At 37.9% G+C, this 72,089-nt stretch overlaps 2 protein-coding genes across 2 annotated transcripts; both read left to right on the top strand.

The window, feature by feature from the left end:
- The first annotated feature begins 37,372 nt into the window (after positions 1–37,372).
- Positions 37,373–49,395, top strand: LOC113116898 (extracellular calcium-sensing receptor-like). The gene is made up of 6 exons (XM_026285197.1): positions 37,373–37,708; positions 38,144–38,432; positions 38,515–39,267; positions 39,372–39,599; positions 47,962–48,085; positions 48,470–49,395. Exons 1-6 carry the CDS (start codon positions 37,506–37,508, stop codon positions 49,393–49,395), a joined length of 2,523 nt encoding a protein of 840 aa, XP_026140982.1. The 5' UTR covers positions 37,373–37,505.
- Positions 49,396–57,403: 8,008 nt separating this feature from the next.
- On the top strand, positions 57,404–63,352 carry LOC113117927 (extracellular calcium-sensing receptor). Its single transcript, XM_026286830.1, has 6 exons — positions 57,404–57,627; positions 57,731–58,019; positions 58,113–58,868; positions 59,003–59,230; positions 61,527–61,650; positions 61,818–63,352. Exons 1-6 carry the CDS (start codon positions 57,419–57,421, stop codon positions 62,723–62,725), a joined length of 2,514 nt encoding a protein of 837 aa, XP_026142615.1. The 5' UTR covers positions 57,404–57,418; the 3' UTR covers positions 62,726–63,352.
- The last annotated feature ends 8,737 nt before the right edge of the window (positions 63,353–72,089 follow it).

Here is a 72,089-nt window from a genome sequence, read left to right as displayed (position 1 = left end):
GTGAAGTTAACACCCATTGAAGATCTGCTAGGATTGCAGGAAGGAGATCGTGCTGCCAGTTGTGTCGGATGTCGGTTATCAAGAGAAGTGGAAAGATCCAGTGTTAATGAAAGTGTGAGTACACTGAAATATTCGTCGTGTCAACAGTTACTTTGCAAGTGTGGAATATCCATATACCTCTTGGGAGTTGTGACCAGTGTGAGCGGCCCCACCGTAATAGGATTGGTGGGTGAGCCGGGACCAGCAAAAAAAAGGAGTCTGGTACCTTGTCGTGGCTGTGACATTTCCTCTGGCCGTCTGTTGCATCGGTGCCCCCAACGTCCAGGAACTAATCCCCGGTCCTATGTGGTTTTGACCCTAATTCACTGTGAGTGTGTGGAGTGCAGTGGGTGAGTCCTTTTCTTTGATTCAGAGATCAAAAGGTTACAATAAACAAAATGGCGTCAAACTCCTTACTTTCTCCCAACCCTCTAGATTTACAATGATATACAATTATTTACAAGATCAGGCAAACAGAGTTACAAGGAGAATCCAAATACACATCATAACAAGCAATAGAGTCAAAATACCAATCAGTTCCTACTTACAAAAAAAAAATAGTATCAAAGTTCAACAGAGACCAAACAACCAAAACAGCCAAAAAACAACAATTCTCTCTCTCTACTCTGTACTGCACTGGAGAAAGGAAGTGACATCAGGTCTTTTAAGGTGTGCCTAAGATTGAATGCACCAATCTAGATGGGCCAGTCATTAACCTTTAGGAGCCAATCAGCATCCTACCTGGACACAAACACTTTCAAATACAAAAAAAGGAGACAAAATGACAAGATGCAAAACAATGGGTTGTAACACTGTGTGTACACTACACTTGAAGTCTGCAGTGTCGTGCTGTGTCATGTCGTCAGTAATCACCCTCTAGGCTGGGAGAGAAAACCCTGTGGAGAAGAACGTGCACCGGTGTTGCGAGACGACCATCTTTTATATACATGCCCGCTTGTGGCTTTGGACTCCTACTCCGCCGAGTGGTGACGTGTCAACAATAGCAAGTAAGGAACAGTGTGCATATTGTGGGGGACGACGACTGAGAGAAGTGTTGGCTGCTATCCGAACATCCAGCTGTGTAGCCCTTGTGTATGAATACCTGTTTGTGGAGTGCTTTCAGAGGTTCGCCCCTGTCTAGATCTCTGGTCCGTTGTCTGGAAGAGAGGAGAGGGAAGCGTTCGAGTCATTCCTGAGGTACATACCCGGTGGCACAAACCTACCTGAAGTCACCCAGCGTGGTGGCACCAGCTGAGGCCGTGGAAGGCCCAACGTGCAGCAACTTCAATCTGTACTCCTGTCCACTCTTGGTCAAATTCGAGAGGTGGTGCGTCTTTCTCCATATATTTACTGAAGCTAAGTAAATTTGTGAAGGAACTCTGTCTGTTTGTTACCAGTCGTCGTGGGAGAGTTTCCACGGTTGGAGGTGACCGTGTTGAGTGTTGGTCTGGGAAGTCTGCCCCGGTGAGGAAGACCACAGTTGTCGTGACATATACACCCTCTCTAGACTCCCGAGCTGAAAAGGGCTAAAGCCTGACGTCCACCTCTTCGAGGGTCTGTGAGTTGTATCCATTCAGTATTGTCATTGTATATCCACCTGCATGCCCAGAGCAAAGCTCCAGTTGCCCCTGTATACCCCCCTGTACACCTCGAGCTAAGAGCCAGCGTATTGCCCTTATATACTTATCTGTATGCCCAAAGTCAAGCTCCAGTTGCCCCTGTATACCCCTCTGTACGCCTAAAGCTAAGAGCCAGCGTATTGTCCTTGTATACTTACCTGTATGCCCAAAGTCAAGCTCCAGTTGCCCCTGTATACCCCCCTGTACACCTCGAGCTAAGAGCCAGCGTATTGCCCTTATATACTTATCTGTATGCCCAAAGTCAAGCTCCAGTTGCCCCTGTATACCCCTCTGTACGCCTAAAGCTAAGAGCCAGTGTATTGCCTTTGTATACTCACCTGTACGTCCAAAGTAAAGACCCATTTGTCCTTCTGCATACTTACCTGTATGCCCCGAGTGAAATACCAGTGCATCGCCCTTGCATACTCACCTGCAAACTCCATCCGTAAGGTTTACCTGGACAAAAATCGAAGTTAAGGATTGTGTATCTTTCTTGCATACTTATCTATACACCGAAGGCCAAGACCCCAATATATTCACCTGCATACTTACCTGTGGACCTTTTAGGTGTTCTTGGGACCTCCTCGAGGTGGAAACTAGGGAGGGGCGAGACCCACGACATCTGTAGTCCGCTCCGACCTGTGACACTCTGATCAGTGAATGTCTCGTCTCTGCTCTGCTATACGGGAGCGCGCGCTCTTCCGGGAGAAGTGCCCTTAGGACCCATATAAGTATATAAGACCCATACTCGAAAAAAACTTTCCGAAACTTGTGACAAACCGGAAGGAGTATTTTTGGAACAAAAATACTCCTTCAAACGTACAACTTAATTTTTGAAACTTTGTCCATGTTTAGCATGGGAATCCAACTCTTTAACAGTGTAAAAAAACTCAGTATGCATGAAATAGCATTTCACCCTCCCTTTAATTTTTAGCGATGCTTAGTCTTTTACATCGCTTCTAAATATTTCTGCCTTGTTCAGTAATTATAATCCACATCGGATCAAGTTATTTAAAACACTTGCTGCTAACTAAGAGTGAGTTTTGAGCTCAACTTATTTTAAAAAATCTATAATACTGGTGTTAAAGCTGTTATCTTTCTGAAATGATCCGCAGCGCAGAGTCTAACATTACTCTAAAATTACTTTAGTTGTCAATTACTAAAGCTTTTTTTTTTTACATTGTGTGAATGTTGTTGATTATAATGAGAGAACTTGAGTTTAATCGTGAGGACGTTTTATTAATTCTTTAGAGTTTCAAAGATTTAATCGTGCTGGTTTAATTTTCTTGTTTTAGGCAAATTAGGCCTAAATAATGGGAACAAAATTATACAGTGCTTCACATTTAAACATGCAACAATTTCTTAATCTTAATTTCTCCATTTCTGAATAATATAATGCATAATTAATATAAATAATACTGCACACCTTTTAAATGTGTCCAATCTAAAATATGGTTTAATACCATGTAGCTTAGAAAATATAAGCACAGACTCTTTCTCTTTCTAAGAAATGCACATAACTTCATAAATACCAAACTTTCATCTGTGAATATTAAATATATTAAATAATTAAACTATAGTGTTTTTCTTTCATTTTCCGTGACTGAAGCCATCAAATGTAACACATCAGTGAGGCAAAACTGACGTCTATTTGCGAAAATGTGCTTTGATGCGCTTGTTTGATAACTTGTGGTTAAAGCGCCACTCATTGGTCAAAAGCTGCAAATGCACTTTATACCGTTTAGTTTAGAGAGAGTTGGGTTTATATGCCTTAATTCAAAATCTACAAGCTTTGGGATTGCATTGTTTTAGATTCAACAAACCATGATTCATTAGTTCAGAACCCATGAATCAATGACCTGCATATCCGTTACAAGGCAAAGATGAATGAGAAGGAGATGGAGAAAAAAAATAATAATAATATTAATAATAATAATAATGTTCAAAATAAAAGCAGTACAATGTGACTAACCAGAATAATCAAGGTTTTTAGTATATTTTTTATTGCTACGTGGCAAACAAGTTACCAGTAGGTTCAGTAGATTGTCAGAAAACAAACAAGACCCAGCATTCATGATGTGCACGCTCTTAAGGCTGTGCAATTGGGCAATTAGTTGAAAGGGGTGTGTTCAAAAAAATAGCAGTGTCTACCTTTGACTGTACAAACTCAAAACTATTTTGTACAAACATTTTTTTTTTCTGGGATTTAGCAATCCTGTGAATCACTAAACTAATATTTAGTTGTATGACCACAGTTTTTTAAAACTGCTTGACATCTGTGTGGCATGGAGTCAACCAACTTGTGGCACCTCTCAGCTGTTATTCCACTCCATGATTCTTTAACAACATTCCACAATTCATTCACATTTCTTGGTTTTGCTTCAGAAACAGCATTTTTGATATCACCCCACAAGTTCTCAATTGGATTAAGGTCTGGAGATTGGGCTGGCCGCTCCATAACATTAATTTTGTTGGTTTGGAACCAAGACTTTGCCCGTTTACTAGTGTGTTTTGGGTCATTGTCTTGTTGAAACAACCATTTCAAGGGCATGTCCTCTTCAGCATAGGGCAACATGACCTCTTCAAGTATTTTAACATATGCAAACTGATCCATGATCCCTGGTATGCGATAAATAGGCCCAACACCATAGTAGGAGAAACATGCCCATATCATGATGCTTGCACCTCCATGCTTCACTGTCTTCACTGTGTACTGTGGCTTGAATTCAGAGTTTGGGGGTCGTCTCACAAACTGCCTGTGGCCCTTGGACCCAAAAAGAACAATTTTACTCTCATCAGTCCACAAAATGTTCCTCCATTTCTCTTTAGGCCAGTTGATGTGTTCTTTGGCAAATTGTAACCTCTTCTGCACATGCCTTTTCTTTAACAGAGGGACTTTGCGGGGGATTCTTGAAAATAGATTAGCTTCACACAGACGTCTTCTGTCACAGTACTTACAGGTAACTCCAGACTGTCTTTGATCATCCTGGAGGTGATCATTGGCTGAGCCTTTGCCATTCTGGTTATTCTTCTATCCATTTTGATGGTTGTCTTCCGCTTTCTTCCACGTCTCTCTGGTTTTGCTCTCCATTTTAAGGCATTGGAGATCATTTTAGCTGAACAGCCTATCATTTTTTGCACCTCTTTATAGGTTTTCCCCTCTCTAATCAACTTTTTAATCAAAGTACGCTGTTCTTCTGAACAATGTCTTGAACGACCCATTTTCCTCAGCTTTCAAATGCATGTTCAACAAGTGTTGGCTTCATCCTTAAATAGGGGCCACCTGATTCACACCTGTTTCTTCACAAAATTGATGACCTCAGTGATTGAATGCCACACTGCTATTTTTTTGAACACACCCCTTTCAACTAATTCAACTAATTGCCCAATTGCACAGCCTTAAGAGCGTGCATATCATGAATGCTGGGTCTCATTTGTTTTCTGAGAATCTACTGAACCTACTGGTAACTTGTTTGCCACGTAGCAATAAAAAAAATACGAAAAACCTTGATTATTCTGGTTAGTCACATTGTACTGCTATTATTTTGAACAATACTGTATATATGTATGTATGTATAAAGAAAAAGGTGCTGGTGTTTTCTCCTGCTGGGAGATCACCCCTTGCCGCAATACCTGAGGGGGCCGCTGTTATCCCTCAAGCGAAGTACGAACTCCCCCTCAGAAGAAAGGGAATTGCTGTTCTCTCCAGCTGGTAAATTGACCCCAAACATAACTCGTGTTACTATCCTTGATAAAATAATTAGTTTTTTTTCTTTTAAAATGTTTTAGATTACAAAAATCCTCTGTGAGAACAGCCTTTGAGAACATCCTCTGTGAGAACACCCTGAGAACACCCTTTGCTGCTATAGCTGCAGGGGACTGCTGTTCATCCTTCAGCAGAGGATGAACACCCCTGCTACTTTAGTGGAGATGGAGAAGTTGAATGTGGAGGAGAATGAAAAAAAAAATTATATAAATTAAAAGGGGCTGCTGTTTTCTCCCCTTGCCACAATACCTGAGGGGGCTGCTGTTATCCCTCAAGCGAGGGACGAACTCCCCCTCAGAAGAAAGGGACCTGCTGTTCTCTCCAGCTGGTAAATTGACCCCAAACATAACTCGTGTTACTATCCTTGATTAAAACATTTTAAAAGAAAAAAAAACGATTTATTTTGATTACAAAAATCCTCTGTGTAGCTGTTTTTATTTAATTTTTCTCTAGAATCTTTATCTTACTACCACTCTCTGTTTTTTAAAGTGATAAAATATAACTTAATTCACACCATATTTCTGATACTATCGATTAATCTTATCAGATTCATTTTGATCGTTCACTTTTATTTAATATCCATGCGTGCAGTACACCTGCAAAGCGGTAGCACTCGTTAGCTTGTCATTAGCGTTTTCATTCGAACCTATCGCTGTTTTCTTTTCTCCTCTCCACTCTCTCGCTCCAGTTTTTCACAAGTTCATCAAACAACCGCAGTAAGAATATTTCATCAAGCAGGGTGAGTAATGGCTTCTCCTGCTATTGTTATTTGCACCTCTTGCCACATGTACAGTTTATCTATCTCTGTCGCAGATGAGGGATTCACATATGATACATGCAGGGAAATAGTTAGGCTGACAGAGAAGATTTCAGTATTAGAGACAGGCATCCAAACTTTAATTGAGGACAGTAAGAATGTTAGGGCTCTAGATACGGCTTTGGATGCGTCTAGCTCAGGGATTCCTGTACATTGTTCGGTTCCAGCAACAGAGCCCCTGCAGCAGGGCAACTGGGTGACAGTTAGGCAGTGTAGTCGTGGGTCAAAACACTGCTCTTCTGTTCCGATCAAAACATTAAACAGTTTCTCCCAACTCAGTGATGCACCCACTGAGAAACCTGATGAAATTGCTCTAGTTATTGGTGATTCTATTGTACAGAACGTGAATATAGAGACACCAGCCACCATAGTTAAATGTTTACCGGGAGCCATAACATCTGACATCTTGGCAAATTTAAAAGTGCTGGCTAATGCTAAACGTAAATACAGTAAGAATGTTATTCATGCCGACGCTAATGATGTTCGACTTCGCCAGTCGGAGATCACTAAAAATAACATTAAAGAGCTGTGTGAACTTGCAAGCACGATGTCAGACACTGTAATATGCTCTGGTCCCCTCCCTGCTTACCTTGGTGACGAGATGCATAGCAGATTGTCATCACTCAATGGCTGGATGTCTAAGTGGTGCCCACAAAATAACATAGGTTTCATAGACAAATTGGACGAGCTTTTGGGGCAGACCTGACCTGTTGAAAAGAGATGATCTTCATCCCTCCTGGGGTGGCGCCACTCTTCTCTCTAGAAATATGGCAGATAGTCTTCGTGTTTATACTTGACTAACTGGGGCCCAGGTCAGGAAGCAGACAGACTGGCTAAACCGACCGTCTGCTAGCTGCCTCACGTCACAGAGGTAAGCTTATTCTCAGCAAATAGAGATTCTTTCACCTAGATATTACACTATAGAGACTGTGTCTGTTCCCCGAACTAGAAAACACAAAAATCGTCCAAACCAAGTTAAGATTAACAATTTAATTGAGGTTCAACAAATAAAAAAACAGATGCAATTATGCATAAACAAATGATAAAGCTTTGCTTATTGAATTTCAAATCCCTTTCTACGAAAACACTTTTTGTAAATAATGTGATCACTGATCATAATATAGATGTGCTCTGTTTGACAAAAACCTGGTTAAAACCTGATGATTACATTATTTTAAATGAGTCCACCCCCCAAGATTACTGTTATAAACATGAGCCACGTCTAAAAGGCAAAGGAGGTGTTGCTTCAATTTATAACAAAGTTTTTAGGATTTCTCAGAGGGCAGGCTTCAAGTATAACTCGTTTGAAGTAATGGTGCTTCATATAACATTATCCAGAGAAACAAATGTTAATGATAAATCCCCTGTTATGTTTGTACTGGCTACTGTATACAGGTCACCAGGGCACTCTACAGACTTTATTAAAGAGTTTGGTGATTTTACATCTGAGTTAGTTCTGGCTGCAGATAAAGTTTTAATAGTTGGTGATTTTAATATCCATGTTGATAATGAAAATATGCATTGGGATCAGCATTTATAGACATTCTGAACTCTATTGGGGTTAGACAACACGTTTCAGGACCTACTCATTGTCGAAATCATACTCTAGATTTAATACTGTCACATGGAATTGATGTTGATAGTGTTGAAATTATGCAGCCAAGTGATGATATCTCAGATCATTATTTAGTTTTGTGCAACCTTCATATAGCCAAAATTGTAAATTCTACTTTTTGTTACAAGTATGGAAGAACCATCACTTTTACCACAAAAGACTGCATTTTAAGTTATCTTCCTGATGTATCCAAATTCCTTAGCATATTCAAAACCTGATAATGTAACATAAACTATGGACTCTCTCTTTTCTATCACTTTAAATACAGTTGCTCCTTTACGCTTAAGGAAGGTTAAGGAAAACAGTTTGACACCATGGTATAATGAGCATACTCACACCCTAAAGAGAGCAGCCCGAAAAATGGAGCGCAGCTGGAGGAAAACAAAACTAGAGGTATTTCGTATTGCTTGGCCGGAAAGTAACCTATCCTACAGAAAATCATTAAAAACTGCTAGATCCGATTACTTTTCTTCTCTTTTAGAAGAAAACAAACATAACCCCAGGTATTTATTCAATACAGTGGCTAAATTAACGAAAAATAAAGCATCAACAAGTGTTGACATTTCCCAACACGACAGTAGTAATGACTTTATGAACTACTTTACTTCTAAAATCGATACTATTAGAGATAAAATTGCAACCATTCAGCCGTCAGCTACAGTATCGCATAAGACAGTGCACTATAGACCCCCTGAGGAAACGTTCCACTCATTTTCTATTATAGGAGAGGAAGAATTGTATAAACTCGTTAAATCATCTTAACCAACAACATGTATGTTAGACCCTATACCATCTAAGCTCCTAAAAGAGGTGCTTCCAGAAGTGCTTCTGACTATTATTAATTCCTCATTGTCATTAGGATATGTACCCAAAACCTTCAAACTGGCTATTATTAAGCCTCTGATCAAAAAACCACAACTTGACCCCAAAGAACTAGTTAATTATAGATCAATCTCGAATCTCCCTTTTTTGTCCAAGATACTAGAAAAGGTGGTATCCTCACAATTATATTCCTTGTTAGAGAAAAATGGTATATGTGAGGATTTCCAGTCAGGATTTAGACTGTATCATAGTGCTGAGACTGCTCTCCTTAGAGTTACATATGATCTGCTCTTGTCATCTGATCGTGGGTGATCATCCTTTTCGCCTGCACTTAACCTACTAACACCAGCACTTTTCATTTTCTTGTCTTTTTCATTTAATAATAAAAAAAAAAAAATACCTGGCTATGCAATTCTATACTAGACTAACTGAGACTTGACATGGCACTTGTATACTGTTGTTGTTCTCTTGTTGACCTGACTGCTTCTAGTGTTCTCATTTGTAAGTCGCTTTGGATAAAACCGTCTGCTAAATGATTAAATGTAAATGTAATGTAATGCATAGACTGGGACACTTTGTTGGCATTAATGGAAGCATTAGCATGGTTTAAATCGTACTTATATGACCGCGATCAGTTCGTAGCAGTGAATGAAGACGTATTATCATATTGACCACAAGTGCAGTCTGGAGTACCTCAAGGCTCAGTACTAGGCCCGCTACTCTTCACGCTTTATAAGTAACCCTTGGGAGATATCATCAGGAAACATGGGATTAGCTTTCACTGTTATGCTGATGACACCTAGCTCTATATTTCTTCCCGTCCCGGTGAAACACACCATTTTGAAAAACTAATGGAATGCATAGTCGATAGAAAAAAACTGGATCATGAGTAATTTCTTACTGCTAAATTCTGAAAAAACAGAGGTGTTAATTATAGGACCTAAAAACTCTGCTTGTAATAACCTAGAACACTGTCTAAGACTTGATGGTTGCTCTGTCAATTCTTTGTCATCAGTTAGGAACCTAGGTGTGCTATTTGATCACAATCTTTCCTTAGAAAGCCACGTTTCTAGCATTTGTAAAACTGCATTTTTCCATCTCAAAAATATATCTAAATTACGGCCTATGCTCTCAGTGTCAAATGCAGAAATGTTAATCAATGCATTTATGACCTCAAGGTTAGATTATTGTAATGCTTTATTGGGTGGTTGTTCTGCACGCTTAGTAAACAAACTACAGCTAGTCCAAAATGCGGCAGCAAGAGTTCTTACTAGAACCAGGAAGTATGACCATATTAGCCCGGTCCTGTCAACACTGCACTGGCTCCCTATCAAACATTGTATAGATTTTTAAATATTGTTTATTACTTATAAAGCCCTGAATGGTTTAACACCTCAGTATTTGAATGAGCTCCTTTTACATTTGTCACGATCGGGACACAGGAAAACACAGAGAGAGATCCAGGTGCAGGTATGTCTTTTATTGGGGTAATCCAAATCGTTATCCATTCCAAGCAGGGGTCAAAACCAAAGTAACGATTCAAACACGAAGAGACACAAAAAAACGGGCAAGAACAAGACTAAGAATTGGCGTGAATACTACAAGGAATCCGGAACACATACTAAAACAGACAGGGTATAATTAACACAGGGAAATAATAGTGCTAATGGGGAATTGGTTGAGTGCAATGATTAATGACCCGTGACAGCTGAGTGCAACGAGGAGACAGAAATCGGAAATGGTTCAGGAAGTGACAGACACCGTGGGGAAGGAGGACACTTAGTGGTTACCCAGGGAACACAAACCAGACACTGTGACAATACCCCCCCTCTACGAAGCGGCTACCAGATGCTCCAAGATGAGACTGACAAAACAAGAGACCAGGAGGGAGGTGGACAGGTGGAAGCTCAGGGGGAGGGACGGGGGCCCAGGTAAAATGGGGAAACCAGAGACAAGAGGAACATGTAAATTGGGGAACAGATACCAGAAGTGCAAACACAAAACAGGGAGACCAGGAGGGAGGTGGACCGGTGGAGGTTCAGGGGGAGGGACAGAGGGCCAGGCTCACAGAGGGGAACGGACAGGAAGTGAAAAAAAAAAAAAAAAAAAACAACAACAGGAGATCAGGGTGGGTCAGGGCGTTCTGAAACAGAGAACATGAACAAGTTAAGGGTAACCTCTGTGGCCACGACAGGATCAGTCGAAGTTCCGCAGAGGCAAGGAGAGACTCTGGTAGTTCAGCAGAGATGTGGAGAGGCTCTGGTAGTTCAGCAGAGACGTTGGGAGGCTCGGGTAATCCCTTGGTGTTTAGATTCAGAAGATCCAGAAGATCAATGCTGACTTGACTCTTCTCATGAAGATCATTGGTGACTTGCATTTGTTCATGAAGATCATTTGTGACTTTCATTTGTTCATGAAGATCATTGGTGACTTGCATTTGTTCATGAAGATCAATGGTGACTTGCTTTTGTTCATGAAGATCATTGGTGACTTGCATTTGTTCATGAAGATCATTGGTGACTTGCATTTGTTTATGAAGATCAATGGTGACTTGCCTTTGTCCATGAATTTCACCGGTGATTTGGCTTGACTCCGGAGTGTCGATGGTGACTAACCCTGACTCTGGAAGGTCAACGGTGACTAGCCCTGACTCTGGATGGTCATCGGTGACTAGCACTGACTCTGGAAGGTCATCGGTGACTAGCCCTGACTCTGGAAGGTCATCGGTGACTATCCCAGACTCTGGAAGGTCAACGGTGACTAGCCCTGACTCTGGAAAGTCAACGGTGACTAGCCCTGACTCTGGAAGGTCAACGGTGACTAACCCTGACTCTGGAGGGTCTCGAGCACCTGGCTCGACCCTGGAGAGTCAACTGGAACCTGATTCGACTCTGGAGGATCAACCGACGTGACGTGAACACTCCTGGGAATCTCTAGGATTTTGGACAGCATAGAGAATTAATCAAAAAATGTTTCAGCGGCCATCTTGGGCAGTGGCGCTGGGTTGGCGGCCATCTTGCATCATGTCGCTGGGCTGGCGCCCACTTTGTGCTGTGGCGCTGGGCTGGCATCCATCTTGCCTCGTGGCGCTGGGTTGGCGGCCATCTTGTGCAGTGTCGCTGGACCTGCGGCCATCATGGGCAGTGGTGATGGGCTGGTGGCCATCCTGGGCAGCGGCGCTGGGCCGGCGGCCATTCTGCGCAGTAACTCTGAGCTGGCGGCCATCTTGCCTTGTGGCGCTGGGCTGGCGGCCATCTTGTGCCATGGCGCTGGACTTGCGGCCATCATGGGCAGTGGCGCTGGCTCGGTAGACGTGTGCTTCCTCTCCCTTCTCCGTCCGCCATGGTGAGAAGGTGGCTCTGACCTGTCCCACACGAGCCCCAGGTCGAAGGCCATGGTGGAGAGCGATGCTGAACCTCCTCTCGACCACTCACTCCTCGGCGACCTCCCCTGGTCCTGCGAAACACGACCAGGCGGGTTCCCTCAAACTGACTCTTTCTCTCCCGCTCGGTGGCTGGGGAAGAAACATCAAAAGACATACCGCTGGATCTGTGTGTGACGGAGTCCTTCTATCACGATCGGGACACAGGAAAACACAGAGAGAGATCCAAGTGCAGGTATGTCTTTTATTGGGGTAATCCAAATCGTTATCGAGTCCAGGCAGGGCTCAAAACCAAAGTAAAAATTCAAACACGAAGAGACACAAAACAAACGGGGAAGAACAAGACTAAGAATCCTCTGAGACCTTGTCTCAGAGGAGCACCAGGACAAGACCACAGGAAACAGATGATTCTTCTGCACAATCTGACTTTGCTGCAGCCTGGAATTGAACTACTGGTTTCGTCTGTCAGAGGAGAACGGGCCCCCCAACTGAGCCTGGTTTCTCCCAAGGTTTTTTTCTCCATTCTGTCACCGATGGAGTTTCAGTTCCTTGCCGCTGTCGCCTCTGGCTTGCTTAGTTGGGGTCACTTCATCTACAGCGATATCGTTGACTTGATTGCAAATAAATGCACAGACACTATTTAAACTGAACAGAGATGACATAGCTGAATTCAATGATGAATTGCCTTTATCATTTTGCATTATTGAGACACTGTTTTCCAAATGAATGTTGTTCAGTGCTTTGACGCAATGTATTTTGTTTAAAGCACTATATAAATAAAGGTGATTGATTGATTGAAGAATTGGCGTGAATACTACAAGGACTCTGTGACACATACTAAAATAGACAGGGTATAAATACACAGGGAAATAACAGGTTCAGGAAGTGACAGACACCGTGGGGAAGGAGGACATCTAGTGGTTACCCAGGGAACACAAACCAGACACTGTGACAACATTATAATCCTCTACGTCCGCTACGTTCTCAAAACTCAGGCAATTTGATAATACCTAGAATATCAAAATCAACTGCGGGCGGCAGAACCTTTTCCTATTTGGCGCCTAAACTCTGGAATAACCTACCGAACATTGTTCGGGAGGCAGACACACTCTTGCAGTTTAAATCTAGATTAAAGACCCATCTCTTTAACCTGGCTTACACATAACATACTAATATGGTTTTAATATCCAAATCCGTTAAAGGATTTTTAGGCTGCATTAATTAGGTACACTGGAACCGGGAACACTTCCCATAACACCCTATGTACTTGCTGGCATCTACGCTAATATTTATCTGTTTCTCTCTTATCCCGAGGTCACCGTAGCCACCAGATCCAGTCTGTATCCAGATTAGAGGGTCACTGCAGTCACCCGGATCCAGTACCAGTAGACCAGATGGTGGATCAGCACCTAGGAAAGGACCTCTACTGCCCTGAAAGACAGCGGAGACCAGGACAACTAGAGCCCCAGATACAGATCCCCTGTAAAGACCTTGTCTCAGAGGACTACCAGGACAAGACCACAGGAAACAGATGATTCTTCTGCACAATCTGACTTTGCTGCAGCCTGGAATTGAACTACTGGTTTCGTCTGGTCAGAGGAGAACTGGCCCCCAACTGAGCCTGGTTTCTCCCAAGGTTTTTTTCTCCATTCTGTCACCGATGGAGTTTCGGTTCCTTGCCGCTGTCGCCTCTGGCTTGCTTAGTTGGGGTCACTTCATCTAGAGCGATATCGTTGACTTGATTGCAAATAAATGCACAGACACCATTTAAATGAACAGAGATGACATCACTGAATTCAATGATGAACTGCCTTTAACTATAATTTTGCATTGACACACTGTTTTCCCAATGAATGTTGTTCAGTTGCTTTGACGCAATGTAATTTGTTTAAAACGCTTTATAAATAAAGGTGACTTGACTTGACTTGACAAAAATCAAAATGGCCACAGTGGGTAACAAATGTTATCAGATTTGAGGGTAACAGGAGGGTTAAATAAACTCAAGTAAACTTGCCAAAGTGGTTCCTGTCTGAAGTTCAGTCATGCCATGAAGGCAAGGCTATGAACAGCTGATGCAGTCAGCTGTCAAATCGCTCCAATTACCACCTCTCTCTTATTAGACAAGGGACATATATATACGTGGCACTACTGCTCGATAAGTATGCTCAACGGCTCGCAACTCCCCCCCCCCCCCCCATTATAAGCATGAGCACACTACTGGGGGTTAATGTTAAAGCTCTTGTATGTTCAGTTATTCTGGGAGCAAGAACCCCCAAAAGGAACCATACCTCCAAAGATAAATTGTGTTAAATAAACTCAAGTAAACTTGCCAAAGTGGTTCCTGTCTGAACTATTTTCGTTAAAAATTTAGCAAAAACAAGCAATATTATGTCTGAAGCTTAAGTCACTTATGGCCTTACTGAACTTGTAAAAAATTATAATTAAATGTGTTCATGCACACATTAATAATAATTGCAGAAAAACTGTACTCTTTGTGTGATATAAACTAAGATAACTGTATCAAATTATATAAACAAAAGCATACAGAAGCATTTTTGCTATCTTCAATTTAGAAAGCCTGGTATTTTGAGTTTCAATAGAGTTCAATCAGTTAGTATCTGAAGTTAATACTTTTTAATGAAAAATTAAGCCACTTAATTTTAAATTTAAACAGACATACATTTTTGTTTACATGCTGCTATCAGAAAATACAGTGAAGCAGAACAGTAAAAGTCTGTTTCACAACTTTTTAATGTATTTTATTTTAAATAAATTAAATCTCCAACATTTTTTTTCTCCATACTCAGCATGACTAGTACATAAAATAAGTGTGGATTATTTCCCTTAATTAATAATCTCATGGAGGAAAGCTGCACTATTCTAAATGATTCATCTGGTCCTTATGTAGGTTTTCTTTACACCACCTACAGTATTAATATGGTTAACATTTAGCTAATCAATGACTTCAAATAACATTACATATATTGCAATGTTAATTGTAATTGTAATCGCACGAATGCAAAACATCCTGTAATACACATTACATTAAAGGCAGTTGATATACCTAGATGTAATGTTCAGTTAAATTAAGCATGTATTGAAACTTTCTCAATACATATGATCAAAACTAGTGAATAAAAAAAATAATAATTAAAAACACAATTGCACGTAATACCCTTGAGCTACTTAAGTCTTAAGTCACAGCAACTGTGATGGCCTAAACAATTAGTTTAATCTTGAGGGCACAAAAATTGTTTGTGAACCTTTCAACAAAAACAAAACCTGTCAAAAAAATGTCTTTGTTTCATAATTTAATCTTTGTTCACTCAGGGTTGTGATTTAATTAAACATGAAAGAAGCAAAGCAGTGATATGGTATCATCAGTCAAGCCCTTAGGAAAAAATATCTACTCCACTTATCCAATTTATAATTTGCCTCAGGATAAAGGACAGGTGTATGGCAGCCTCTTAAGCATGTGCTGACAAGTGAATGTTTTCTTCTCAGGCAATGAAACAAGATCCCAAGGTGTCATAATAGAAAAACAACATAACTTGTAGTATTACATAATGAGTGATTAGGGCCTAACAGAAGTTGTTTTTAGGTGACTGGAGAATTGTTCTTTTGAACAGTAATTAATGATTAGTAGCTTATTTGAGAGACTGGACCCACAGGTACAATTAAAGAACATTAAAGTACAGTTAACAAAGAAATTACAAGCAAAGTGAACTCAGCAACTCTGAAACAAACAATTACTTTAAACTTAATTGGATTGATAGGTCTGTTTTAAAATGTAACCCTCAAACTAATTCCACATTTTAGGATATGTGAGAACAGACAGTTTTGTTTGTCAGTGTTACAGTCAAAAAAGAATGACACATCAAACAGTGTAAACACACACACACACACACACATTTAAACACACATAAATATGTTGTGTGTGTGCTTGTCAAAAATAGTAGTTTTAAAAAAGTGTGTTAAAACTGATCATGGTGTCATTTTCGTGGCATTGCCTCTAGTTTAATTTTATGTCAATGTTGGTTTTAACTCAGTAGAGGGCACTGGTGACCAGAACAGCTGCAATTGGAAGTACCAGTTAAGTGAGTTAAGCATACCTTTAATATTTTTCTTTTTAATTTCATTTTAACATATAAGTTGTATTTCTTCCAAATTATATATAAAACAAAGTATGTTTTTACCACACCAAACCATTTTCCATTTAGAAATTGCTTTCATTTAAACATTTAAATCTACTTTTAACATTATGGTTTAGATAACATTTTATTTTCTTCTTTTGTCATTAATTTTAATACATTACAACCATTTTCTCATACATGTACATGGTCAGCTGATTTGATTATTGTGTTCACAAACTATCACATGCAAATGATATTTGAAACAGAACTGTTTATGTTAGAGCCATATGATTCAGTACAGTGGGGACAGTTGTTTAAAATATACACACAAAGTCTGTGTGGGCATTTCCCCCCTTTTAGAGCAGGATATGCAGCAAGAGAAATAAACCAATCAATGGCTTTATGGGAAAGAGGCCAATCAAAGAAGTGGGCATGTGTGCTTTTAAAATAGCTAGGTATCAGAAGGATGTATTGTAGTACTGTATGCAGAGGGCAGGGAACTGCTGTGTTGGATGAAGTCTGAAGCATCATTGTCAACCATGTAATAATTAGGCCTTGCCATGGCTCACACAAGTTTGAAAAGGTTAACTGTAATTTCAGTTATAATGTAAGAACATATTGCCAATAAAGACAGAATTTCAGTGGGATATTCACTAGAGAAGTGTATACAGTCAGACCAAAATGTATTCAGACACCTTCAACATTTCACACATTATCACAGTTTATTCAATATAGTTTATAAAATGGTAATAAAGAGCTAAACTATGTCAGAATAAATTAATCTTGATAATGCCAGATAACACTTAAGCAAAACACTGTCAGGTCAAATAATCTGAATATTTGTTTATAAATGTTTATACATTTTACTAGTACTCCACTGAATGAAGAATTTTTGAGGATAATATGTCACAGTTTACTTTATTTTTTACTTTGTTCTATCCTCACTTACATAAATTAAATATAGTGTTCTGCACCCACCAGTAAAAAAATAAATTATTAATTTTTTGGTTTAACTGTATGTGTGTGTGTTTGTGTGTGTGTGTCTAAATCTGTTATTAGTGATTTTAGGCTGTATATATTGTTTATTCTCTTTAGAATTGTTTCAGTTTAAGATTCTGAGACCTTAGTCTTGTAGACACATGGACACATGTAATGTTGACACATGATCACATGTTTGAAAGTTAAAGAAATTTGTGGACTAGGGATGCGGTTTATGCGGAAAAGCATAACACAAAGCCTTTGACAGGTTACAACCTGCAAAACAGACGTAAATCTCCAGTGGCATGTAATCTCCTGAGAGCAATTTGATAGTCTTCACAAACATGGAAAATAATAAACTCTATTAATTAATCAAAGCGCAGCTCGAAGGTACACCATATTAGTATCATAAACATTTGAAGCGATGGAAATGAACAACAATGGCAATGGACAAAACACATGATGCAACTTTTGGTTACATCAGATGAAAAGATTCAGGTGTTTACTTTGTCTCTGATATGCCATATGCATTATTTCAAAATGGATTAACAGGCCCAAGGTAGGTACATTTAATTGTAACATGTTGTCTTTTTTATAAAACAAGGATGGATATTTAAAGTATTTCATAATTAGAAAAAGCAGGCACATCATAGAAACTTACATTTCAGTTATACATTCCTAACTGAATTTTAATTAATCTTAATTACTTTAATTTTTTCTACATGTTTTTTTTTAGTCCTTAGAACACAATAGTATTACCAAAAAGTATACCCAAATATTTTAAGATACCGAGAGAGAAAGTAAAAATGTAATAAAAGAAGAGAATAGAAAGAAAGAAAATAAATTAAACTGAAACAGGCAGGTCAGATTATGACGCAACTGTTGACAGCTTTTGAGTGCATTTGTGTGTGTGTGTGTGTGTGTGTGTGTGTGTAAATGCCAATGCCTTACATGACATGTTTTGATGCCATTGTTGTGATTTTTTTACCATAAATGATTTGAAATGGCTCAGGGGAATTATTTAACACACTGTTATATTTTATCTATATTGCTTTATCAATGTCTGTTGTCACATTTACCTAGAATGTAACAGCAGATATTAATAAAACAATACAGAAGAAATGGAGGTTATGGGTCACTTTCCATACCTTGCAGATTTAAAGGTTACTGTATTTAAGAACCAAAAACCAAGAGAAAACATTACCGTCTACAGCCACAAGAGGGCACTCTATGCTGCTCAGTGTAGACTACAGGAGCACTGAGCAGCACAGAGCGCCCTCTCGCGGCTGGAGACAGCATGTCTCATGACATGCAATGTTTTCTCTTGGTTCATTTATTTCTCTTGGTTCATGTCAAACTAATTTTGATAAATAAGTTGCACCTGACTATAAGTTGCAGGACCAGCCAAACTATGAAAAGAAGTGTGACTTATAGTCCGGAAAATACGGTACTTATTTTCTCACTGAATGTAAAGTTGCTGCAATGATAATTCTTTACCTTGTGACATATTTCAAGACTGTGATGGAAATGTTGGCAACCAGAAGATTTTTTTTTTTTTTTTTTTTAGCTTGAAATCATGCCTAAATCTACCCTTAATCTGAGACAGCTTAGCTGAAAGAGGTGTAATTCATTCATTTATTTATTAACATTTACACCAAGGAAATCAGTGGGTACATTTTACTCAATTTTGGAAACCCTTTTGTCATATTTTGGGAATCTGAAAAATAAATATATATACACACACACACACACACACGCACACACACACAATAAAAATTACACAGAACTTAATTTACCATATATCCAAATTGTTATCAAAATCAAAAGAAAATGCAGTGTTCCATGTTTTACAATAAATTACTTTATTCTTTCAATAATAATAATAATAATAATTATTATTATTATTAATAATAATAATAATAATAATACACTGATTCTTGAGAATTTGGATAAAACAGGATTTAATTTAGAAAATAAAAAGTTAGTTAAATTACAAAATCTGAAGGTATATCCTTATAGAACAAGGTCTTGGCTGTTCAGCAATGTCCTGGTGCAACCTCCCCATTTTGTATTTTTTTCATAAAATAGGCGTTTTTCCAGTTATTACTTTGTTTCTGTTGACACTGTCAGACACAATACAAATCTAATATTTGTTTTATTTATTTGGTCTAATATGTATTTAGAGTTTTTAAATAATTATATTGCATACTTAGTACATATATATGCTGTTAAATGTTGAATATTCACTTTTGTACATTTTTTAGACTGTTTCATGTGCACTCCTTTAAAAGATCTAACATCATATAACGTTTACTTTAAGCCTAAATATAAAAATTGATGTTTTTTTATTTAACAAACATATTTTCGTGTTAAAATAGATTATTTCTTTAATAACTCAACAGCACTGAAGAAACATATTGTAAGCATATTCATTTAAAACAAATACAACTACCTATGACGGTGGTGACACTAATCTGACGGTGGTGACAGTGGCCTCATTACAACATACAATTCCAAAATGTATACCACTCAAGTCAATGGCTTCCTGCTTAACAACTTTATTTAACTATTTTGTCCAAAAAATAACACTGTGATAAACATGTTTCAAGGAATATAAGATACAATTAAGCAATATCTAAAAGTACCACATCCCCATATCATCAATTATAAAAAAAAATAAGTAAAAAAATTAAAATCATAGTAAAAAAAATAGTCATTACCAGTAGGAATAAAGGTGCATTACTGACATCATCTTAAACTGTCATCTAGTGCCCCCTACTCATAAAATAATACATTATATTCTTCTGAAAACTGGACTTTTAACTGTATATTGGATGTGAAGAACAGATAACAACAATTGTAACAGCACTGTGGCAAACACTCAATAAGAAACATATACGTTCAAATAGCAATAGGCTATAATTAATAGAAGTACCCCTTAATAATCATCATAAGTACAAAAATAAATCATTACCAGTAGCAATAAGATAGAATTCATCACTGACCTCAAATTTAACTGTCATGTAGTGCCCCAAAATAATATAATCAAATTATTCTGTAAACTAGACTATAAACTGAAATAATAGATGAATAACTACAGTACAGACCAAAGGCGTCAAAAACCGAAGCATGGTCAAGCGCCCCTAGCGTCACTTTTATGACGCCAAATGTGCCTCTCGGCGTCGAATATCGAAGCACTACGACCTTCATTGCTTTCAATGGGAAACTTTTGGCGTCAGAATTCGACACGAGGACATGAGATGTTTATCGCTATGAAATCACGTTCAAGAAGTCTCATTCAGCACACATCGCGATACTTGCTATCAGTTCCACAGTTTGGGTGAGTAGTCGTATATACCCTCTTTTAATGCCTTTTATAAAATGTATTCTGTCTTATTTATTAATCAGATTAGTGCCATATGTTTAATCGCTATATTATATCGGTCATCCGCGGCTGTCTTTGAGTTTCATTGCGTTTAAATAAATGAACACAGCTGCTAATTAGTCTGATTAAACTCTATCTGTCACCTGACGTGCCATAGACATTCGAACAGTTTTATATTATTATTAATTTCAGGATTAATGATGTAAGTTGTATTTGTAGTAAAATCATGGTAATCACGAGACTTACAATAGTAATAAATGAAATGTGAAGAAGTTAAAACACAGTAAACGGGACATTAGTAACTGTAGTTTTACTATGGTATATTAATAATCAATACAACAATACAATAATCACCAAACCAGCTATGTTTGTATCACTGTAATGTTAGTGTTTTTTATGTGCTTTTATATGACAGATATCACAGTAATCATATGTTCTGTACCATGCTTTTAATACCTTTTAATGTAAATCCAAAAAAAAAAAAAAAAAATCAAATTAAAAATAAATAATAAAACATGCATTTTCCCATCTTGCAGTTCATTCATATCAGTTTATATATATATATTTATTATATATAAATATTTTGCTCACAGATCATTATTAACATTCTGTATATAATTCAATTTTATTTACTCTCCCCTTTTTATTATTTTTATTTTTATTTTTAGCTGAAAAGACGTAAAGGAAGCCCAGTGGTGTTTCTGGAGAGGGATTCCTTCAGAAATGGAGAAGACAGAAAGCTGCGGAGGCAGATATTTGCAGCAGAAAGTCTGTGATAGTTTGTCCCTTTTATCAAACATTCCTGCTGTTATAATTTGTACAGCATCTGTTGTTTCTTAAACTGTTGCACTGTCCAAATACCCACACTTGCCATCTTTGCACTTGATCACTTGATTACTTATTTGACGTCTTTCCTGTATTTGGCCTAGTGTTCAAGTGAGCATGATGACCACAAGTGTGTGTCGAACTTTTCATGACCTGATGACTGTGTTTCCCAATCCTGATCCTGGAGAACCCCAGCACTGCACGGTTTTGGCATCTCTCTTTTCTGCCTTGGAGTCTTCACTGATGAGCTGATGAGTTGAATCAGGTGTGTTTGATCAGGGAGACATCTCAAATGTGCAGTGTTGGGATTCTCCAGGACCAGGATTGGGAGCCACTGACTTATGGGACACTTATGTGTTTACAGAGATTTTTAATATCTAATTATCTATATTTCACATACTGTACATTGGACAGCTTTCCGTGACCTCTTGTGAGATCTCGGCAAAAAGTCTGACGATTTATTCCAAAACATGATGCATGATGGGATACACTAAGCTTTGTATAGCGCTCCGCAGCAGTATTGGAGAGGTTTAGTGTGTGTTAAGGACGCTGTGCTTTGGCATTATTAAGTCCGGGGACAGTCTCGTTCACACACTGTCATGTACACACACTCTCAAGTGGCCAAGACTGCAAGTGTGGGTATCTGGACAGGGTCAAAGTCTTAAAAATGATCCCTAAACACAGTCGCACATCACAGTCTTAATAATCCAGTTTAACACTTGTGTGATATTGTACAAGCCCCAGGACGGTCTCATCTGACACTATCAAAAGAATTCATATGACTATAGCTTGCTATTAATGACTTGCTTTCAATAATGGATGCATTTAACATTTAATTATACAGCATCTTTACAGAGGTGAAATGTACAAGTTGCACGTAATTAATAATATTTCCTTCCTTCTGTCTTACAGGATTTTTTGCAGATAATCCTAATGCTGTTCTTCTTTTTCAGGTCTAAAATATCAAGCTCAACAGCTCACTCAAGAGCCAACCCTCACAAACCTTCCTAAAAACTAAAAGAGCTATTACTGAGTCTCAGCGAATCTAGCCATGATCAGCTCTTCCCAGGTACATTAGTTTAGAATATTTTTGAATAAACATTTACTCATCAAATGCTCTGGTCTGAATCTTACTTTAAATTAACTTAATTATGTTTAATGAGCAATATTAATTGCACACAGAGTAAGTAGAGATTATCTTGTTTCACAGAAGAGAAGGAAGACCAAGGAAAGGATTTGCTCAGGATGAGGAATGAAGATGGCCATCTTGTGCTCAAACAAACAGAAGTCCTCTGGTATGTGTGTGTTGAAGCAACGCTGTGTTATACAACATTTTATGATGATCTCTCACAGAACTGGTCATGTCAGCCTTGATTTCTTTTTATACTATTACAATTACAGCATGTTAGCAAAGTGTGACTGGACATTTTTAATATTATGTTTTTAAAAACACACCACCTGTTTTAAGAGTAGACAAGTATCATGAAATTGGTTTAGTTGATATAAACACCAATTGACATTATTTCATTGTTTTATAAATGTTATGTTATAAATTGTGAATTGATAGTGGATTGGTTTGAAGCCAGGCCTTACACTGCACAGACTAAAACACGTTTGTGAGAGAAGTCAGGAACTTTAGAGAAAGATTCTAGAGGAAGAAAACACATTTATTAGATATAATATATATATATATATATATATATATATATATACATATATATATATATATATATATATATATATATATATATATATATATATATATATATATATATATATATATATATATATATAAACTGATATGAATGAACCGCAAGATGGAAAAATGCATGTTTTATTATTTATTTTTAATTTGATTTTTTTTTTTTTTTTTGGATTTACATTAAAAGGTATTAAAAGCATGGTACAGAACATATGATTACTGTGATATCTGTCATATAAAAGCACATAAAAACACTAACATTACAGTGATACAAACATAGCTGGTTTGGTGATTATTGTATTGTTGTATTGATTATTAATATACGGTAACACTTTAGAATAAGGTTCCATTAGTTAATGTTAGTTAATGTGTTAACTAACATGAACAAACAATGAATAAAACATTTATTACTGTATTTATTCATCTTCGTTAATGTTAGTTAATGATAATACAGTTATTCATTGTTAGTTCATGGTAATTCACAGTGCATTAACTAATGTTAACAAGCACAACTTTAGATTTAAATAATGCATTAGTAAATGTTGAAATTAACATGAACTAAGACTTATAAATGCTGTAGAAGGATTGTTCTTGCTTAGTTCATGTTAATTAATACATTAACTAACATTAACTAATGGAACCTTATTCTAAAGTGTTACCATATACCATAGTAAAACTACAGTTACAGTTACTTATGTCCTGTTTACTGTGTTTTAACTTCTTCACATTTCATTTATTACTATTGTAAGTGTCGTGATTACCATGATTTTACTACAAATACAACTTACATCATTAATCCTGAAATTAATAATAATATAAAACGGATCGAATGTCTATGGCACGTCAGGTGACAGATAGAGTTTAATCAGACTAATTAGCAGCTGTGTTCATTTATTTAAACGCAATGAAACTCAAAGACAGCCGCGGATGACCGATATAATACAGCGATTAAACATATGGCACTAATCTGATTAATAAATAAGACAGAATACATTTTATAAAAGGCATTAAAAGAGGGTATATACGACTACTCACCCAAACTGTGGAACTGATAGCAAGTATCGCGATGTGTGCTGAATGAGACTTCTTGAACGTGATTTCATAGCGATAAACATCTCATGTCCTCGTGTCGAATTCTGACGCCAAAAGTTTCCCATTGAAAGCAATGAAGGTCGTAGTGCCTCGATATTCGACGCCGAGAGGCACATTTGGCGTCATAAAAGTGACGCTAGGGGCGCTTGACCATGCTTCGGTTTTTGACGCCTTTGGAGTGAGAATGGGTTGATGAGTCGTGTATAGGTTTCATTTTAACGGATTAATCACCTATTTTCGTTTGCTGCATGTTTTTTTTTTTTTTTTAAACGCTAAAAAATAAATCAGAGTTTGTGAGAGGAAAGAAAATAGGCTATAGGCTCAATCGGAAGAAATCAAACGTTTCCATATTTGTGGTGTTGCCCATTTGAAGCTTAACTATTATTCATGAGGTAAATAGGCTGTATGCCTTTCAGTATTGATGAAAAAATAATAATTAACTATATGTCAAAGTGCTCACGTCGAATGTCTGGTGAACGACTTCTGTTTCCATTATGTGCGCGAGGCACCAGCATGATCAGCTGAAACAAATAATACTTAATTTTTGCTCACACATAAGGCATAATTCAAAAATGCTGGTAGTTTGAAAAATCAAGAATAATAACAGAGTTAATACTAATTATTGCTAAATGCTGGACCGTTCCCATTTCGCTCTGCATATGGAACCTGAAGATTTTTTAAAACCAAGAATGAATCAAAAATGAAAATGAAATTAAAACATTTAGCTTATATATATATATATATATATATATATATATATATATATATATATATATATAATATAGGCCTTATATTTATTTACTGTTTAATAAAAATAGCATGCATATGATCCTTTGTGTTAAGGTCTTCTTTTATTTTTTGTTTAGTAGACTGTAGTCTAAGACTATCCTACATTTTAAAAATTTACAAATTGTAAAAAAAACTATTTTTTTTAAAAATATTACAATGTTATATCATAATGTTATTGTTGTTTTACTTCCTTCTTTTATCTCATTTTACAATTACATTCATTTCACAATCCGTCCCTTTGCGCCACCTGGCGGTAGTTTTCGCGAATGATTTTAACACGCGACTGAATTACAATTACAGACTAATATTGAAACCGTAGTGTTCATTCGTGTGCTCGGTGTGTAAGTGACCGTGTTCAGTTCACATGACCAATGCCGTCTTCTGTCGTACCACTGGTGTGGTCAGGGCCATTAAGTGTATACCCACTTGTTTTGTTGCTTCGCAAAATCTGTAATTCACTATCAGGAATCGTTCCCTCTAAAGGTGTACCATACAGTTGAGAAACTAGTGGTTCTTTGTTGTAATTGGTGCATTATCAGTTCTGTCATCTCACATTTCCCCGCCCATCATATACTGAGTGTGTATTAAAGTGTTAAGGCGGCGCTACGCACTGCATCCGCCAGCTGAATGCAAGAGCAGAGTCTTCCGCACAGCGCTGCGTTTGCGCAACAGTGTAAAGTGCTAAACCGCTTCAGCCATTCAGATGTTACACAGAATTATTGATACTGTTGTGTGACGCATGAGAACATTAAAGGTTCTGTAATGTTGCTGGCTGAAAACATCCAGAATAATGTTAATGGCATGAAGAGGGAAAACTGGGAAACACCAAGGCATGTCAATTCAGCAAGGGGAAATAACTGCCTAAGACCTTCTTTACTGCAGCTCTGAAATGAATTGTATTATGATATATAAAAAAAGGGTAAATTTTAATGGTAAAATACATTATGCTCTCCAAGTTTTGTTAAAACATGAAGCACAAGGGGGGCAGCTTATGAATGCAAAGTGCTTGCAATGAGCTATCTTACAACATTTACAAATGGGTTTATGAATCTGTAATAATTCATACAATAACAGGCAAATTTTGGTCAAGTGTTTTCATTGATCTATTCACTTTCATAAGCTGCATACGAAAACTAAAAAATGCTGCCTTCGGAGGTCGCATTCCAAGGTAGGAAGGCTTCAAGGCAGGTCCGAAATCAATGTCAGCTTCATTTCCTGTCTCCTGAGATGACTTCCATCTGGCCGGTTTTGAAGGCCTTTGATATTCCACAATCCCATGCGTTCCATTCTGTGACAGCCAAAAAAGAAAGATGGCGTCTGAAAGTTGCGGTCGGTGGTCAGTTTGTGTGTAAATGTACGTTTCTGAACAACGTTTTCCACTTATGTAATTTCAAGCGAGAAATTAATATTGCAGTAATGAAATATCCACCAAAGCCTCCATATTTTGATGTAGATCATTAAAACATTACTCTGCCTCAGAAGCCTGTCCGAAATCCGTTGCATGGAGAAAAAAAAAAAACGCTGCCTACAAAGTCATTGAATGAATACACAGCAGCCAGCAAGTCATCTGCCTAAGTTTTCAGATGCAGCCATAGTGTTGTTTTTAAGCTGAAAAGCAGTTAATTGTGCTTCACTTATTACATCAGCTTTCTGCTCTAGTCATGAGATTCCAGATTCCATTCTAATGTGTGTTATTGTATAACTGGAGTTTTATTATCTTTGTCCACGATTTCCCAGTCTCCACTATAATGTCAGTTTCTACTAATCACTGAATGCACAGCGTTGCCGACATCACTTTCCCATTCTGATGACCGACTATTGATGCGATTACTTGGGTACAAGTAATCAGTTTAACATGTTTACATGGCAGGATTTCATTTAGTTGGTTCTAGAAGGTTATCCTACCTCTCAACAGATTACCATTTCGGTTTAGGCATTTTTATTCTGAGGGAGGTGTTTCTATGGAGCATTTTCATTCATACTGGACGCCATTCTAAGTTTCCATGCTTCCCCTGCTGGAATACCACCCTCCATTATGCAATCTACAGCATTAATGCTGCAGCAAGGGGTCGTATGTATCACACGTTTGCTTAAAGGGGGGCTACATTGCTGTTTCATGGATTCAGAGTTGTTCAGTGTTAAAGAGATGGATTTTCATGCTAAACATGGCCAATTCGGACGAGTGGAGTAATCTTATTTCTGGGTGGTACAAATTTCGGTAGTTTTCAACGATGGGTCTATGATGTAGACGATGATGGAACTCCTTATGAGCATTTCTCTTGGGAAAGCACACCCATGCACATCTCGACCAGAGGAGAGCGAGACCTCGCCTGTAAACACGCTTCATCAGGAAATCGATGGCAGCGCTGCATAGGATTGTTTGAGAATGTCTCCAAATAAGTGTGTTTTGGATGTGAGGGGAAGTTTACCACATTCAGCTTCTCAAAAAACCTAACATTAAATGGACAATGGATGCAGTTGCTTTTCTGGGGCAGGAATGGAGTGTAGCAAGTGGTGTTTTCGTCATTTCAGTGATGAATGTTTTCTAAACAAGACCAGGTGGACGCTGGATTTGCACATCGTTTGCTATTAAAACATGGTGGAAGACCCCAGTCAGGTAAGTACAACTGCATCAGATTCTGTCTTTTGTTGGAAATCAGCACATAAGTGAATATGTTATGGAAACAACACAAATCAGTATTATAGCTCCGCCCACAACATGCCTACAGGAGCTTGGTTTTCCTGAGAGAATCGGAAGCTGTATTTTTGTTTTGCAGATATGACCAGGCTGGGGACTTTTGGAGATGGGGATTCGTACTGCTCTGTGGGTACTCTGGATTGGCATGAGATTTAAGCATTTTCAAGAAACATGCTTGTTGCACATACTCAGTTGCTTAACTTGGTGTGACGCTTCCCCCTTTGTGAATTTTGCAGCATGGTAGATGCATAAAATTGGATAATACTGCCATCATATCAGACTGCTGCTGTTAGGGGCGTATGCTTCCCCCTTTACAATCACAGCTGCTTAAGAATTCCAAGAACAATTGTAGCACATCCTCAATTGCTTAACTTTGGGTGACGCTTCCACCCCCCACCATAATGTGATTTTTCAGCATGTTAGACTTAAATTGAATGATATACAACTGCCATTGTATTAGGCTGCTGCTGCTAGGGGTGCATGCTTCCCCCTTAAAGTGATTTTTCAGCATGTAATACTTAACTTCCATCGTATTAGGCTGCTGCTAGGGGTGTATGCTTCCCCCTTAATGTGCTTTTTCAGCATGTTATCCTTGACTTCCATCGTATTAGGCTGCTGCTGCTGCTAGGGGTGTATGCCCCCCCCCCCCCCCCAAACTGTTCTCTCAAATATTTTGCATAAGCAGCTAAGCAACTTGCTTGTTGTATGCTTCTCTCCGAGTTTGGTGATGCTTCCCCGATAAATATAGTATCAAGCAACATTCTCATTGCTGGCCATTCAAATTGCATCAGTTGTGTTGGGGGTTTGTCTTGCTGCTTTCCCCGCTCTGTGCAAGCATGGCTGCATGGACAGGCATGTGGAGTGTTGCCCAGAACATAACCATACCGCCAACACTAACTGTATGCAATTATAATTGTCATTAAATATACTTGACGGAAGTGGTCCTGATTGAAGTTCAGTTACTGCTAGTTTTAGGGTGTACTCACACTGCCAGTTTGAACCGTGCCCGAGTGCGTTTGACCACCAAAGCGCGGTTCGTTTGACTAGTGTGAGTGCTCCGAATCGTGCCCGGGCGCGGCTAGATTGGCCGGCCCTGGCCCGCTTGGAAGAGGTGGGCCAGGGCACGGTTCAGTTGGACTCGGGCGCGGTTCGCATGCAGTGTGAGCGCTAACCGTGCCGGGGCACGGAAAAGGACGCTTTGCATCACGGTTTTGCGACGCTCCAAAACCAACATGGCAGGGAAAGGGTCGCTTTGGTCTACAGCAGAGGTGCAAAACGCATAAAAAAAACTAAAAACTGCAAAGTCCTTGCTGCACTTCAGCTGGTATCTTGCAAACATCCTCATACGAGCAGCACGATTACGTGAAAATGTTCGCGCCACTAAGGCGACACATCTGTTTAACAACAGGCTGTGGACCAAACAACACAAAATTATCCACAAAGAAAACAGAGCGATGCACTCCATTGTGTTCATAGAGCGCCGCTCTTCCTGTTTATTCCGAAACCGTCGCACCATAATGACGTAAGCGTGCTCCGGCACGAATGCTGAAACCCTATATGTGAGTGCAGGCCAGAGGGGGAGTGGGGAGGGGGGACAATCGTACTCGGGCCCGGTTCATGGCAACCGTGCTTAGTGTGAGTGCACCCTTAATGTGAAATAATGCAATTCACTTCATAAACTATAACTTACATCATTAAAGAGGTCAACAACTTAAGTTTCATTTCAATCTCAGCTTCGTTTTTCTTTTGCATAACTCTTGGCAAAAATTAATATAAGACGGTCATTGTAAGATTTAAAAAAAATTAAGCTAGAGTCTTTTTGGTTTCATTTTGTCATGGCCACGAGTTTAATGCATAAACAAACTTAAAAATTAATGCATAATGCGTGACCAGGCAACCTGAGATTATCAGAGAATGAAAATATATTTTTATCCATCCCACAATCCGTTGATTGTGTCTTTTATGTGCATATACAGCTATTATTATTTTTTATAATTATTTATTAAATATTATATCCAAGTGGATACTGCACACTGCTGATGGTTAAAGAGAGACCCACATAATTGTACAGCGAGTTGGGTGTACAACAATACATTATAAAGCACTAAATAAATGCATCATTACTTTATTCATATAGGCTAACCGTATATAATAAATGTGTGACGAGTAGGGCGGGGCCGAGAGTCACTCAAAAGTTCCAGGTGTCAATCTATGTGCAACCACTTAATGTTCTCATAGGCTGTTGCAAAGTGAAAATGAAAAGGTAAAAATACAAAAATAAAAACAAAAACATTATTTTACCTGAAGTCTTTAGTTTTGGACATTGAATCAAGAACATCCTCATTTTCATATATTTCCTGGACCAATTTCTTTTGTGGAGCAAACTTGCAAATCAGGAAGATTACATATATGAACAGCTCACTGCCCAGCATCTGAAATTTAGCAATGCAAGCAAACATAATTACTAGTAAAATCATAAAAATCACATTTCAACTCCCTCAAAATTAACAATTTCTTAATGAAACATAATACATCCTTAAACCCTGCCATTTCTTACAGCCTACTGTACTCTGTTTGGCCTCAGCTACAACTACAGTGATTGAGGGCAGATTAGAGTAGTAAACGTTTGAAGGACAGCCGATGACGTCCATAGGCTGGCATTATGCAAACAAACCTAACAGGTAACTGGTAACATGAAGTGAGATTGGAGTATCTGACACTCATTTCAGCACAGTAGTTCAGAATCAGTTTTCTTACTTTTACGAGACAAAACTATTTGTCGTGCAATTTGATCTGTAAACATTTGCAGACCTTTTAACATTTACAAACAGCTATATTGCAATTCATGAAAAATAATATGAGGGGAAAATTATATGGGCACTTATATCAGCAATAATATGGGCACACATATCAGCAAGATTCTCAAATAAAACTAGAGGAGCTTACAAAGAAAGTCCAGAAATGTCCTTTCTCCAATAAGGGACCACTGATGGCTTCTGCCTTTTCCAAGAATGTTATTCTGCAAAGAGAAGAAAAACTACATGAAACAGTCACAGCTGTAATAAAAACAAATGTATGGGCCCTATGAGCTATGAGCACATAGTTTAATAAAATAATACTAATATGAATATTAAATAATCCCGCCCTGAGAGCAGCATATAATACACTAAAAATAACAGTAATATGAATATTGAGTACTCCTGCCCTGAGAGCTGTACATAGTTTAGTAAAATAAAAGTAATATGAAAATTGAGTACTCCTGGCCTGAGATCAGCACATAGATTATTAAAATAATAGTAATATAAATATTGAGTATTCCTGCCCTGAGAGCAGGGCATAGATTAGTCAAATAACAGTAATGTGAATATTGAGTACTCCTGCCCTGAGAGCAGTGCATAGATAATTAAAATAATAGTAATATGAATATTGAGTATTCCTGTCCTGAAAGCAGCACATAGTTTAGTAAAATAATAGTAATATGAATATGGAGTACTCCTGCCCTGAGAGTAGCACATAGGTTAGTAAAATAAAAGTAATATGAATATAGAGTACTCCTGCCTTGAGAGCAGCACATAATACAATAATAATAACAGTAATGTGAATATTGAATACTCCTGCCCTGAGAGTAGCTCATAGTTTAGTAAAATAATAGTAATTTGAATACTGAGTACTTCTGCCCTGAGAGCAGCACATGGTTTTGTAAAATAACAGTAATGTGAATATTGAGTACTCCTACCCTAAGAGCAGCGCATGGATTATTAAAGTAATAGTAATATGAATATTGAGTACTCCTGCCCTGAGAGCAGCTCATAGTTTAGTAAAATAATATTAATAAGAATATTGAGTACATCTGCCCTGAGGGCAGCACACTGTTCACTAAAAATAACAGTTATATCAATATTGAGTACTCCTGCCCTGAGAGCAGTGCTAATGCTAACGCTAACTGACTGATGTAATGTCAAGGAGAGTTCTTTTTTTCGCTCATATCCGTTTCACAGACAGCGTGGAAGCATTGGAAAAGCATGTTTTACTCCAGTTACCTCATAACCAGCTTTGGTGTAATCAACTGATGAAGCAGTCAAGTGAAAATGCATGCTATATAATATTTAGTCCATGATTACTTGTTCTGTGCATCTTTGTTTGCTAATTATCTTATTAAATCTTAGAGATGTTAATTTTTGTCATGAAAATACATGTTAAATGAACTTACCTTGCAATAAATTAATATTTAGTCCATGAGTACTTGTTCTGTGCATCTTTGTTTGCTAATTATCTTATTAAATCTTAGAGATGTTATTTTTGTCATGAAAATACATGGTAAATGAACTTACCTTGCAATAAATGCCTCCCACGAAGTGTCAGTAACGTGTCTGTCTGAAGTATTCCTTCCACACGTTCCTGACTCCGACTCTTTTTCAATTTCATTGGTTGAATCTGTGAACCAATCATTTTCCTTTCTGCCCTCAGAACATGTTTGAGTAAGTAAAACTCCCATCTGCCTTCTGCTTCCATCTGCCTTCTGGCCTTGACAAGACACAAACAACAGCATGTTAAGATCATCAACACTGCTTAAAGAATCCTATATGAAGTTAATCCTAAATCAAAGATAATGCAACTCCGTAGATACAAAACTGCTGTGAAAAGTGGCACAATGAGATTTCCCATTTCATTTTGTACCTTTAAATTATATTCCTTGTTAGAAATGCCTGTCTGTATAGTTTTGTTTCTCCATAGCAGGTATCTGGTGGCACTCACACCAACATAGTAATGCTTCGTAGAAAGACAATAATACAGAAAAAAGGAAAAGAAAAAGTGTTTTAAAATCCAAGAGAAAAATACATATATACTGTATACACACACAGTTATCATATACAGTTATTTATATGAAATATGACCTATTCTTTTCTTTAATGTCAGCCTTTCAAGATATTGACAGTTTTTCATTTCACTGAGAATAGATCAGACCATCAAAAAAAAGCAAAGACATAAATATGGTATATAAACAATAAAAATGCTACTACTGTTCTGTACTACTAATAATTTGACATTCTTGTAAACATGAACCTTACAAAGATAAAATGAATGTTGGGTTTTTAAGTAGGTTTATGCATTTCAACAGTCCCCTAAATGCATAAGTAATAAAAACTTATTGCCCACCTTTTAGCTCCATCATCTAGTCTTGTTCGTTTACTGGAAGACCTCGCTTCAATAATGAGTGTATGCTGAGTAACTGGAGTCAAAGAATGAAGACGGACTGATTAGACTGGACAGTAAAATCAACGGTGTTAAATAAGCAGTGTTACTCTCCATTTACTCTTAAGGAGTTAACTTAACAACAAAGAGTGAAAAATGCCCCCTAGTGTTGGTAAAAATTATCAGAGTTGAATTCTGCATTTTTAATTTTACTCCGTTAAGCTCCGTTCCTCAAGCCATCCCCGAAGACCAGAGCAAAAGTTCTCTCGTCTGCATTTTCTTTTGCCTTGCGCGAAAAGGTAAGCTCTTTTAATTAATTTATTAAAACATAGGTTTACTATTTGATTTTAATAATTGTACTACTATTAATGCATAAGTTGTATTTTTTTATTTACTTTTTGAAATTTGATTGGTTTAAACTTGGAAATATCGAATAGGCAAGTCAGAATGTTGGAGAAATGTGCTTTTTCATCTAAATGTGGCAATCATAAAGTTTAAATGTAGTAATCTTAATTTGATTTTCAGCTGTATTTAGCTTTGGTATATCGACTTAATTTGTGTTTTTGAAACGTTAAACTTTTTGTGTAACGTCACTATGGAGCATAAGCTGACATATTTTAATAGAAATGATATGATGTTATGTAAGCCCTTGGCTATTATAAACTATATATTTGCTACAGTTCATCTTACGAAAGGCTAAATGTGTCCAACGTCATTAATTAGTCAAATTAATTAGATGAATTAGTCGAACGCTGCCATTGCATCTTTATTGAAGCCACGTAGATGGCACTGTGGGATTAGCATAAACTTGGCTCAACGCTGCGCGATGAAGAAGCCTATGGGGAAGGTGGAACATCTCATTTAAAAACAGCCGCGTCTTTGTTTTCGTTAATTTTAACCTTAAAATTAACCAGTGCTGCCCAAAATATTTATATTTTAATATTAATATTCTGGTCATTACTGTTAAATCTTATAAAATTGAAGAAAAAAAAAATTAATATTTCACTACTATAGCAACACTTTAAGTCAGTCTAGTAGATCATGTCTGACAGAAACAACCATAATCACTTGACTATCAATATTAATATTGCTGTAGCAGATGTACTATAAAGATACAAATACAGCAATGAAACAAAACTTAAAGTACAGAAGTCAAGGGTCAGGAGCCCAACTAAAGCAAACACTGATCTCCACAATGGTGACGCTAAACGAAACTAACATTATCATCTACATCTCTTTAATTCTCAATAAGATCTTTTGATCTCTGATCTCTGATCTGATAGAAATAAAGTCAGTCTGGTTAGTAATGAGTGAAGTTGGTGAAGCTGTTTGTTGATTGTTTAAATCTTCAGTTGATTTCATCTAAAGCTGTGGCTGAAGTCAGTTGTAGTTCTTGTGTTCGTCGTTTTTCTCTTTTCTTCAGTAATTCAGTCAGCTGTTGATCAGTGTCTGAATTCACTCATTAGTTTTCATTCTCTCCGTCAGGTGGACTATATTAGTAAACTCATGTAGGGAATAGTGAATGAGGGTGTAGGGTGTGATTTGAAACACAGCCGCTGAGTGTCGACTTTGAACGTTGTTAATTTACGATATATAGCAGCAGGCTACTTTCTCGAAGATGATGAATATTACCCAGAATGCACTGTTTTAATGAAAACAGTATGTTACTGTCGAAATTTGGCCGTTTTTTTACAGCGATTTTTAACAGTGTAGGAAGTTCGTAAAAATGATCGTACGCCTGATCTGAAAAATGTTGCGTGTGCACTGTCAGAGTCTTGGACAAAAAAGGGATATTCAAGATCAGTCTATAATTAACTAGTTCTGTCATGGCTCTGCCCAGGCAGCTTTGTCTGTGTTTAATGTTTCTTTGTTTGTCTTGTGTCTTCACACATTGTTTTGTCTTTGTTTTATGCCTGCCATGTGTTTCTGTGGTCCCACCTCCTCCTCTCGTTTAGGCTTTTTCTTCTCCTCGTTTATGTAATTGTGCTCACCTGGTCCTTGTGTACTTTTCTCCCTTTAAATTGTGCTGTTTTTCCTCGTGTGGTTGCTGGTTCATCTTGTGCCATAGAAACCGTTACTTATTTGCTGCTCTATATCCCAGTCTTGCCCTGTTACTGTGTATCCTTGTTGTAATATTTGCACTTGATTTTATATTTTCTGATTTTTGGTTTAGCTACTTAGTATTCTGATATTATATTTACTTATTCATGAGTCTTTTTTCTTCTCTTAAACAGTTTAGATTTCATTTTAGAAACTTATCTCTAATACTGCCTGCTTTGAGCTCCTACATTGGACTTGCATTCTCTGCTGTTTTCTTCTCTGGTTTTCTCCCCATCCTTCTGCCCAGATTTAACCAATAACTTATACCAGACTGTCTACCTCTCAGGGCATTGATCTCTCCTGCAGGAGCTATCCCAAGATTGTCCACCCCTGTGCTGTGAACTTGTGTGTTTTCAATAAATCTTGTTTCACTCACTCTGCATTTCGGTCCCTTCGTGTTGACCGTGACAAGTTCTTTGGGGTCAAGTTTGTGTTTTAATTTTTTTTTTGTGTGAGGCTTAATAACAGACAGTTTTGAGGTTTTGGGGACATATCCTAATGACAATGAGGAATTAATAATAGTCAGAAGAGGGTCTATGTGTCTTTTAGGAGCTTAGATGGAATTAGGGTTTAACATACATGTTATTGGTTTAGATGATTTAACAAGTTTATACAATTCTGCCTCTCCTATAGTAGAGAATGAATAGAACTGTTCCACAAGGGATCTATAGTGCACTGTGATGTGATACTGTAGCTGATGGCTGCATGGTTACAATTTTATCTTTTAATACTATCGATCTTAGAAGTAAAGTAGTTCATAAAGTCATTACTGCTGTGATATTGGGACATGTCAAGACTTGTTGATTCTTTATTTTTTGTTAATCTAGGCACTATATTGAATAAATACCTGGGGTTATGTTTGTTTTCTTCTAAAAGAGATGAAAAGTAATAATATCTAGCAGTTTTTAATGTTTTTCTGTAGGATAGGTTACTTCCCCTCCAAGCAATACAAAATACCTCTAGTTTTGTTTTCTCTAGCTGCACTCCATTTTCCAGGCTGCTCTCTTTAGGGTGAAGTGTCATACCATCAACAACCGGAAACAGAATAACACAGTAGAAGGAACTGATCTATTACATTTTCAAAATATTTTTGCTCTAAGAACTCTAGCAATGCATTTTGGTGAACAACAATTCTTGGAGCAGGGCGATCTGTGTGCGAGGCATGGAATTTCGCTAGGAGCATAGGGTCTACGATGTCTACTCAAGGGACCCTTGAACATTCTTCTGGGCTGTAACCTTCCCAGTCGACAAGATATTCTAATCTCTCACCACGACGCCGGGATTCCAAGATCTCCCTTACTTTGTAGACGGCTCCTCCTCTAGCAGTAGTGGGAGAGGGGATTCCTCTGTCTGGCCAGGCTCTGTGGAGACAGGAGGGTGAAAGGGTTTTAAAAGAGAAACATGGAAAGTGGGATGAATTTTATATTGAGGAGGGAGTTGGAGTTTGTAGGTGACTGGGTTGACTTGTTCTAGGATGGTGAAGGGGCCGACGAATCTGGACTCAGTTTATTGCAGGGCCAGCACAGTCGGATGTCGCGAGTGGACAGCCAGACCTTCTGTCCCGATTGGTAGGTGGGAGTAGATGCGCGATGCAGATCGGCTGCCGTCTTCGTCATGCCAGGGCGTCAGGAGCCACCACTGGACGAGGGGGTAATGTCAGGAACTCTGTCACAGCCACCTCAATCATCACCCGCACCTGACTCCCATCAAGCAGGATCCCAATAAACGCAGTACTGATGACCTGCACCCAGTAATCACTCACCAGAATAAAGATACCTCCAGCTCAGTACTCCGGTGTCCGGTCTACCATTCACAACCATGAACTGGTGCCCGACCTCTCACTACTAAACTGACTTTCCTATTTCCTCAGATATCCCCACGACAATGTCCTGTGACACACCTAAGCTGACTCTCCGTGTGTTTATCATGTCACATTACCAATTGTAAATAAACTGTTCACGTGCACTAAACCCTCCGTCTCCAAAGTGGTTTGTGACACACTGACTAAAATTAGATTGTTTAGAAATATTTTTAAAGTGTATACAGAGGTATATAAATGAAATTGGAAATGATATAAAAATAAAAATAAATAAATAAAATGCATATAGTAATGTTGATGATAGAAGTAATTACTAATATGATAATATATTTTCCCATAAAATAATATTCAAAAAGTATGTTTGATACTTCTTAATTAAACTGTTGTTTTATCTTTTTAAACTCATGATTCATCAGCTAGGTTAGATAATTCAAACACTTTATTAGATTTTAGGTAATGCAAATACAATTGCATAGACAAAAGTGATTATTTCAATATTATACAAAGTTTTGCAGTGTACTACATTTGATTGTTTGAGAAAGTACATCCATTGTATTACTTAGACTCGTCTTACGTCTTGTTCCAACCCACTTGACCTGCCCCATGTCCTGCCTCATAAGGTCATTGGCTATGTTTATAATCAGTCATCCATATTAGTAATTTCTATAAAAAGGAAAATAATGTATCTGGTCAATTGCATTTGACATTTGTGGTTGAGCTCAATCCTTGGGATGCTTTTCTTTCTTTACACACTCCTGCTTTTCATTCACATACAAGCAGAAAAGCCTTCTTGCAGAATGATGGGAGACCCCAATTACCTGCTGATATCCAAAGATGGAGATGTAACTATTGGAGCACTTTTTCCAATCCGGAGCATAGAGACTTTACCTTCATTTGAGTTTACACAAAAACCTCAGCTGCTATCATGCTCAAGGTTTTCTACATTTAACTAATTGAAAAAAAAACCCCGAAATAAATAAATAAATAAAAACTAAATTTAATATGATCATTTATATATTTGTTGCAATTAGTAAGTATATTTATAAAGGTATATTATAACATCAGTGATGTCATGATGTTTCACAAATTAACAGATGTAAAAAAAAAAAGAAAAAAAAAAAAAGAAATTAAGAATATAAGTCATCACCTTGGAGTTTTACGGTTCTGTCTGCATTCTGAAAAGTTCTGAGATATTACGTTTCAAAGTTTTTGCATTGTATATAGTGATATGGGAAACAAGTCTCTTTCATACATCAGTTCAAAAATGTTCGCAAAGAAAAAAATATATAGAAACATAATTCATAGGTGATGAAATGTCCTACCTCTTATCCTTTTTTTTGTACTAACCCTAGCTTTTAAATGTTTTCAGTGTAAATCTAAGAGATTTCCGGATGGCTCAGACCATGACCTTTGCCATTGATGAGATTAACAAAAGTAAAAGTTTACTCCCAAATGTTTATATTGGTTACCGAATTTATGATACCTGTGGTTCAAGACTTTCTTCTATGAGTGCAACTATGGCATTAATGAATGGACAAGAATTTGCAGCAGAGGACACATGCAATGGGCAGTCTCCTATACATGCCATCATAGGAGAAACAGAGTCATCAGCCACAGTGATTCTGTCCAGAACTACGGGACCTTTTAAAATTCCAGTGGTAAGGGTCTGCCTATACATTAATTCTGATAATTATTTTAATACTGATGATGGTATCACTGTCTGCTTTTTTTCTTTTTCAGATAAGTCACTCAGCCACATGTGAATGTCTTAGTAACAGGAAAAACTATCCCTCTTTCTTCAGGACTATTGCTAGTGATTATCACCAGAGCAGAGCACTTGCATACATAATCAAGCACTTTGGCTGGTCTTGGGTGGGAACTGTGAACAGTGACAATGATTATGGAAACAATGGAATGGCCATATTTCTGAATACAGCCCAGGAAGAAGGGATTTGTGTGGAGTACTCTGTGAAATTCTACCGAACAGAGCCTGAAAAGCTTAGAAAAGCAGTTGACAGAATTAAGAAAAGCACTGCAAAAGTGATTGTTGCATTTCTTACCAGTTTTGAAATGGAAAATTTACTTGAGCAATTAAGCACTGAGAATATTACAGGCCTGCAAATAATTGGGGTGGAGGCATGGATAACTGCTAAGAGTTTGATCACTCCAAACAGCTTTCATGTACTTGGAGGGTCGCTGGGTTTTGCAGTGAGAAAAATCGATATTGAAGGTTTTGCAGACTATGTTATAAAATCATTCTGGGAAACAGATTTTCCATGTTCATGGACAGAGGGAAATTCTTCTCAAAATGCAAGTTGCAACATATATCAGGATCTACTTTTGCTTAAAAACTACAATGAAGATGTGCCTGAACAAAGATATTCAAGCAATGTGTACAAAGCAGTTTATGCTGTGGCTCATTCACTACACAGTCTACTCAAGTGTAAAGAAAGGGAAGGTTGTGAGAAAGACCTGAAAATACAACCTCAGCAGGTATTGTAATAAAATAAAAATCAAAAATTAAAAAGTGACAGACCAAAAGGGACAGCAAAATGGGTTTCTGTTTGAAAATGTTTAAAATGCTTTTTTCTCAATAGGTTGTTGAAGCTCTGAAAAGAGTAAACTTTACCGTAAAGATGGGAGATCGTGTGTGGTTTGACAGCACTGGTGCTGCAGTAGCCCAATATGAGGTTGTGAACTGGCAGAAGGACTCTGATGGCTCAATCCAATTTATACCAGTGGGATACTATGATGCTGCACTGCCCCCTAACCAGAACTTTGTGCTCAACACTAAAAACATTATCTGGACTGGAGGACAGCTGGAGGTAAATGGCAATAACATGTTTATTTAAAAGAAAATTTCAGATTACTTACATTGACCTATAATACGTGCAAAGAATAACACAAAGGATACACAAATAAATAAATAAACAGTGGAGTTTGTTCAAATTTCTGACCAAATCTGGATCCACTGCACAAAACTATTTATATTCAATATTATGCAATTTGGATTTTCTCAGTTTGTGTGTATACACACACACACACACACACGTCAAACTAAAATATTTTGTAAATAAATAAATATAAGTAACTTTTATAAAATAATGTTGTTTTAAATAATTAAAAATGAAAAACGTGATCACCCTGATAGCAACACACAGCTATACAGTATAGTTCAAAACAGTGTGGGTAAACCGATAAAAAAACACATTCAGACAATCAAAAAACAATTCACAGCTAAGAACATATCACTCCTCTTTCTCCACCAGGATTGTCATGCACTCATTATTTTTTTTTAATGGGGCACAAATTGCGGTAAAGTTTTGTTAAAATATCTTGTGTCTCATCTTTATAGATTATTTTGATTTATAGTGAAAGAGTATAAGAGTTGAAGAGTACAAAGAACATTTACATTATCAAAGAACGTTTTCACTGACAGTCTAGTTCGAGCACTCTCAAATATGCCTATTAAAATCACTGAGGCTGTTTACACTATAAAATTAATATTTCTTAATCTTACAGATTCGTACACACATTTACACTGTTTCTGATGAGAGAATTCACCAGAAAGAGTTATTCTTTATGGATTATGGCCAGGGACAAAACCAGCCAGCGCAGTCATCTCTCCATAGTGCGGCTTGAAAACAATGTTCTAATGCACTGCAAACGGCAAGCGGGCATCGTTTGTTACTTCAAGCAGAGGCATGCATTCATTTTTCTTAACTCTGACATGCTCATGGTAATCTGACCAAATTTATATGAGGCTCCGCACCTCCTCACTACTCCAAGTTTGTCCACGAGCTGCCATGCTAAAGTGCAAACTGTCAACAAACACTTCCTCATCCCATAATGCACAGCGCAGCTGACTACGGCAGCTGATTAAGTCCAAAAATGATTAGTACTTTTTGCAGTTGGGTCTGTTCGAGGTCGGATAACGTTCTCACCACAAACAAACCTCTCCAGAGTTCGTTTGAAAGCTTACAGAGACCACCTCTTCAAGCAGGTCTCAGTATGCTTGTTTGGTCAGCCTTTGGTGCGCACCCGAGTGCGATTGCTTGCTTTCACCCCTGCCCAAACGAATCGCACCAAAGGGGGAAACAAACTCTGTTACGATTCAACCGAGCTAAATGAGGCTGGTGTAAAAGCACCCTTAATAATGTCTTTAACCTTCTGGAGTTACCCTCTCATTTTCTCCTGATAACCCCCGAAAAGAACTTAAATTACACTTTCAGTATTAATTGTACAGATAAGAGCAATACATCAATCGAATCTGTAAAGGGTCTACTTTTTTTTGTATACAGACATAATAACAACAAAACTTTGTGCACTTATAAAATAAAGATAACAAACAAGGTGTGCTGTCTGCAGCCTTTGTCTAACGCTGATCTTCATTTAAAAATGCATCATTAAAATTAACTGTAACTCAGTGAATACTCAACGAAGAGACATGATGAGATATCTATAGAAATGTGACGTCTACTTTTAAACTAAACAAGTGTTTAGTTTAAAAACAAATATTCTGTGATAAAGTAATCCATATGAAAACAACGCGATGTCCGTTTTTCACGTCTCTCTTCATTATCTTCTAATGAGACCACGTCCCCGCGCTATACGCTCTATTCAGATTCTAATGTTTCAAACTGAAGTGCGCTTGAATACACCCACACAACAGAAGAAAACACAGCTAGACTGTTCTTCAAGTCTTTTATTTTACTGTTTGCTTCACGATGAGAGGAATAAGACATAATTCACCCCAAAAAGATGTGATGTGGTTGAGGATTTGAGAATTAGATTTACTCAGAAAAAAGAATGAAGCACTTTATTCAGCAGAGATCATAAACATGAGTAAGTCTCTTTTTATTTATTTATATACTTGTACTAGTTTTTACATAACGTGTAAACATTTTACTAGTCAGACTTTTTCCAAATACTTTTTCCAAATTATAATTCCTGACTAAATGTATAATCAAGTGAAATATTATGAAGTTTCAATAACAATATACACTACTATACCATTCAAAAGCTTGATGTAAATAATATAAATGTAACAAATAAAGAAAACTGTAACAAATGTAACAAACAATGTTGTTCTTTCAATTTATCCCCCCTAAAAAAAAACTGAAAAATATTCTCAGCTCTTTTCAACATTAATAATAATAATAATAATAATAATAATAATAATAATAATAATAATAACGATAATAATAACAATAAATGTTTTCTGTAGAAAATAAGATTTTTAAAAGGATTTCTGAATTGTGTGACTGGAGTAATGATGCAAAAAATTTAGTTTGAAAGTCAGCTTTGATTGTTCCCAATAAACAACAAATTTATTTGCACTTGCCGGTGGATATTAAATTATGTTATGGGAAAATTAAATATATTTTATATACATTTATTTTAGTGACACAAGCTGACTTAAAGGCTCATTATGCAGCTCATTATGCGGGCCTTTGTCTTCTCATGTGTAAATCACAATGATATTCATGATAGTTGACCCCTACTCACATATGTCTTTTACCAACAAAAAGTGTCTTAGAAAATTTAAATCAATATATTGTTTTCTGTAAGTGAGTAAACAAGATAATTTTCACATAATTTAAAAAGAAAAATTCTAGGCTACAAGCTCCAGTTCTCAAAAATCCCAGTAACCAATGTTCTTTATGTGTTTTTTTTTTTTGCCTTATTCAAGTGATTTAACAGTTTTTCACTAACCACGCATAATATATTTTTTTTCTCAAAAACACAATCATGCACATACATGCTGCTCATATATTACTATAGCCCAGTTTGTACTGATTACAGTGAGATTACACTTCACCCATATAGATATTTATAAGAAACTGAAAAAATGAGATGACAAAAAATTTCCAGGCCCCAAAAATACCCTTAGACTCCAGAGGGCAAACAGTGGTAATCATGTAGATGTGGCAGTGGGACGTCTACCCTAGCTTGGTTATGAGGATGAGTGTCTCTCAGTGGACCTCAGTGAGAAAGCCTTAGTGATCTGAAACAAAGATACGACAACCAGAAGGTGCACAGTAAAATGCTTATGCTTATAATGGGGAGGGAGGGAGGGTTGCGAGCCATTTGAGCATACTTACCGAGCAGTAGTGCCACATATATATGTCCTGTGTATAATTGGAGAATAGTAGTGATTGGAAATATTTGACAGCTGACCGCATCCGCTGGTTGCAGCCTTTGCCTCCATGGCCTGACTGAACTAATGCTGCACTCGATAATATACTAATCGGCTATTTTTTTCCTTTGTATTCAAAATCAACTTGACTCAAATTCTGAGTGGGCATGTGCCCCCTCACATTGAATGGGCTCTGTTCTCCACACACATCTCTAACAGAACAGGAAACAAATATAGCCAAAATGCTTTATATTTCTTGAAATGATCATTTATGAATATTGAACATTGATTCTCATTCTTTATTTACCTGTTTCTCACAATTTCCCATTAAAATGAATTAAAGTAATTAATGTAAATTACATCACTAATGTCATAGAATAGCATATTCAGTAATATAGCATAGTTAGTAATAATTGTATCGCAGTTTCACAATGCTCCCCATCTGCCCAACCGGAATAAAAAAAGTGTCTTCTGCTAGCTAGTGAAGCATTAAAGAACTATCAAAACTGCTAAATATCAGATTGGGGATTAAAATAATATATAAGCAGATTTGTCTAATTTTAAATTAACAGTTAGATCCCACAAAGCTCTCTTTGAGGAGGGAGCCTTCTCCAGCATTTCCCGTGAAGGTTTTGCACCACTTCTGCTGAAGCTGAATGGCAGCCGCACTTTTGCAGGTGGATCTGACAGAGGGAATTGAGATGGGCGAGTCCCTATCTCCTTTCTCATCTGACAGATCTGGTGTCCAATCCCTGGGATCGGAAGCCAACTCTGTGGTTTCTTCCCCTCGGGGAGAGGGATCGACACTTCGAGGTGGTTGATGTGGAGAGTGTCAAAGAGTAGGGTATGCTGCAGCAGGTCAGGCTGGTGCGTGACTGCACACAATGGCTGTGTTACAGGTGTGCCAACCCGACCTACTGAAAGAGCTTGATGAGGGAGAGGAAAGTCTGACAACATCACTGAGCTAAGGCGGACTGCTGATCTTTCCCTCTGCACCACCAAAGAGACCACTCGTGGCATCAGGTGGTCTATGGCAACTATGGTGGCCGTGGTGAGGCACTTATAGCTGACCCTGTCTGATATGAAAGAAAGGTACAGAGTCTGCCTAATGGAAGCCTCACTGCAGCATTCTGGCCTGTTCAGCGACAGGTACCAGGCGGCGTGTAAGAAAACGGCAGTGTTCCATAGGTTTCTCCCTCATAGCTCTCTTGGGGCATCTGTACCAGCTCCATGTACCACAAGGTTCAAGAACACAGCATGGCTGGAGACTTCTAAGTCCAAAGCAGAGTGTAGAGTGGGTCCATGCCCTCGGGAAGTCGGCCTGCCAACCCTCCCAGAGCTCTAGTTTCTTCCACCCATGAACGTAGCAGAGTTGAGAGGCTCGCTACACCTTTGAGGGTCTCTAAAACAGTTAGATCGGTTGCCCCCTGCTGGTCCTCCACTTCAGGGCACCGATCTAGCTGCCTCTATAACACCAGAGGTCAGTTTTGAGAGACTGATTCACTTAGTACATTATTTAACAGAGTGGAAACTACACTACTGCCAAATGTATCTCAATGGGTACTGCACACGGTAGAAAAAGGCTATCGCATTCAGTTCAGCTCTCCACCACTGAGATTCAACAGGGTTATTCCGACGTTGGTCGGATCCGAGCAGGCTCTGGTTATGGAAGAGGAAGTGAACATCCTATTAAGGAAGGAGGCCATCAAGGTGGTCCCTCCTCAAGACTGGGAATCCAGGTTTTACAGAGGGATGGGGGGGATTATATCTGATCATAGATCTGCAACAGTTAAACTGCTTAGTCATGCGATGGAAGTTCAAGATGCTCACCATCAAGCATGTTGTATCTCAAATCAGGTCCGAGGACTGGTTTGGCATGATAGATCTCAAAGATGCAAAGTTCCATGTCTCCATCCTTCCCCAACACAGGACGTGTCTGAGGTTTGCTTTCGGGGGTGAAGCATACCAATATCGAGTACTTCCATTTAGCCTTGCACTCTCACCCTGCACGTTTACAAAGTGTTTGGATGCTGCTCTGGCTCCACTGTGACTGCAGGGCATCCGCATACTAAACTATATCAACAATTTGTTGATTTTAGCTCAATCAGAGCAGATGGCAGTTCAACATCGAGATGTCGTTCTTGCCCACATGGGGGAGCTGGGTTTGACCACTTATCTAGGCATGGTGTGGGATTCGACCTCAAAGCAGGCATGTCTGTCCCCTGCTTGTATCGAGTGAGTTGATCCTCATGTCAGTCAAGAGAGTCAGAGAAGGCCAGCCATTCACTGTAAAGCAGTTTCAGAGATTACTGAGTTTAATGGCAGCTGTGTCCAATGTGAGACTTTTGGCCTGCTGTACATGAGACCCCTACAGTGGTGGCTCAAAACCAAGGGATTTTCCCAGAGGAGGAATTCACTTCAAACTATCAATGTCACGCAACGATGTCTCCGTGCCTGAGACATTTGGAAGAAACCTTGGTTCTTGAATCAGGGCCCGGTGCTGGGAGCTCCTTGTCACCGAGTAATGCTAGCTAAAGATGCATCCCTCACCGGCTGGGGTGCGGTCATTAGTGGCTACCCTGCCTGCGGTCTGTGGAGTGGTCAGCATCTAACATGGCATATCAACTGTTTGGAGATGCTAGCCATGTATCGAGCATTGAAACAATTCCTCCCAGACCTAAGAGGTCACCATGTGTTGGTGCGCAATGACAACACATCAGTGATCTCTTACATCAATCACCAGGGAGGTCTGCGTTCACGACCCTTGTACTGGCGAAGCTGGTGCACCAGATCCTTGTGTGGTCCTAGGACAAAATCCTCTCACTCAGAGCAGTGTATATTCCCTCTTTGAGTCACCTCTGGTTCTCTCTAGTTCATCCAGTTCCCCTGGGACTGGATGCTTAGGTGCAGACTTGACCGAGGCTTCATCTGTACGCTTTTCCCCTGATCGCTCTGGCAAGAGTACGCCAGGATGGGGTTCGGCTTTTATTAGTTTATTAGTAGCCCCCTTCTGGCTGGGCAGAGTATGGTTCTCAGATCTGATCTCGCTCCTCGACGGCTCTCTATGGGAGGTTCCAGTCAGAAGAGATCTACTCTCACAGGCACGGGGTATGATAATTGTTAACTGATAACTGAAACCAGAGTTGTGTAAACTTTGGGTGTGGCCCCTGAGGGTGTTAGAGGCCACTCCAGGCTCTTCTGTTATCTCACCTTAGCTGTGCTCTTCGGATATACACTAGGTATGGATGTGGAAGTCTGGCAGCGTGGGCACCTCGTTCCCCATAGCATTTGATACAACTCAAGTTCCTGAAGAGGAACGTCTCAGGTTATGCATGTAACTATCGTTCTTCAAGGGAACGAGATGCTGCATCTCAAGGCCATACTCCCAGAACTCCTGCTAGCTCAGGGGTGCCCAACCCTGCTCCTGGCGATCGACTGTCCTGCAAAGTTTGGCTCAAACCCTAATCAAACACACCTGCCTTTAATTTTTAAGTGAGCATTTAGACCTTAATTAGTTGCTTCAGGTGTGTTTGATTAGGATTGGAGCTAAACTTTGCAGGACAGTCGATCGCCAGGAGCAGGGTTGTGCACCCCTGTGCTAGCTCTTGCTTTTCTCTTCGAAGCTGATGCTAGCTGCACGGCACATGCTTTTATAGCTTCCTGGTCACTTATGTCACCCCTTCCATGACGTCATGCCCTTTCATTGGATATATTGCACATTATACTGTATTCTGAGTGGATCATGCTAAAGGCATTCCCCATATCGTTCGAAACAGCGTCTTGCTCCCTTGGGGAACCATGGTTACATGCATAACCTGAGATGTTTTTTATATGCTATCATGTGTGGAAATATTTGAATCATATGTGTTACAATTAATCCCGCATTAGTTTGTGCCCTGCTCTCCCCATGTAGATGCTATTTATACTTAGTGCAAACAATAGTAGTAAATTGCAACCCAGTACTGTAATTCATTATAAAAAAGTATGCAATGATAACATATTGTGTATAAAATTATCATATTTCTTAAAATTTCTAAATTTCTAAAAAGCTTATATTGGGACAATACAATTTATATGACAATAAATACACCTATTCCTAACTTTACCCAATAAAAACTTTATTATTAAATACATGAGGTGCATTTTATTTCCATTTTTCAAATACTTGCCTAATTTTCATAGAAAACAAATCTATTTCCGGTCAGATTTGTGATTTGAAAAGAGAGAAGTGTGAGTTTGGCAAAAGACCAATTCAAACTGTGGTTAATTGTGTCAAAATATGCCACCATCATGCTTTACACCCTATGTCTGTCAGGATTTGGGTGAAGAAATGAGGTGAAGACTGGATGAATTGAACAACAGAGGTATTTTAATAATAATAAATGAAACAAAAGCAAACAAAACTACCCCAAGGGAGAGAACAGGCAGGCAAGGCTAGGCAGGATAGGACAAGACAGGAACCATGAGGGGTGCATTTGACAATTAACTAGCACAGGACTGCAAACACAAGGATAATAAATAGGGAGCAAACAAGGAGGGTAACAAGGAAGACACAGGTGGATCAACTGAACCAATAATCAGATAACAAGAAGGGTGGCGTCAAGACAATAGACATAAGAGCATATGACACACAGAAACAAACAAAACAAAAGCCATGTGCTCACACAAAACAAAAACACAAGCACGTGTCCAGCAAAGCAATCACAAGACATGTGGTTGAACAAAACAAAACACGAACACGGAACTAATAAGACACAAAAAAACATGACATGAAAGCAGCTGAGGCAAACCCCAGCTCCTGTGAAAACACGACATGACAGGTATGAGGTATATCAGGGCACTGTCACAAAACCACAAATAAACTGGAAGTGACAGAACCCTAACAATACCACTGATCCTGTTGTCTGATATGTGTCTTTTGTAATACTGTCTATATCAACCAGACTTTGGTTAGCAAAGAAAGTGTAAATAGCCTCTTTCAACAAAGTGGGCTGCACTAGAAATAGACTACATTAAATTGTAAAATACAAATGTATATTTTTATGTAGAAGCCAAGGTCTGTGTGCAGTGAGAGCTGTCCTCCAGGCACTAGGAAAGCTGCACAGAAAGGAAGACCTGTCTGCTGTTACGACTGTATTCCATGTGCAGAAGGAGAAATCAGTAATGAGACAGGTAATCTTTAGCTCATCTCACATTTTCAAAGAAAATTGTTTAGTTCCTTTTAGTGTTTTCCTTCTACAATGATATTTTCTGCCAACAATGTCTAATTCTAACTACAGTGATCAACTTGGCAACACTTTAGTACAGGGGACAATTCTCACTATTATCCAGTTACTTATTAGCATACCTTTTATTATCATATTGGCTGTTTATTAGTACTTGTAAAGTACATAATCTGCGTTACAATATTCAGCATTCCCTTATCCCAATACATAAGCTTAACAACTACCTTAGCAGTAAAATAGACGATTACAGAGGCAAAGGTCATAGTTAATGGTTTGTTAAAAGCAAACATTGGACTTTAAAATTAAGTGTGACCATCATCTTCCTTTCCAGATTCAAACAATTGCAAGCAGTGTCCATGGGAATACTGGTCAAATGCTGAGAAAAATAAATGTGTGTTAAAGGCTGTAGAGTTTCTGTCATTTACAGAAGTTATGGGTATAGTGCTAGTCTTTTTCTCACTCTTTGGAGCAGGATTAACTGCACTGGTGGCCACCCTTTTTTACAGTAAGAAGGACACCCCCATAGTAAAGGCCAATAACTCTGAACTGAGCTTCCTGCTCCTCTGCTCACTGACTCTGTGTTTCCTCTGTTCACTTACTTTCATTGGTCGGCCCACTGAGCTGTCCTGTATGTTGCGTCACACAGCATTTGGAATCACCTTTGTCCTCTGTATCTCCTGTGTTCTGGGGAAAACAATAGTGGTGTTAATGGCTTTCAAGGCTACACTACCAGGAAGTAATGTCATGAAATGGTTTGGGCCTGCACAACAACGACTCAGTGTTCTTGCCTTTACGCTTATACAAGTTCTTATCTGTGTGCTTTGGCTAACAATATCTCCTCCGTTTCCCCACAAAAATCTGAGATATTATAAGGAAAAGATAATTCTTGAGTGCAATCTGGGTTCTATAATAGGGTACTCTGCTGTTCTGGGTTATATTGGTCTGTTGGCTGTCTTGTGCTTCGTTCTGGCTTTTTTGGCTCGCACACTACCTGATAACTTTAACGAAGCTAAGTTCATCACATTCAGTATGCTTATATACTGTGCTGTATGGATCACATTTATCCCATCTTATATCAGTTCTCCTGGAAAATTTACTGTAGCTGTGGAGATTTTTGCTATCTTAGCCTCAAGCTTTGGTTTGCTATTCTGCATATTTGCACCTAAATGTTACATCATCCTACTTAAGCCAGAACAAAATACAAAACAAAATATGATGGGAAAGGCCCCATCTAAGTCCTACAGAGAGAGAAAATAACATTATTAGCATGATAAATGTAATGGTGCTTAATGGTGGTGATTATTTTTTAGAGTAAAAATACACATTCAGAAAAATTGCTTGCAACATGATAGCCTTCATTTGTTTATGATGTGCCCAAGTCGACCCTGACAATGTTTATAAACAAACCCATCAGACTAATAAAGGAGATTCACCTCAGTGATTCTTTTTTTTTCTTGCTCAAAAAAAAAAAAAAAAAAAATCTGAAAATGAGAGATAAAGCAGTAAATTATATTTTCTCAATGTAGTACAAACCCTGAAAGGATGGTGATATTAGGTTCTTTCATTTATCCATTTAAAGTAGGTAGTCATTTACAATATATATATATATATATATATATATATATATATATATATATATATATATATATATATATATATATATATATATATATATATATATATATATATATATGTGTATGTGTGTGTGTGTGTGTGTGTGTGTGTGTGTGTGTGTGGGGCTGGTGTTTTAGTGCATGTCCTACAAATATGGAAAAATGAAATATGTGTTATGTCACATGGTTAGTGCAAATTGTCACATGACCAGAACAGTTTACTTCCTCTTTGCACCATGAGAAGATGATGGCTGAAGTAGATCATACAACCCTAATCAAATAGACCTGAAGAAGCTAATCAAGGTTTTCAGGGTTACTAAGAAGTTGCAGCTAGGGGTGATTAAACATGGTTGGAGCTAATTTCTGTAGGTAAGTGGATATTTAGGTCCAGAGTTGAGGACATTTGCACTAAAATGTTACAATGACAAAATTACAGTGAATATTGCACTAAATTAAAATGTAAAATATTATAAATGTTATAACAATGTTACAATAAAGTAAACATTTCGAAATACATTAGTTTACATTTTAATCTCAGTATTCCTATTAGTATTTTTAACTGGACTGAGATAAATATTTTTTTTAAGATTTTGATGACTGCAGAAATATATTAATTAAGTATACATTATCCCACCGGTCACAATTCTGACTGACCATAAAATACAATTTGTCCCACAATTTTACATTAAAAAAACTTTTCCATCATAAAATAAATAAATAAATACTATTAACAATAATAATAATAATAATAATAATAATAATAATAATAATAATAATAATAATAATTATTATTATTATTATTATTATTATTTAATGGATTACTAATGAAACATTTGTGTATTTTCATGTCTCAGAAAAAAAAAATAGGATTAAATGGGTTAAAGTGGCTTTTTTATGGAGGGGGGGGGGATACTGGCTAATCAAGTTTCAGGGGAAACACATTTCTATTGTTCTTCCCCCCATTTTACATGAGCTGCACTCAAAGATCTAAGACTTTTTACATGTACACAAAAGGCCTGTTTGTCTCAAATATTGTTCACGAATCTGTCTAAATCTGTGATAGTGAGCACTTTTCCTTTGCCGAGATAATCCATCCACGTCACAGGTGTGGCATATCAAGATGCTAATTAGACAGCATGATTATTGCATAGGTGTGCCTTAGGCTGGTCACAATAAAAGGCTATAAAATGTCTGTATGTGTTTTATGACCTTATTTCAGTGACTTCAAAATTGTAGTTTTTCACTAATCTTGCATAAACGTTCATATACATACAATCATGAACGTACATGATATTTACATATTGTTGTAGCCCAGTTTGAACGCACATTCTATTTTTGTATTCTTATTGTACATGTAAATTAATCATTGATCTAATCTAATGTTCTGCTGTTCTGTAACACACACACATAGGCTAAAGACAGTAACTCATATGTCAGGCGCTGATCGCACGCACACATAATAATTCAGTGTGCAAATGTACTGTCAAAACTGTTCTGTGATTTCTCAGTAAAACAGCTTTGAAACAAAAATGTTCAAGTATATATTTCTTAATAACTAAACCTCACAGCATCACTACTACTAGAGAAACGCTGCCATGTATAATTAATTCACACACGCAATCACTTTCAAGTTCAAGTCTGCTTTAATGTCAATTTTTCCACATGTACAGTACATACATACAGAGAATCGAAATTGCGTTACTCTCAGACCCCCGGTGCACACAGTCAAGTCAAATCACCTTTATTTATATAGCGCTTTAAACAAAATACATTGTGTCAAAGCAACTGAACAACATTCATTAGGGAAACAGTGTGTCAATAATGCAAAATGATAGGTAAAGGCAGTTCTTCATTGAATTCACAGATGTCATCTCTGTTCAGGTAAATAGTGTCTGTGCATTTATTTGCAATCAAGACAACGATATCGCTGTAGATGAAGTGACCCCAACTAAGCAAGCCAGAGGTGACAGCGGCAAGGAACCGAAACTCCATCGGTGACAGAATGGAGAAAAAAACCTTGGGAGAAACCAGGCTCAGTTGGGGGGCCAGTTCTCCTCTGACCAGACGAAACCAGTAGTTTAATTCCAGGCTGCAGCAAAGTCAGATTGGCAGAAGAATCATCTGTTTCCTGTGGTCTTGACCTGGTGGTCATCTGAGACAAGGTCTTTACAGGGGATATGTATCTGGGGCTCTAGTTGTCCTGGTCTCCGCTGTCTTTCAGGGCTGTAGAGGTCTTTTCCAGGTGCTGATTCACCATCTGGTCTGGATACGTAATGGATCCTGGTGACTGCAGTGACCCTCTGATCTGAATACAGACTGGATCTGGTGGCTACGGTGACCTCCGAATAAGAGAGAAACAGACAAATATTAGCGTAGATGCCATTCTTCTAATGATGAGTACATAGGGTGTTATGGGAAGTGTTTCCGGTTCCAGTTTACCTGATTAATGCAGCCTAAAAATCCTTTAACGGATTTGTATATTAAAACCATATTAGTATGTTATGTGTAAGCCAGGTTAAAGAGATGGGTCTTTAATCTAGATTTAAACTGCAAGAGTGTGTCTGCCTCCCGAACAATGTTAGGAAGGTTATTCCAGAGTTTAGGCGCCAAATAGGAAATGGATCTGCCACCCGCAGTTGATTTTGATATTCTAGGTATTATGCCTGAGTTTTGAGAACATAGCGGACGTAGAGGATTATAATGTAAAAGGAGCTCATTCAAATACTGAGGTGCTTAACCATTCAGGGCTTTATAAGTAATAAGCAATATTTAAAAATCTATACGATGTTTGATAGGGAACCAGTACAGTGTTGACAGGACCGGGCTAATATGGCCATACTTCGTGGTTCTGCTGCATTTTGGACTAGCTGTAGTTTGTTTACTAAGCGTGCAGAACAACCACCCAAAAAAGCATTACAATAATCTAACCTTGAGGTCATAAATGCATAGATTAACATTTCTGCATTTGACATTGAGAGCATAGGCCGTAATTTAGATATATTTTTGAGATGGAAAAATGCAGTTTTACAAATGCTAGAAACGTGGCATTCTAAGGAAAGATTGTGATCAAATTACACACCTAGGTTCCTAACTGATGACGAAGAATTGACAGAGCAGGCATCAAGTCTTAGACAGTGTTCTTGTTTATTACAAGTTTTTAGGTCCTATAATTAACACCTCTGTTTTTTCAGAATTTAGCAGTAAGAAATTACTCGTCATCCAGTTTTTTATATTGACTATGCATTCCATTCGTTTTTCAAATTGGTGTGTTTCACCAGGCCGCGAAGAAATATAGAGCTGAGTATCATCAGCATAACAGTGAAAGCTAACACCATGTTTCCTGATGATATCTCCCAAGGGTAACATATAAAGCATGAAGAGTAGCGGCCCTAGTACTGAGCCTTGAGGTACTCCATACTGCACTTGTGATCGATATGATACATCTTCATTTACTGCTACGAACTGATGGCGGTCATATAAGTACAATTTAAACCATGCTAATGCACTCCCATTAATGGCAACAAAGTGTTCAAGTCTATGCAAAAAAATGCCGTGGTCAATTGTGTCAAACGCAGCACTAAGATCAAATAAAACTAATAGAGAGATACACCCACGATCAGATGATAAAAGCAGATCATTTGTAACTCTAAGGAGAGCAGTCTCAGTACTATGATACGGTCTAAATCCTGACTGGAAATCCTTACATATACCATTTTTCTCTAAGAAGGAATATAATTGTGAGGATACCACCTTTTCTAGTATCTTGGACAGAAAAGGGAGATTCGAGATTGGTCTTTAATTAACTAGTTCTTTGGGGTCAAGTTGTGGTTTTTTGATGAGAGGCTTAATAACAGCCAGTTTGAAGGTTTTGGGTACATATCCTAATGACAATGAGGAATTAATAATAGTCAGAAGAGGATCTATGACTTCTGGAAGCACCTCTTTTAGGAGCTTAGATGGTATAGGGTCTAACATACATGTTGTTGGTTTAGATGATTTAACAAGTTTATACAATTCTTCTTCTCCTATAGTAGAGAATGAGTGTAACTGTTCCTCAGGGGGTCTATAGTGCACTGTCTGATGCGATACTGTAGCTGACGGCTGAATGGTTGCAATTTTATCTATAATAGTATCGATTTTAGAAGTAAAGTAGTTCATAAAGTCATTACTGCTGTGGTGTTGGGAAATGTCAACACTTGTTGAGGCTTTATTTATCGTTAATTTAGCCATTGTATTGAATAAATACCTGGGGTTATGTTTGTTTTCTTCTAAAAGAGAAGAAAAGTAATCGAATCTAGCAGTTTTTAATGCTTTTCTGTAGGAGAGGTTACTTCCCGCCAAGCAATACGAAATATGTCTGGTTTTGTTTTCCTCCAGCTGCGCTCCATTTTTCGGGCTGCTCTCTTTAGGGTGCGAGTATGCTCATTATACCATGGTGTCAAACTGTTTTCCTTAACCTTCCTTAAGCGTAAAGGAGCAACTGTATTTAAAGTGCTAGAAAAGAGAGAGTCCATAGTTTCTGTTCAAAAAGTTGTTCTGAGGTTTTGGATATGCTAAGAGTTTGGATAAATTAGGAAGATAACTTAAAAAGCAGTCTTTTGTGGTAGAAGTGATGGTTCTACCATACTTGTAACAAGAAGTAGAATTTACAATTTTGGCTATATGAAGGTTGCACAATACTAAATAATGATCTGAGATATCACTTGGCTGCATAATTTCAACACTATCAATATCAATTCCATGTGACAGTATTAAATCTAGAGTATTATTTCGACAATGAGTAGGTCCTGAAACGTGTTGTCTAACCCCAATAGAGTTCAGAATGTCTATAAATGCTGATCCCAATGCATATTTTTCATTATCAACATGGATATTAAAATCACCAACTATTAAAACTTTTTCTGCAGCCAGAACTAACTCAGATGTAAAATCACCAAACTCTTTAATAAAGTATGTATGGTGCCCTGGTGGCCTGTATACAGTAGCCAGTACAAACATAACAGGGGATTTATCATTAACATTTGTTTCTCTGGATAATGTTATATGAAGCACCATTACTTCAAACGAGTTATACTTGAAGCCTGCCCTCTGAGAAATCCTGAAAACGTTGTTATAAATTGAAGCAACACCTCCCCCTTTGCCTTTTAGCGCTCATGTTTATAACAGTAATCTTGGGGGGTGGACTCATTTAAAATAATGTAATCATCAGGTTTTAGCCAGGTTTCTGTCATACAGAGCACATCTAGATTATGATCAGTGATCATATTATTTACAAAAAGTGTTTTCGTAGAAAGGGATCTGATATTCAATAAGCCAAGCTTTATCATTTGTTTATCCATATTGCATCTGTTTTTTTATTTGTTGAACCTCAATTAAATTGTTAATCTTAACTTGGTTTGGATGTTTTTTGTATTTTCACACAGATAACATTAACATTAAAGCCTTAAAATCTAGATCAAAATATAAAATGTAGATACAACTATACAATAAGAGAATGTAAAAAAAGACATATAATAAAATAAAAAATAAAGTTATATAAAGCAGCGCAAGACAAAAGGCAGATAATATATATATATATATATATATTTCACTAATGCATTCATATAAATTGAATCTTTACATTGCTATATCTGTTTCTGATTTAGAATGAGCATAAATTTGTGAAAAATAAAATGACCCATAGGCAAAAGAACTGATAACAATTAGCTGTTAATGGGGCAATAGCCATATGGGCAGCACTGTGTCATATGCCATATGCCATAGCTGTGCACAAGGGGTTTGTCACAGCTCCAGACTTATTTGCTCAGTGATGACGTCATCAGCTTCTAGTCAACCTGGAATCGACTTTCATCACATAAATGTCGACTTTAAAAAATCTGAAGTCATTCAACCCCTGTTTTATGTTCATGTAAGATAAAAACGTCTTTGTTTATGATGTTATACCAACATCGTTTTCTGTATATTGGTTGACAAATATGAAAGTCATTGTCAGCCCAGAACAACCTTTACTACAGTTGAAATCCACAGAACAGTTTGAGAAAGGACAAAAAACAAGAAACCGTACCGCCGACCACCGTTTTTTGTGCTCGTGCTTGCGCTTCGTGTGCACTGCACGCAAACAGGGCACAAGTTATTTTCGTTCCTGCACTTAATAGTGTTTTTAATCACATCAAAATATAAATGCAGGAATTTTTAAGCAGAATCTAAATGCATGTGTCTTACCGAATACCTGTTTCTTGGAAATTCGGAACTGGTTCTAAAATGGAACCAGTTTTCGACATCCAACCCTTTATATCTTCTGCTGTCTGTCATTACACATCACAAGTCATTGCCTTCATCAAGCCCTTTCTTTCGGAACATGCTGCACAACTCCTTGTTCAAGCTCTTGTTCTCTCCAGGCTGGACTATTGCAATGCCCTCTTGGCAGGTCTTCCAGCCAATTCTATCAAACCTTTACAATTAATTCAGAACGTGGCAGCAAGATTAATTTTTAATGAGCCAAAAATAATACACATCACACCTCTGTTTATCAATTTGCACTGGTTTCCAATAGCTGCTCGCATAAAATTCAAGGCATTGATGTTTGCCTACAAAACTACCACTGGCTCTGCACCCATTTACCTAAATTTGTTACTTCAGACTTATGTGCCCTCTAGAAGCTTGCGTTCTGCAAGTGAACGTCGCTTGATTGTGCCATCCCAAAGAAGCACAAAGTCACTTTTACGGACTTTTTAATTAAATGTTCCCTCCTGGTGGAATGACCTCCCCAACTCAATCCAAGCAGCTGAGTCCTTAGCCATCTTCAAGAATCGGCTTAAAACACATGTTTTCCATCTTTATTTGACCCTCTAACTTTAACACACATTTTCTTTTCATTTATTATGCAATTGTATGTGTGTGTGTGTGTGTGTGTGTGTGTAAAGACCTCTAACTAGCTTGCTCTATACTTTTATTTATTCTGTTTTCTTTTTATTTATTATATTATTTAAAATCCCATGCTACGTGTACTGTGTTAACCTAACGGAGACTTGTTATAGCACTTATATATCATTGGTCTTTTTGTTGTTTTTGATTGCTTCCACTGTCTTCATCTTCAGCTTTGGATAAAAGCATCTGCTAAATGAATAAATGTAAATGTAAATGTAAGTCACACAGCACCAATAAAGATTGGAGTAGTTGCACAAGCGTTTCAGACATATGATTTCACCATAGCATCAGCTTTTGATTCAGAGCAAAATACCTTTAAAGGGAATTAAATAGAAAAAGAACGTACATTAAGAACTTAAATAGAAAATAATTAAATATTAGCAAATAATTTGAGTTCTGTGTAGTAGAACAAATAATGAATAACTTCAAAAATTATTCATCATACAATAAATAAATGAGAATACATTTAGAATAAAAAATGTATGTAAGAACCATCAATTGTTAGACACTATGTATCCAAATATAATTTCACAGCAACAACTGATTATTTCAATATTCACAGTGTTATTCTGGCTTATATCATAATAGCTTGATTCTATTCCACCCATGCTTGACTTGACCCATGTCCTGCCCTATGAGGTCATAAATCAGCCATCCATATTAAACATATGCATAAAAGTTAAAATATCAAGCCAGTATCAAGCCAGTTGCATTTGGCCATAGTAAACTCATTGTTTCGGATGTCTGTCTTCTTTTGCATACTTCTGCTTTTCTTTAAACTTCACGCAAAGGCAGAAAAGCCTCTTTGCCGTATGATGGGAGACCCTAAATACCCGCTGTTATCAAAGGATGGAGACATAACTATTGGAGCACTTTTTCCAATCCACAGCATAGAGACATTACCTTCTTTTAACTTCACGCAAAAGCCTCAGCTTTTCTCATGCTCAAGGTTGTTTTTTACTGTAAACATTAATTTTAGAATACTTACAGCAATTAAAGAAAAAAAGATGTTTATTTAACCTTCTGGTCATTTATGTATTTATTCTTCTCAGTGTGAGTCTACGAGATTTCAGAATGGCTCAAATCATGATCTTTGCCATTGAGGAGATTAACAGAAGCGTAACTTTACTTCCAAATGTTTCTATTGGCTACCAAATTTATGATACCTGTGGTTCAATACTATCTTCTATGGGTGCAAATATGGCATTAATGAATGGTCAGGAATTTGTATCTGGGGACAGATGCAATGGACAGTCTCCTATACATGCTATCATAGGAGAAACAGAGTCTTCCAACACAGTGATTTTGTCCAGAACTACGGGGCCTTTTAAAATTCCGGTGGTAAGGAGCAAAACACTAAATGTTTGACATAATTACCATAACGATAACTGTTTTACTGTTTCCTGTGTGTATGTGTTTTTTTTTTTTTTTCAGATAAGTCCCTCAGCCTCATGCGAATGCCTCAGTAATAGGAAAGATTATCCCTATTTCTTCAGGACTATTGCTAGTGATTACCACCAGAGCAGAGCACTTGCATACATTATCAAGCATTTTGGCTGGTTTTGGGTGGGAGCTGTGAACAGTGACAATGACTATGGAAACTACGGAATGGCTATATTTCTAAATACAGCTGAGAAAGAGGGCATTTGTGTGGACTACACTGTGAAATTTCAGAGAAAAGAGCCTGAAAAACTCAAAAACGTTATAGATACAATAAAAAAAAGCACAGCAAAAGTCATTGTTGCATTTCTGACCAATTTTGAGATGAACAATCTACTTGATCAGTTAATAATTCAGAACATTACAGGCCTACAAGTAATAGGTGTGGAGGCATGGATAACAGCAGACAGTATGATCACTTCAAATAGTTTTCATGTTCTAGGAGGATCACTAGGATTTGCAGTGAAAAAAAATAATATTGAAGGTTTTGCAGATTTTGTTATAAAAGAATTCTGGGAAACAGCTTTACCATGCACACAGACTGAGGGCAATTCTTCACAAAATGAATTAATTTGCAACATATATCAGGATCTCCTTGTGCTGAAGAGCAACAATGAAGATGTGCCAGAACAAAGATATGCTAGCAACGTCTACAAATCCGTTTATGCTGTGGCTCATTCACTACATAAACTGCTAAAGTGCAAAGAAAAGGAAGGTTGTGAAACAGACCCGAAAATACAACCACGGCAGGTAATAACACACACACACACACACACACACACACACACACACACACACACACAGTTGACAATGATAGGGAATGATATAAAGAAAGAGGCAAAAGAATAACTAATTTCTAACCGAAAATGCCTTTTCTTCAATAGGTGGTTGAGACTCTGAAAAAGGTAAATTTTACCATAAAGATGGGAGATAATGTGTGGTTTGACAGCACTGGTGCAGTTGTAGCCCAATATGAAGTTGTGAACTGGCAGCAGTCCTCAAATGGATCAATCAAGTTTAAAACAGTTGGATACTATGATGCCTCACTGTCCCCTGACCAGCGCTTTGTACTCAACACTAAAAACATAATCTGGGCTGGAGGACAGCTCAAGGTAAATATACATACATACATACATACTGTATTTTTCGAACTATCAGTCGCACCTGAGTATAAGTCGCATCAGTCCAAAAATACGTCACGATGAGGAAAAAAACATATATAAGTCGCACTGGACTATAAGTCACATTTATTTAGAACCAAGAACCAAGAGAAAGCATTACCGTCTACAGCTGCGAGAGGGCGCTCTATGTCTTCATTGTAGGCTACAGGAGCACTGAGCAGCATAGAGCACCCTCTCGCGGCTGGAGACGGTAATGTTTTCTATTGGTTCATTTCTCTGGTTAATTTCTCTCGGTTCATGTCAAATTAATTTTGATAAATAAGTCGCACCTGACTATAAATTCAGAGCAAAGAGGCCAAGGGGCTGTTTCATTAAAGACTCTAAGAAAATCAGGGATAACCTAACAAATCAACTGGGACTAAAGCGGTTTCCTAAATGACAACTTTAGTTCACACTATCTCACTAACTTTATCAAGGTTCAGTGAGTCAGGATAATTTGATGTGCACGCTTATTCTTAAGCAGCCCTTGATGTTGATCATGGATCAAATTGATCCATCATGGCAAACAGCGAATATTTGGGCTGTTTAATGCATTTGAGATGTTGTGTTTTCCTCAGTGCATAACTGTTACGGCACAGGTATATTTTACATCTGTAAATGTTGTGCAGATATATCCATTTTGCTGTCAGGAGTAGATGAGGCTTACACAAGTGAATGGGCCCTGCTGCGCACATATGAACTAAACAGATGGATCACAATTAAATAATGGTGCAATAATTCTAAATAAAATATGCATTCTGCTAAAATATTTGTTGTTGGACATTAAATGTGACACTTGTAGAATTTTAATCCTATATCCTAATATATTTTTTTAAATTCAGTGGTTTTAACTTTTAATTTATTCTTTTAGATGCTTTAATACTCTAATGAGCAATTTTAGATGGTAATGTTTTAACCCCTTAACTGTCACTCACGTTTTTGAAGATAGACTTGAATGTGCATGATACAATCCAAAATTTGTATAATTCATGACTGAAAACATTTTGTAACGTGATATTGATGTACCATTTACATGTTAATGCAATGTCTGATTTTAAAATGGATTTTAAAGGATGAATTTTGAGATTTTATGTTTTCAAGTTATATATAACTTGTGATGATTTCTAAAATGTGATAGAGAAAAAGGCAACGAGGAAGTCTTTTTTTAAACAAAGGTCAAAACTCCTTTTGAAATGTAGATTTCTGAGGGTGCAGTCTTTTCATAAATTAATCTATTACTTTTCCTACATAATTTGTAACAACAAATATTGGTAAAATATATATTTGGGAGACCTTTCCAATGATATATAGTTTCTCAAGATTTAGATTAGATTTGATTGTAATATAGTATAGTCAACGTAGGCATCCCGTATTTGGGACGGAGTGACAGTTAAGGGGTTTTGATGTTCTACTAATAACCATAAAAGGTACATCTGTCATATAACCAGAGAGAAGGGCTGCATGGCTAGAAACTGCTGATCAACTGAATGGGCAAGTAGGCAACTATGTTAAAATGTATTCATAGATCTATTTTTTATTTGTATTTTTTAAAGAAAGAACATTACATTTAAAACACAATTTATTAAATATAGTTAGTTATAGCCTATTTCTTTTCTTTCTTTCTTTCTTTTTTTTTTGATTATTTAAGTTGCATTTTCTGTATACTTTTATTTTTTAACTAATAATAAAGTCAACTAATTGTAGCCTATGTGAGAGAGTCAGTGTTAATATCAATCTGCTCCTACTGGTCAGTAAAGTAACTCAGCTTAGCCTGACAGTTAGCCTGCTCCATAACAGGTTAGTTTCCCAACATAAGTCCCCACAGTGACTGAGTCTGAGCTATGGTAATTTTGCTTTATGAAACAAAATCATGTGAAAATAAGCCAGACTAACTTAAATAAGCATGGCTTTTTTGGTAAACTTGTTTTATGAAATAGCCCCCAAGTGACAATTAGATTTGATCAGAGACAAACAGACAGAAGCATCAGCAGAGGGCACTGGTGAGCAAAAGAACAAAAGCACATTACAATTGCGGTAAGTAGTAATAATCAAAGTTTGAAAGTAATCATTTTTGTTCAAAAAAAAATAAAGAAAAAAAATAGCACTGTCCACAAGACCCTAATAGCTCCCACTGCATATTGGAATCCAACATTGAAACTTTTAAATAAAGAAAATAAAAGAAAAAGTTAAACAATAAATATCTTTATTCTGCATCTAATAATATGCAACACATTTTTTTAAAATGTAGAAACCAAGGTCTATGTGCAGTGAGAGCTGTCCTCCAGGCACTAGGAAGGCTGCACAGAAAGGAAGACCTGTCTGCTGTTATGACTGTATTCCATGTGCAGAAGGAGAAATCAGTAATGAGACAGGTAATCATTAGCTCTTTTATCTCAGTTTCAAATAAAATTGGTTATTTGCTTCTCTCTTTTATTCCTTATTTTTGCAGTTTCCGCATGTAATGACTTGCTCATACATTTGTGTTCATAAATGATTTATTCATTGTTAATAACTATAGTGATCGCAACTTCCTTTCCAGATTCAAATAACTGCAAGCAATGTCCAGGGGAATACTGGTCTAATGATGAGAAAAATAAATGTGTATTAAAGGTTGTAGAGTTTCTGTCATTTACAGAAGTTATGGGTTTAGTGCTAGTGTTTTTTTCACTCTTTGGAGTAGGAATAACTGTGCTGGTAGCTGTACTGTTTTACAGCAAAAAGGACACCCCCATAGTAAAAGCCAACAACTCAGAACTGAGCTTCCTGCTGCTCTTCTCATTGATTTTGTGTTTCCTCTGTTCACTAACTTTCATCGGTCAGCCCACTGAGTGGTCCTGTATGTTACGTCACACTGCGTTTGGAATCACTTTTGTCCTCTGTATCTCCTGTGTTTTGGGAAAAACAATAGTGGTTATAATGGCCTTCAAGTCGACACTTCCAGGAAGTAATGTCATGAAATGGTTTGGGCCTGCACAACAACGGCTCAGTGTTCTTGTTTTTACACTTATACAGATTTTTATCTGTGTACTTTGGCTAACAATATCTCCTCCATTCCCTTACAAAAATAAGAAATATTACAAAGAAAAGATTATTCTCGAGTGCAGTCTGGGTTCTACTATAGGTTTTTCGGCTGTTCTGGGTTATATTGGCCTACTGGCTATCTTGTGCTTTATTATGGCTTTTCTGGCTCGCACACTGCCTGATAAATTCAATGAAGCGAAATTCATTACATTCAGTATGCTTATATTCTGTGCTGTATGGATCACATTTATCCCATCTTATGTTAGCTCCCCTGGAAAATTAACTGTAGCTGTGGAGATATTTGCAATTTTAGCTTCAAGCTTTGGTTTACTATTTTGCATATTTGCACCAAAATGTTATATAATCATGTGTAAGCCTGAGCAAAATACAAAGCAGCATATAATGGGGAAGATTTACAACAAATAAAATTATTCAAATATGGGTCATTTGACATCAAAAAGAAAATAACAGATGGTCACTAAACATCATGATACTTTCAGAAATAATAATGGCAATAAATGTACATGATTCCATATGTTTCAGATATGCCTACAATTACACTGATAAAATCTATAACCAGAAGAGGAAAGGAGGCATCAAGCATTAAATCAAAATAGAAACCTGTATAACTGTAGTATGTTCAGGAAAGCAGATGGCAAAGGATATTTTCCCAGTATGGTGCAGATCCTGCAAATGTTGACCATAGCACCTTTCAGAACCTAATCCACTTAACCATTTCAACGTTTGGTTAAAAAACATTCTGTCAACTAAATTTGTTAGCTCAATTACTATTTTATATGTTGTAGGTTTATTTATAGCAAGTTAAACTAAATTAATAGCTTAGGCATTTCTGAGAGATGTCATGATGGCAGTTTTAATACAATTTGAATTAATGGAGGTATGTGAATGGTTGTAATATGTGTAAAACAGAGCTGAGATGAGTAATGTATTGTTTCAGTTTCATAGACTTTATGTTAAAAGTGATTTTTAATTAGGAAACAACTGCAGCAGATGGTAGCTCATTTAAATGAAAAACAAGATAAAGATGTTCATATCCTGTGTGGATCTCTTTAAAATCTTTAAAAGTGCACTCTTGTGAACACTTGATTTGAAGAGCAGTCACACACATACACACAAACACTGGGTTTCCATGTTTTATGGAGACATTTCACAGACATAATGGTTTTTATACAAACAATATTTCTATCCCCGTATACTAACCATACCTCTAAACCTGCCTCTCAAAAAAGATTCTGCATTTTTGATTTTTAAATAAACTTTTTAAGGTTGCGAGTTCTCAAGCAGGAATTGTCAGTGGGGGGAGTGGAAAGTGTAATAAAGCATTTCAGTCTCTCTCAGAGAACGCTTCAGTGGACAGTTCGTGAAAACATAAAATCTCATAACACCCAGGTGGGTGGGTGAAAAAAAAGGATGCCAGAAGCCGCAAACATTGCAGTTGAGATGAGGCCAGGAAGGCAGTTTGCTAATCTGAGCGAGAGGTAGAATAATCCACTAGAGAGTCTGCAGAGATGCAAGGACGGCGGATGCTGAGAAGAGCACATGGGTACCCGAGACCTCAACGAGGTAGAGGAAAACCACTTGCAGCAACAAGCACTGGAGCCTTAGCAAAACCACAGAAGACAGGTGAACAATCACGATTAAGGCTATCTGACAAAAGACAGCAAAACAAGATAAACAAGAACCAGGTGTGAGAGAAGATGAGCTAATGAGCAGGGAAACAAGGGATGGCAGAGACACAACCATGTGGTTAATGAGTACCCCCCTACCAGGAGCGCCACCAGCCATCCAAAGAGGACACCTACCTTGTCGCAGATGGAAGTCCTCGATCAACAAACAGTCCAAAATGACCTGGGACAGCACTTACCATCTCCTCCTCTGGAACTTAGCCCTCCCAGTCCATGAAATACTGAAACCCTCTGCTGTGGCACTGCTATCAAGTAATCCCCTAACCATATAGGGAGGGGAACAATGGCACAAGACAAGGGGGTGAGGGGCAGGATGATCACCCACAGGGTTAAGGGGTGAAGAAGACACAAATTTAACCCTAGAGACAGGAAACATAGGGTGAACCCAACTGAGAGTGGAAGGGAGCATGAGATTGAGACCCACCAGATTAACCACCCTGGTGATGCAGCATCCCAATAAAATCCTAATCAGATCACTGGTGGAAAGCCATACCCCACACACATAGGACAGGGGAGAAGACCGGCAGTGATCGGCTGCTGCTTTGGTTCATCCTGAGTTTCAGACCAAACCCCCCCTGACTCTCTCCCAGGTGTGCCCCCAGCGCTGAATGGAACCACAGCATTGGGTTCCTATCATGGAAACAGGTGCAGTTTATAACCCACAAAGCACTCAAAAGGGGACATCGAGAAGCTGCCACCAGAAGGGAATTATGAGCGTGGGCACCATGGATTTTGGATTATTGGATTTCAGACAGTGGAGCATTATTTCAAGATCCTGTTTGGCCTGCTCATACTACTCATTGATCTGAGGATTGAAACCAGAACACAGACTCGCAGAGGCCCCGATCTGTCTGTAAAATTATTTTGAAAACCAGGAGACAAACTGAGGACTTCTATCTGAAACCACGTCAAACGGCAAACCATGGAGATGGAAGATGGGATCCACCATCAGCTGGGCAGTCCCCCAGGCAGAGGGCAATTTGGGCATGGCAATAAAATTAACTGTTCTGGTGACCCACCACAGAGAGAATAGTGTTACCCTTTGAGGGGGAAGCCCAGAGACAAAATCAAGGGCAATGTGTTACCATGGATGAGAAGGAATAGGAAGAGGGTGGAGCAGATCATCAGGTGGGCAATTCATAGGCTTACATTGGGCACAAGTGGGGCAGGCCAACACAAACTGTCTGTCATCCTCGGCCAGTTTGGGCCAACAGAAACGCTGACGAATGGCAAACAAAACGTTCCCCCAAATCCCTGGATGGCAGACCAGCCTGGACAATTACCCCACTAAATGACTTCAGAGTGCAGCGCTCAAACAACCTGCCTGCCAGGCACTTGAACCCCTCGTCTGGCCTCCTCTACTCCCCGCTCAATACTCCAGGAGAGACCTCCGACCACCACCCCTTCAGGGAGGATGGTTTCAGATGTCAGCTCCTCATCTGGAGCCCAGACATTTTTGGACCTCAGCCAGTACGAGAGGGTGAAGTTGAACCAGCTAAAGAAGACCACATAGCGGGCCTAACTTGAGCTCAGCTCAGGCGGAATGGTTATACTCAATATTGTTGCGGTCCATCCAGACAGATACACATGGGTGCACTTTCCCATCAAAGCGGGAATGTTGAGTTAGAACTGCACCAGCCCTGACATCTGATGCATCAACCTTGACCATGAACTGGGACTCAGAACAAACAGAACAGGTGCAGAGACAAAACAGGACTTTAAGCTATCAAAGTCTACCTGAGTATGCTGGTTCCACCTGAAGGACACCTTGGTGAGGTTTAATAGCAATTTTACCAAAATTCCTGATGAACCACCAATAACAGTCGGTGAAACCTAGAAAATGCTGCAGAGCTTTACGGGAGTTGGGGACGGGCCACTTAGTGACAGATTTTATCTAAGAAGGGTCTGGTTTGATTCCCCTGGAAGAGGTGATGTAACATATTACATATATATAACAGATACGGCATGGAATTCACACTTCAAGACCAGATACATTAACATTGTCATGTACCAGTAGCGTAGCCAGAAAAGAGACTCTGGGTGTGCATATGAAAATCTGGGTGTGCCACATTTATTGTCAGATTACTGTGCAAAATTATGGGATAGCATTTATGTCGCACTGCTTCCGTCCAACCATTCCGTTGTGTCAAAACGTAGTTAATTGTTAAATGTAATAATTTTCGTCCAAATAAGACAATTTTGAACTTCTGGGATGATACTTGGACATTTGCAATCTGGCAACACTGTCTGTTGATGTTGGGCCCGGGGAGGGAGAAACATCCTCATCAGGTGTAACGTTAGGCTTTGTGTCCAGCTGTCTATCAAGCCAAGGTTTTTTTGCTAAAAAAAAATTAATAAACGAGCTCTGCGACATATTGATAGCTAGCAATGTGCAATCAAAAATGATCTGTTTATATCATAGACTGCTGGGGTCACAGTCAGCTGCTGTTTGCTGATTGGTCGGCAGTCCAAAGGTTGGCAGATATATTTTAACATAAATAATTTAAAATGTAAATTACATTTTAACATTTTAGCCCGTGGGGGAAAACATTGCCTTGGCGACAATTGAAATAAACGGCCGACTCTGTCCTCGCCACGCCCCCAGCTATGACTAGATGCCGACTCTATCTATTGCCAGATTCAAACAGCTTTTGCGCGTTGGCCAGAGACGGACGGGCTCAGCGCTTGTCATATATCACAAATATGCAGTGTTTTCAACCACATAATGTTTATTTTAGGTTTCATACATTTAAATATACATAATCACTAGTAAAACAATACATTGGTAGTTTGTAAAATACATACTGATGTCTATTGAAGCAGCAAAAACTATCTAATCAAATGTAATTTGCCGACGTGTTTTATTCATATTCAGACACACATAGCAGAACAATAAAGTTTACTCTATTCTTCATCCAGTTCAACAGCCACTTACTTTTATGTATTTTGAGAGAAACTGGGGAATTCAAGTGCTGTACGTTAAATCCGGCTGACAGGACTCTGAACTGCAGCGCTCATCTCGTTATAGATCAAGATAATTTATAAAGGTTTTTAAAAGAAGAATCGGAATATCAGATAGTTGACATGGTAAGCAAGTCTGTGTATATATTTTAATAAAAAATGAAAAAACTAAATAAAACGAATACCGATACATCTGATAGTGGCTGCGGTGTGTCACGTGACAATCATGACGCTTCGCCATGGAAACAAGGGGTCAATTAAAATATTTGTAATTTACGCATGAAAGGGTTGATTTAAAAATATATATATTTTCTAAGTAAACAACAATTGCCCAGGTTTTGTACAAATTTTTTATTGAGACAAAAAAAATAATTCTTCATTCTATTTTAGGCTACGCCACTGTCATGTACATTACCATGCCAATCCCTCCACGAGTTGTTATGACAGAAATAAGAATATCATCCAAATACCCAAAGAAAAATTTATTAATCATGTCATCCAGTACGCTACTGATGAGACCCTGGAAAATGGGTGGAGCATTGCTAAGACCAAACGATATACTTGTAGTGTCTCGAGGGTATTTTGAATGCCGTTTTCCACTCATCCCCCTCCCAAATGCGCACCAGATGGCGTTGCAGAGATCTAATTTGGTGAAGACCAAGCTCCTTGTAATAGTTCAAAAGCAAAAGACTTTAAAGATAGGGGTACCTGTTCTTTACAGTAAACAACCACTACATAAGACAACAGTCTTTCCCTTTGTTGTGTTTTTGTAGTGCTATCATTAAAATGTCTACAAATGTTTCGATGTTTAAGGGTTAGTTCATTGAAAAACCTAAATTAAGTTATTAATAACTCACCCTTGTTGTTCCAAACCCGTGAGACCTCTGTTTATCTTTGGAACACTGTTTAAGATATTTTAGATTTAGTCCGAGAGCTCTCAGTCCCTGCATTGAAACTGTGTGTACGGTATACTGTCCATGTCCGGAAAGTTAAGAAAAACATCAAAGTAGTCTATGTGACATCCGAAGGTCAGTTAAAAATTTTTGAAGCATCTCAAATACATTTTGGTCCAAAAATAGCAAAAACTACGACTTTATTCATCATTGTCTTCTCTTCCGTGTCTGTTGTAAGAGAGTTCACAACAAAGCAGTTTGTGATATCCGGTTCGCGAACGAATCATTCATTCTAACCGGATCTTTTTGAACCAGTTAACCAAATCGAACTGAATTGTTTTAAATGGTTCGCGTTTTCAATACGCATTAATCCACAAATGACTTAAGCTTTTTTTAAATGTAGCTGACACTCCCTCTGAGTTAAAACAAACCAATATCCCAGAGTAATCAGGGTTCCCACTCTTTCATGAACCCTCAATAAATTACATTCTGAAATATATTCAATAAGAAAAGTTATTTTAAATAGGCTAGTAAAAATGTTAAAATTTTTTACTGTTTTACTGTACTTTAGATCAAATAAATGCAGGCCTGGTGAACAGAAGATACTTCTTAAAAAATAAAAAAACTAGTTTACTGTACAAAAACATATTTTCTCTAATGTCTAGCTTTTAATTGGCATCGAAATGTGTAACTGCTGGACAACAACAAATAACAATGATTTGTTTATATACTACAAACACTTTTTTTCATCACATAATAATAATGCAGAACAGATTCTATACTGTAATAAATGCAATTAGAACTGCATTGTTGATATACAATGGTATGTTTAATGTGTTCGTGTCTCTGTGAAAACAACTGTTTTCATACAGCAATAGCTGTATTATGGAATTCTTGGTATGACTTTCTGCGCAAGAGCGCCCTCCGTCTTCGAGTATGAATGAAACACACACTTCATGAGTGTGTATAGCGCTCCTTGATGTACATCTCGCCTTCTGGGTCCGAATAAAATATCACGTCATGCGCAGACTATCCTGTCTGTCTGTCTGTGGTCTTGGGTGACGGGATGGGGGGCTTATGATATTAGACTTCGTAGCCTATAATAAAAGATAATGAATTTCAAACCTTAACAAAACACATTTTTATTCAAAGATCAACCATCTGTCATTAGCCTACTCTTTGGTCTGGAACAAGAAACAACAACATTAAAATCATGAACTCAAATGTCATTGTAAAAAATAAAATAAAAACAATGACTGTTGTAACAGTGCGTAAATCAGACCTTTCTGTAACACTTAACGTTAATAAGCTTAAACGAAAATAACGAAATAATTGTGTAGCGGCGTATTTTTTGTACACATTGCCGCGAACTGTCAATCACTCCTGTACGCGTGCATCACTGTGCTCCTCGCAGCTGCAGCAACTTGCGCTCTCTTCATCAAGCTTTAAAACAAAAAGGGGACAAAAAGATCATATTGTCTTTGTGCATAGGCTATAGATTAATTAGGTAAATGAATATCTAAATTTGTGCCTATAGCCGCCTACGGTATTTTTTTAGAATTTAGAAAAAAGATGCTGCAGCCAATGAGCAGCCGGCGGGGGCTGGCTGCAGGACGACTCAACCTCCGCGGACAGTTTTTAATGTTTATCAGACAATAAATACTCAAGATTTTGCTTTAGTATAATTTTCGGGACAATTAGGGCCAGATTCGGGAGTCGGGACAACAGTTTAGATTTCGGGGATGTCCCGAATTTTTCGGGACGTCTGGTCACCCTACCTGAAAGAGCTGCATTACTTCATTAGCTTGAGTCTGACCTGCAGTGATGTCATTCAGACTTAGTGAGGTGACAGTCAGCGAGTTTTACACACTTTCTCTGGCCACGTTGAGTTGTTGACACTTAACAGTGGGAAAAGCGGCACATGCGCTTGTATAACTTGAAGGTGAATGGGTAATTGGGTAATGTACTTTCTGCTCTCGGTGGGATGAATTAGGAAGCTTGCATTAAATCGGCAGTGCAGGTAAAAGATTGAATCCACTATTAAAACAAATGTCCAAATGAGCGTACCGGTACGCTAAAAGCACGTTCTGGGCGTATGGAGAGGTGGTGGTACGCTCAAGAGCTATATTTGGAAGTGGCGGCCCGCTTAAAGCACTGCATGTGACAATTACAGGGTAAGTTAGAATTTGTTGAAGCATCGAAAATACATTTTGGTCCAAAAATAGCAAAAACTACGACTGAATCATTTGAAACGGTTCGCGTCTCCAATAAGCATTAATCCATAAATGACTTAAGCTGTTAACTTTTTAAATGTGGCTGACACTCCCTCTGACTTAAAACAAACCAATTTCCTGGAGTAATTCATTTACTCAAACAGTACACTGATTGAACTGCTGTGAAGAGAGAACTGAAGATGAACAGCGAGCCGAGCCAGATAATGAACGAAAGATTGACAGATATTTAGTGATTTATGTCAGGAGTGCAAAATAATAAATCCGTATTATGCCACATTTTGAATAGAAATCACCACTCACTCATATTCAGTCACGTCAGCAGCGGTTTATTTGTGTTCACATAGACTCACTGAACAGCCTCAATAAGGATTTATAGACAAAAGATGCATATCTGCGGAGATATATGGATATATTTACTGATGTTTACTTCATATTTCTTCAGACAGAATCGCCATTTCTATTCATTTTCCACGGATTTACGCGATCTGATGATAAACAGCCTCTCTCAGCGATCTGTGTGTGCGTGCAGTGGTGTCAGCTCGTGCTGTGTGTCACTCAGACTCCGATTGGGCCTTCCCAATGTCAATCTTAGAGTGTCATAACCGGACACCGCCACATCGTGTCACATGCTTCCTGCACACTTCCTGGTAGTTATCTGGCCAAAACAACACTGAAACACCTCTGTACACACGAAATATCCGAATAATAAACCCGCGATTACGATAGTAAAGCTTGGTATGAGAATTTCTTGAGATCTGGGGCGTTTTTATAAAAAAAATAGAAAATGTACATCGGAAATGCTAACTTGTGCAGCGATGAAAAAGGCTACAAATAACATATTTTTACAACAGTAAACGACCAAATTCCACCCCTGATCGCTAAAGGAAGTTATTATAAACACATGATCGGGGTTTAAAGTGAGTTTTGAGTAAAAGTGTACTAATAATTTTATAAATTGTCCGATGTAGCTTGATGCTAACGTTAGCTCCAATGCTACTAATAGCAGGTGCTTTTCTTCTTCATAATGCATTTTTGTCTCAATAATTCATGTAAGGTCATAAGAAAATGTTTTGTTGTATTTTTATAGTAAAACTTTTGATAAATAAGGGCTAAATGCAAAGAGAGACTGAAGTGAGATCGCTGCTTTGTTGCTTTGTAAAGCCTGAAAAACCACAATAAAGGCTGGGAATAAAGGTGGAATAAAAACAAAAGAATAATGATAAAAGAATAATGCGGATAATGTGTCATACCTGGCGGAGGTGTGAAAGACTCGTTTGGTGAGAACAATACAACAATGAATCGGGGAGTTTTGCAAAGCCAACACACATTCAAAATACACAGGAGAGTTTACATGTGAGATCTTACAGAGATGACAAGGGCCATAAATCAATCTGATTAGCCTTCTCTAAAAACACACATGACATGGCCTTAGAAAATATTTAATAAAATTCACAGTTTTACAGATTCGATTATGACATTTTTTATGAAGTTTTGGAAGACTTGTGGCCTTAGCTACACTGTGTTTTCAAACTCATTTCCTACATCAACAATTTTTAAAAGATTTTTAAAATATTTTTATTTTGTTTTTATGTTTGAGCTTATATATCTCTATTATCATAACAGTCTGAGTGATTCTGATTCCTGAACAGTAAACTTTAAAGTGTCAGCTTTGTGAACAAAGGTTGATTATGTATCTAGTCAGAAAGAATCATGAGCAGAAACCTTTTTATTTTGGGTACGTAATTTCGGTCTCCATGCCAAAATAGGGGGGTTACTAGTAAGGGGTTAAACAGTGTTCCAAAGATAAATGGAGGTCTCACAGGTTTGGAACAACATGAGGGTGAGTTATTAATAACATAATTTTGGTTTTTCGATGAACTAACCCTTTAAGAATAAAATAAAATCATTCACTGATACTATGCAGTGTTTTTAAACTTTTAATTACAATTTCTGTACCTAAAATTAAGTTCAGTTGATTTTATTTATGATATTGCTA

This window comes from Carassius auratus, chromosome 17 (assembly GCF_003368295.1).
Source record: "Carassius auratus strain Wakin chromosome 17, ASM336829v1, whole genome shotgun sequence".
Classification (NCBI taxonomy): domain Eukaryota; kingdom Metazoa; phylum Chordata; class Actinopteri; order Cypriniformes; family Cyprinidae; genus Carassius; species Carassius auratus.
Note: the sequence above shows the minus strand (reverse complement) of the source record. Positions and strands in the feature narration are given on the sequence as shown.

Bases quoted from the DNA above. Each gene is read 5' to 3' on its own strand.
- LOC113116898 (XM_026285197.1), top strand. From the start codon at position 37,506: ATGCTTTTCTTTCTTTACACACTCCTGCTTTTCATTCACATACAAGCA. The intron at 39,600-47,961 runs GTAAATGGCAAT...ATTTTTATGTAG, and splicing joins GGACTGGAGGACAGCTGGAG to AAGCCAAGGTCTGTGTGCAG. The intron at 48,086-48,469 runs GTAATCTTTAGC...CTTCCTTTCCAG, and splicing joins AGAAATCAGTAATGAGACAG to ATTCAAACAATTGCAAGCAG.
- LOC113117927 (XM_026286830.1), top strand. From the start codon at position 57,419: ATGTCTGTCTTCTTTTGCATACTTCTGCTTTTCTTTAAACTTCACGCA. The intron at 57,628-57,730 runs GTTGTTTTTTAC...TATTCTTCTCAG, and splicing joins CAGCTTTTCTCATGCTCAAG to TGTGAGTCTACGAGATTTCA. The intron at 58,869-59,002 runs GTAATAACACAC...TTTCTTCAATAG, and splicing joins CGAAAATACAACCACGGCAG to GTGGTTGAGACTCTGAAAAA.